General features: G+C 43.3%; 1 protein-coding gene across 1 annotated transcript; it reads left to right on the forward strand.

The window, feature by feature from the left end:
- The first annotated feature begins 32885 nt into the window (after positions 1 to 32885).
- Positions 32886 to 56208, forward strand: SYT13 (synaptotagmin 13). The gene is made up of 6 exons (XM_056850852.1): positions 32886 to 33377; positions 45253 to 45472; positions 47758 to 47892; positions 48608 to 48921; positions 53972 to 54101; positions 55828 to 56208. Exons 1-6 carry the CDS (start codon positions 33195 to 33197, stop codon positions 56130 to 56132), a joined length of 1287 nt encoding a protein of 428 aa, XP_056706830.1. The 5' UTR covers positions 32886 to 33194; the 3' UTR covers positions 56133 to 56208.
- The last annotated feature ends 15881 nt before the right edge of the window (positions 56209 to 72089 follow it).

Below are 72089 nucleotides of genomic sequence, written 5' to 3' on the forward strand. Positions count from 1 at the left end.
TCCAAAAGACACCTTGCGGTCGTGGGAAGACACCATGGCTGAGACTAGCAGAGCAGCCAGATCCCAGTGCTGTTGCGGAGTGAGGCTGTAGTCCTTAACCATTGTGTATGTATACTGAAGTGCTAAAGGTTAAATAGCCCCCTTCTAAGTGATGACAGGCTTTCTATCTAGCAGGAGCTAACTCGAGGTCATTAAAGCCTAGGGTTGCCAACCTCCAGGTATTAGCTGGAGATCTCCTGCTATTACAGCTGATCTCCAGCTGATAGATAAGAACATAAGAAAAGCCCTGCTAGATCAGACTGAGGCCCATCAAGTCCAGCAGTTTGTTCACACAGTGGTCAACCAGGTGCCTCCAGGAAGCCCCCAGCCAGGTGCCTCTAGGCAGCCCCCAAAAGGATTTGAACCTGGGTCTCTGTAGTTTAGCACTAACCACCACAACAGTTTGAATTTCATACAAAAAAAGCACCAAGGTCTCACCTAAACGTCTTAGACCCTTATCCCAAAGTAATGCAAGAGATCAGTTCACCTGGAGAAAATGGCAGCTTTGGCAACTGGACTCTAAGGCATTGAAGCCCCTCCCCTCCCCAAACCCCACCCTCCTCAGGTTCCACCCCAAAAACCTCCCACCAGTGGCGAAGAGGGACCTGGCAACCCTATTAAAGCTGGGAGAAGAGGAATGGGATTCCAATAGCCCCATCAGGGTCCCCAGCCCCCTCAATTAAGCTTACTCCCAGGAAAGTGCTTGTAGGGTTGCAGCCTAACATAACTACCTTTGTGAGTGATATCTTGTTTGGCAAAGGATTCAAATAGAAATGATTGCTCTGAGTATTTCTACATAAAAAGAGTGAGACACATTTCACCCTTAAACAGTTTTGCTTTGTATGGGTATTTTAGCTTTAATCATTGTGAGACAAACCCAGAAACAAATTGGTTTCAGATATGGACACAGAGGTTTTGTCAGTGACCTGAGAGTCTGGTATTATTTTATTCAAAGTCTTTCATTATCCAACACCAACCATTTCTGCTCCACAAAATACCCGCCTACCATATTAATTGGATAGTCTAGATCAAAAGATCTCCAGATTTCTATAAATGTTTTCCTGAAATTAAATATCTTGCAGTGAGACAGTCTTTGAATTGTAGGTGAAAGATGAGAAGCTGAGAACATGTTTTCAAGACTGCTCAGCTGAAGCCAAGGAGTGCATTTATCTGAAAATGTTATGCATCACGCTTCATTATGAACATCCTGTAAAATGCCAGTAGGTTTCAGCTTGCTAAATAAACCAGTCAGATACCATATTTTTGTGACTCAGGACATTCCCAAAGTGCCATTAAACTCCCCCATTTGTAATAGGACCACAGAGCTAGAAGGCACCAAATGTTATCTGTCTACATTAAGGCAGAATCAGCTAGCTTTCCAAACTTCTGCTTGGTGAAGCAGAACACATATGAAGTATGTCAGTAGTGTAGGGAGTAGGGTTGCCAGGTCCCTCTTCGCCACTGGCGGGAAAGTTTTGGGGTGGAGCCTGAGGAGGGCAGGGTTTGGGGAGGGGAGGGACTCCATGCCGTAGAGTCCAATTGCCAAAGCGGCCATTTTCTCCAGGTGAACTGATCTCTATCGGCAGGAGATCAGTTGTAATAGCAGGAGATCTCCAGCTAGTACCTGGAGGTTGTAAGGAAGCAAACAGAGGAGTGAAAATGTATCACAAAGAGCAAAATGTTATATTATACAAGCTACACAACATGGAAAACAAAATCAATGACAGAACAAGTATATATCTATCCTAATAGCTATAAATAGCCAGGTAAGTAACACGAGATTACTAACACTGTCCATGTGTTATAAAAGTCCAATCCTAGTACAAAAGCCTGTAAAAATTCATATTGATGTATGCCTTCTTATTTTCAGATGACCTTCAGACAGGTACAAGAGAAAATGCAGGTTCCAAATGTCAAGAAAAGGAGACGGCCGTGGCTGAAGGCAGATTGGTCTTAAAATATCCTGTGAAAATTTCATGGATCATCTTCAGTAGTCATTGGGAGGTCAATGGTTATTCCAGTAGACTCCCAGCTGCTCCCCTGAAAAGCCACTCCAGGGATTGTAGGGGAAAACTTTGAGGCCTCATATTATCCCTGAAAGTGAAAAGTTGTTTTAAAAACAAAATCTGAACCCGTCTCCACATTTTCTCTGAACAGACTGATTCAGGCTTTTAAACAGACAAATTAAGCTAAATGAGCTCACAAGAGGGTCTCACCGAAACTGCTTGTCCCACTTTTGTGCAGCTTTCTTGTTGTGATTATTGTTTTCCAAGACCCCACCATGAATTCCTCTATGGTTTTCTGCAGTTCAGACTCCCCTTCCCCCTGGCTGTGGAAAGTTTTCAACTCAGATAGTTGATCTAGTATTTTAAACATTCAGAATCCTTGGGATATTGTATGAAATGAAAGATGCACATTTTTTGTGCGTGTCTTTTATTCCCCATTATATGCTTCAATGTAGGGCCTTTGTGGCTCATATAACATGAGGCTATTGCTTGCAGAGCCTAGAAGTATTGACTAAAAACCCTGCATTCTAATATCTCATACAGCTCACACAACGTGCCACTAGAGTGCAACATCAGACCAGCTTTTTAGCGGCTGCATAGAACCAATGCAGGAAGCAGATCTGTGAGGAAGTGATAGCCATTTCTAGGCTGTTTGTGTCTTGCTGCAACTTCAGCAGTCACAAAACTGAGTCAGCAGAGACAGAATCGGGCCATTTGTACAATGCTGTGAAAGAACACTAGAGCAGGCTGGGCCCCAAATTAAGTTGGACATGGTTACTTTTTAACACAATACTACAATTATTGTAACACAATATTGCAATATTAAAGGTAAAGGTCCCCTGTGCAAGCACCGGGTCATTCCTAACCCATGGGGTGATGTCACATCCCGACATTTACTAGGCAGACTTTGTTTACTGGGTGGTTTGCCAGCGCCTTCCCCAGTCATCTTCCCTTTACCCCCAGCAAGCTGGGTACTCATTTTACCGACCTCGGAAGGATGGGAGGCTGAGTCAACCTTGAGCCGGCTACCAGAAACCAACTTCTGTTGGGATCGAACTCAGGTCATGAGCAGAGCTTGGACTGCAGTACTGCAGCTTACCACTTTGCGCTACAGGAATGCAATATTACATCCCCTCATTTAAGAGGGAAACACACACGAGGATTAGTTTTCCTTGTGGATGGAAGCCTAAAACAGAGGAAGAAATTTTGTTATACTTGCAGTATAATTGTTATCATGCAATAAGTGTTAAGTCTTAATTGTTTAAAAAAATAATATAATTGATACATGCGGTATAATTGCTTTATTTTATATTTCTATGTCTTTATTTTTTCAGAAAACAACGCACACATAGTCATAAAGATTTTTTATATATTCATGTATATCTTTCAGTCTGGAATGTTGATTGCTTAGACCACTGAAGAAGGCTGTATGGCCAAAACGTGTATGGTCAGAGTCTAATGGTGTGATTTTATGTCTTATTGTGTTATATGAGCATGTCAGTTTGGTAGGCTTTGGCAGGGCCCTACATGCGTTAAATGTGGTATTAGATTTTATCCTGAAATAAATATATACATATATTGTACCTACATAATTTTTAGATTGTATAACCTTTGGCCTTGGATATTTGTTTATTTTTTTCTTGACCTTTTGGGTACTTAATACTTTTTAACACATTCTGAGTTTTTGCCTCAAAGTACGGGATAGTTATCAATGGTCGTTTATGCATGGTGTCTCAGCTGTGACCAGTCTGCCTTGAGAGCCTTGAGTGACTCTGCTAGGTGTTTAGCCTCTGGACAGAGTCTAGACCCCTTATGGTATTGCTCTCAGCTTTGCTGATGCACACCAACCCCTTCACCACATTAAGATGTGCATCCAAGAGATGGACAAAGCTGTATATAGATTTTTTTTAAAATGGCATGCAAGTAATGGGTTGAATCTTGCAGATCTATTCTCCTAAGTTTGGTGCTTTCCCCCAGTTCAAGAGGTGCCATTACTGGCAGAATGGATCCATGGGCATTCAATCTAGATATTTAGTACAGAGGAAAATAACATTATGTAGTATTCAGAGTCAGATCTCAGGTTGCGCTGTTAATTTAGAGTACAGGCATGTATACTTTCTAAGGCTGTAGTCCTAAAGACAATTTTCTGGGAGTATGCACCATTGAAAAACATGGGATTTACTTTCAGGTAGACCTGCCTAGGGTTTCTGTGTACGTGTGGTAAAGAATACTTGTGTAGATTTCCAGATGGTGATTCACATCAGTACTCTACTTCTCTGACACGAGATATCTTTTGTTAGTCAAGGATAAATAGAATGTGTGGGATGGAGCTGAAAATACATGGAACACTGGTTTCAAGGCTTTCTGCTGTGAGGGAAAGGAGTGTCTGAGATGCAGAGTTAAAGAAATATGTCTGGTATTTCTGTGGCTTTAGATCAGATACAGATATGGGCAGAACCAAGGAGGCATGCCCGTGAGTCTGGCCTCTACTTTCACAAGTTGACTATTCTTTTTAATCTTTTATTTAAAACTCTACCTTGGATAAAAATTTGTCAGTAATGAAATCATCAGATAAGTAAACACAGAGAAAGAGAGGGGCTTGTCCTACATTTACCACAGTAGAAGATGGTAAGCACTGGATGAATTGTGAGGGAGCAAAAGTGCAAGGAGGACAGGCCACCGACCTCGTTGGAGGAAAATAGGCCACATGTTTTATTGAGTACAATCACAGGAGCGTTTGGTGCAGCATCGAGTCAGGATCCAGCACTGGGTGACTCGCCCGTTGGCCGGTGACACCAACCCTCACTCCAGCCTGCCTGCTGGGGGCAACCACACAGAATGGCAAATCCCAAGGTTCCACTCAGGCATGAGCCACTGGCCCTGCCACCTGAGGGCCAGAGACAGGTGACAGCCCCTGATATGGGCATGTCACTGGACATCCTAACCCTCAAGACCCCTTATGGGGGGTCCCCAGACCAAGGGAGGCAGGCATGCAGGCTCAGCCTCCCCCCAAGTTCGATCCAGTCTAATGCCCAATGGCCGCTACCCATTTCTCACCAAAGCTCCTATGACTTCACCCAAGAAAGCAGGCCATCATGGATGCCATGAAGCCAAATGTCATGACCCCACTCTGAGAGGCAAACCATCAGCCCTATAAAGAGCCGCCTGTCTGAATGAAATGTCTGGGTGCCAGATGATAGAGCCATCCAGTGTCTCCATAAGCTACCCAGTGGCCTTGCTCACTTTCCGCCATCTCATGTCCACCTTGCCAGGGGAGATAGCCCCATGCCATGTCCGCCACTGTAGTAGGTTGAACCAGAAGAGCTGTGTGTTCTGAATACAGGATCATATGAACCACAAGTCTGATGTCCACCCAAGTCCTGTTAGGGAGGTCTTTCTGCCCCAGTTGGATGATCAAAGAGTCCAGAGAGCCATGACAGACAACTCAACAAGTGACTGTTGATGCAAAGTGTTTCTAGCACATGACTCTGTGGCCAATCCAGGAAATCATAAGCCACTTCTCCAGACCTATTGCATGTCCCCAACCAGATTCAGCTGTGTAGATCCTCACACAATGCACGATGCTGTGTCCCAGGATCCAAACCGAAATGTGCTTCCCTGCAGGGACTAAAAAGAAAGAGAGTCACAGAAGGAGATAATTATGAGTGGGTAGACGTATGCCCTAGAGGCCGAAGCCCACCATTGGCCAATGGTTTGTATGAGTGATGGGGGAAGCCCTTATGCAGAAGGGGTAGGTCCCATAGTCTCCTAGGTGGAATCCCAGAGCCACTAGGCCCACCCACAGGATGCTTACAAACTGGAATCTAGTTAGGAAGATCCCATCTGTGTGGATCAGGAGGGGGCTGGGGGCTGGGGGTCATCTGGCTAGGTAGTCCAAGTTTACTTGGACTGGGCGTGGCTGGCCTTTGGGGGTGTCCCAGAGGCGCATGCGTGCCTCATGCCCCTTTGGATCTGTCTTGGACCGCCTCAGCACCATGCAGAGTTTAGACCCTCGATGGAGATGTCCTGATGCCTGAGGGCCTGGCTGGAGCGGTCCCAGCTCGAGGCAGATTTGTAGAGTTTCCTCTCTAAAGATTATCATATTTTGTCATATACCCAGAAAGATTCTTGCCCAATTTCCATTACTTTAAAAGCTGATAATGAAAACTGCATATTGTAGTACCAGACTTATTCACAAATGAATAAGTAATTCAATTAACCCTGGGAATTTCACCAAGTTCAATAAAACCTCGCTAAAAACAGACAAAAGGAAGCATTTGTAAATTTTACACATTTATCCAACATGGCTTCTGTTTCTTTCACTTGAGACTTCTGTATTCTTTAATGTCTCAGGTAAACAACAAACACATAATATTACCGGTATATTGAACCATGAATGCCAGCTGACAAACAATCTCTCATACCCTGGGATATGAAGAAAGCTTTGATCAAAGCAGAAGCAGTCTGTGATTGTCTTTTCTTCCTGCTGTGACATCTTAGGCCAGATCTTTGGCATTATTTTTATAGAGCGTGAGCAAGTATTAGAGGTTAGGCATTGTTCTATTTTGTAAGAGACACATAGCGCATCCTCCAAAGGGGAAGGACGCTGTTTAGTTATGGAACTTTTTAATGCATTAAAGTGTATAATTGTGAGAGCCAGCGTGATATAGTGGTTAAGAGTGGTGGACTCTAATCTGGAGAACCAGGTTTGATTCCCCACTCCTTCACATGAAGCATGCTGGGTGCCCTTGGGCTAGTCACACTTCTCTGAACTCTCTCAGCCCCACCAACTTCACAAGGTGTCTGAGTGGGGAGAGGAAGGGAAGGAGATTGTAAGCAACTTTGAAACTCCTTATGGTAAAGTGGGGTATAAAAACCAACTCTTCTTCTAATTATTCCCAGTCTTTCCATTCATGAAATTACAGCAGGTGTATAAAATTTGGCATGTATTGATGCTGGTATTGTCCTTTAAAGTCCTATATGGCTCCAGACCAGCATACCTGAAGGAGCACCTACTCCTATATCAATCTTCCTGCTTTGGGTGTCCCTGCCCCCTCACACTAGATGGGTTGCAACTCAAGAAAGGGCCTTCTTGGTCATGGCACTGAAATTTGGAACTCCGTCCCCAAGGAGATTTGTTGGTCTCCCTCTATCATTGTCTTCTGCCAGCTGGGGAAGACTTCTTTGTTTTGTTAGGTGCTCCCTCACTAACTCTTATTACTCCTTCTCCCTGTTCACGTATTATTATACGTTTATAGGTTTTATTTAATTGTTTTCATTGTGTTATATATATTTGTATTTTAAGTGCTTTTAAATGTTTGAAACGGTTTAATGTTCGCCACCTTGGGGGTCCCTGAGTTGAGTGGAAAGGGGGCATAGAAATGATGCTACTAATTTTTTTTTTTTAATTGCCATCGAGTCATGGCTGACTTATGGTGACTTTGTACGGTTTTCAAGGGAAGAGAATATTCAGAGGTGGTTTGCCATTGCCTGCCTCTGTGTAGAGACCCTGGTATTCCTTGGTGGGCTCCCACCCCAATACTAACCAGGGCTTGCTTATCTTCTGAGGCCTGATGAGAGGGCTAGCTGGGCTATCCAGGTCAGGGCAAATAGATGTAGCTTCTGCATATTCAGCCCCTTGAACTCAGCCACCTATGCCACTATGGCACCTTTTATATCCCTCCAAAGCAAACATCTTTGGAGGCCCTCCTTTAGGTGTCCTAGACTTCTGAGATTAGGCAGGTGGCAACCCGGGAGAGGGCCTTCCAAGTCATGGCATTAAACTCTGAAACTCTCTTCCCAGGGAGATTCATCTGTCCCCTTCTGCTGCAGTGTTCCACCAGCAGGTGAAAACTTTTTTGTTTCATGTGGCATTTCCTCAGTGATCCCTCCTTCCTAACCAATGTTTTAATTGCTGTTTTTACATTTTGTATTAATGTTAACTGTTTCCCCCCCAATTGTTTTAATGATGTGTGTTTGAGGGGTGTTGATTTTAATGGTTTTAAAATGTGATTTTATCATGCATATTTGAAATTGTTAGCTGCCTTGGTGGGCCCTGTAGGGGCAGAATGGCAGGATATACATTTTGTAAATAAATAATACATAAACAAATATAATTCCTGTTGGCATAACTGGATGCAGTTTGCTATTTCCAGTATTCATACTGTAGACTAGGGAAGGCTTGAGGCAAAGCTGAACAGAGAGGAGCCATTTGTTGTAGCCTGGAAGCAGAAACTGGACAAGTGTGGGCAAGCCAGCCTGGAAAGAGATATGTAATTTTGCTGCTTCGTGATGAAAACACATTGGCTGGGGCTCTAGGACATAGAGACCTGACAAGTCCAGGGTTTAACCTATTGCAGACAAACCACCAAGCTACAGTAAACTGAATGAGAAAGGTGAAGTTGCCACCAGGAAAAGGGAACGGAAGGTGGGAGCCCGCTGGACAATGAAACACGTATGTATGGAGTTTTTTGGATAGTTTTTTGATGGCCATATGACAATTTTTGCCAAAATATTCTTGGGGAAAAACTGTCAGCAAACTGGTAAAAATCTATGAGGGGTTGTAGCAACCTGACTGGTTTAGAAGAATCAGCAGTTAAGCTGAATCAAAATGAGGGGGTCTCCAGCAGGGAATCAGTGAGAGAGGATACAAACCTCTCTCCCTCATATCCATCTCTTTCAGGTATGCATCTGAAGGGGCACACCTTGATGGAGGAAAAAGGCCTTTCCAACAAATAACCTCTTGACCATTTTTGCATGTGTTTCACTGCTGTCTTCTGGTGGACTGGAGAGATTACTGTTTCTTTCCTGCCATTACTGTTGTATGCTAGGTTACTGTTTTAATCTAGTTTACTATGATCTAGGTGAGATTAAGCTGTATTCTCTGCAAATTTCTCTGTGCTGAGGTAGAGTTGCCAGCCTCCAGATACTAGCTGGAGATCTCCTGCTGTTACAATTGATCTCCAGACGACGACAGAAATCAGTTCACCTGGATAAAATTACCGCTTTGACAATTGGACTCTATGGCATTGAAGCTCCTCCCTCCCCAAACTTTGCCCTCCTCAGGCAATGCCACAAAAATCTCCTGCCAGTGGCAAAGAGGGACCTGGAAACCCCAGCAGGGGTGCATTCTGGAAAAGTTTGTAATTAAAGAAGGTAAAATTCTTGTTAAATCTTATGTGCCAATAAATCCCCATAACATTATATAACTTGTTGTCTAATGACCTTTTCCTGCAAGTACGATTCCCAGCATAAGATTTAAAAGGTCCGTTGAACAACACAGATTTATCCTGGAAATTACACAGGATAACACCATAAGTACAGAAATGCTACAGGAAAAAAATGCCATCGCAGAGCAGAAATGGCAATGCACAGTTAAAGATAATGGTCTAACTAGGGCTGTTGAAATTTTTTTGGGGGAAAATTCAAATTCAGGAAAAATTGTCCCGTTTTTAATTGGGAAATGCCAAACTCCGAATTCCCCCTATTCGGGAACGCAGAATTCAACTTGGAATTCCGCGTTCCTGAATAAATTCGGCTGAATAATCCGCCCCCTTCCCGGGGTTCCCAGGAAAGCGGGCGGGTGGCTCTTTGAACTGCTCCACGCTGACAGCCATGTCAGCACAGAGCACATTAAAGCCCCCCGCCCCCTTCCCAGGAGCCTCGGGAAGGGGGGGTTAAAGTGCTCCACGCTGCCTGTCCACTGCCCGCTTTCCTGGGACTCCCAGGAAAGCGGGCAGGGGGTGTTAAACTGCTCCACGCTGCCTGGGCAGGCAGCGCGAAGCAGTTTAAAGACCCACTGCCCACTTTCCCGGGAGTCCCTGGAAGGGGGGCGGGGTTTTTTAAAGTGCTCTGCGCTTCCTGCCCTGGCAGCACGGAGCAGTTTAAAGACACACTGCCTGGTTTCCCAGGACTCCCGGGAAAGTGGGCGGTGGGTCTTTAAAGGCGGGAGAAGGCAGGTTCGGGGAACACCAAACCTGCCAAATTTATTCGGCGATCGCCTGAACTCGCCGAATTCGGCTTGTCGTTTTCTCACCTTTTGTCAGGCTGTTATCTCGGTTTAGATGTTTCCTTTCGTTTCTCTGTTGAACCGTCCAGACTTCAAGGACGGCTACACATACCAAAGCCTGGGAACGCCACTCCTGGGAAATAATGCTCTGTTTATGCTTTGTAATCTCCCGCCATTTCTCTGCCTTATATTTCCAAATAACGGGCAAGACAAACCATAGCTGTCATCTTGCCTTCAATGCACTGTATTGCCTATTTGACCAGTAAAGCCATCTGCTTGGAATCTGATTGTCTCTGTGGTGATTTCTGGTTCGATGGGTCAAGAGCTCACACCTTTTTTGAATTCAGTTCATCTCGAACTGAAAACCGCCGAATCGGGGGAAATTCAGCTGTTTTTTTCAGTTAGACGAACAGAATCGACAGCCCTAGGTCTAACCTGTTACACCATTTTTGTTCAGCATCAATGCAGTGAAAAAGAGATTTATTGCAGCAAAATTTCATCAGTACCAAACTGCTTGTATTGGTATGTTTTGTGTATGAATTGTAAAATGGAAACAACCTGTAGGGATGGCTTAAACTTGCATTTGAAAAAGAAAAGCCTTTTTAGCATGAAAGAGGAGAAGAGAGGGAATTTCTGCACATTTCCACTCTCCATTGCAAATCCCAATTCAACATTCCACACCATTCCACAGGAATGCAGTAGGAATTGGGAAGCAGGAAAGATCTGTTCTGTGAGACCAAAGAACATATCCATTGGTGTGGTTTATAAATAAAGGACACAAGCATTTTGCTTACAGCTCAGCATCGCCTTCAGATTCTAGTAAAGCACACAGTAGAGTCACATTGATATACTTATATCCTCCAAATGCCTGTAGTATATATCTTGGGTCTGGTATAAAAATAATACTGCCAACCTGTTAATTCTTCTTTAGAAACTGGGAACATTTCATGTGCTTACATGTTCCATCCCCTTCCCATCTTCCCTTTCCAGCATATATTCTCTCCTGGGTTCCCTTGTCAATTTACACTGTGCTTTATATTACTCTTGTACCAATGCTGACCATGATTAATATAGATTTTCCTTTTAACCAAAGCTTGTGAGACCCCTGTCCTCCCTCCTGATGAGACCCCCCCAATCTGATCCTTAATATCCTCTTAGGCTTGCAAGGGGGTGCCCTTCAAAACAACTAAGCGCAGCGGGGATCCCTAGGATGAGTCTCAAAAAGCACACCTGATCTGCCATGAGCAAGTCACATTCTGTCATGGAGGCAGGATGTCACTTCCTAAACTTCCCACCAGAATTTGGGCTGCAGTTACCTTTGAAATGTCCAGTCAAATTCAAATGTTATTTCGTGGACCAATCCTGATCCTGGGAACATGTATAGCTGTGGGGTTCTTCCCCATAAAAGGACCAGCCCAGGTCGGTGAAAACTGTCAGGTTCTCTTACTACCCAAATGCTCCTGCAGCTGCTTTGCAGGCTCCTCTCCCTCTGTCCTCGATACTCTGCCACTTTGGACTTCTGTTGCATGGACTCCCTGCGATTCTCACCCTCTCACATACCTTGAATCAGGTAGTATTGCCCATCTGAACGTCCTTCCTTCTCCTTGTCTCATCCCTCATCCTTACCCATCTGCATAGTGTGTGTGTATGTGTGTGTGTGTGTTTGGGAAGGAGAGAGTATTTGGAAGGAGAGAGGTATTGCAGTTCATTGTGGTTTCTTGTTAATTGTATTCTTAATTGCTGCTTTTGCAACAAAAGCCATAAATAGCTATTACTGTGGTTTACTGTGGTCTAAGGTTTGTGCTCATAGTGATGTGACTGATTGCTAGTGAATAAAGATTTCATCTAGTTTGAATTACTTGATTTGTGTTAACTTTTTCTCTGGGAACATTGCCCCGAAATAAAAAAAAAAAACCATGTACACAGATAAAAGATATCTTGTTTATCCATCTGGAAACCCAGTAACAAGTGAATTCCCCTCCGAGTCCAGTTTGGGTAATAGGCTGGCAAACCTTCCAATCCTGGTTTTGAATCTGGTTTGAGATGGGAGTCCTGGTTAGCATTAGCCAAATTTAGCATTCGGGTGTAACAGAGTGGTGAAAGCCAATAATAGAATGGAAGAGTAATTTAAGTCTGAGAAAAGTGAAGTGGGGGGTACATACGCCTGCAGACTGCCCCTTTGTTAAGAGATTGCTGTGTTTCATTCATCCAGTGATGCCAACTGCAGTTCAGAAATGGGCAGCTTGATGTACAAACACCCCCCAGCTTGTAACTTCCACTTTAATTATGATCTGAGTCCAACCTTCTCTGAAGTTCAGACACATACGTGTAATTAGGTCAGCCCTGCATCTGCAGCAGTCCTCCCCAATGCCACTGCTGGCCCCTTTCCATTTTATCCAAAAATACTATGAGGACTGAAAAGTAAGGCCTTGCCTGTAATAGTGCTGGTTTGAGACCCAAGAACCCGCACAACTCCAACCTGTGCACTGAAAATTAGGTCTAAGGTGAAACTACTGATTTGGTTTCAAGAACATTTTCAGCAGTGGCACAAAGCACCCCCTCTTCTCACATCCACACACATCAGTGATGTTTCAGTAGTGCTTGTGAAATGCACCCCCCTGTGTGTGTGTTTCATTTTCCCCCATTATGTAGCAAAATCTGATTTGCCATGTGGCATAACACCATCATATTCACCACATGATCTCTGATTGGCTGAGCACATCCATGTGACTTATCCAGAAGAAAGAAGAGGTAAAACTACTTAGGAATTGGAATAAATGCCTCCGTGACTAACAGAGTATGTGTAGAAACTTGATTAATGAGATCCAAGAAATTACAAACATTACTTTTTCACACAATGCATGTTGGCTCAGATCAAACACTAAATCTCCCCAGCTTTCCTTCACCACAGACACCTTATGTTAATTTTTAGTACCATTTTAAAGATTGTTTCCAACCCATAATTTCCACAGTCAGTGAGCTGCTCAGATTGGCACATCAAATGAAACTTTAAATGCCTACATGCTGAGATGAATACACAAATTGTTGCTCTGTATCATTGAACTTTAATTAAACGCTTGCTTAGTGCAGGCAGCTTTGAATGAAAATATACAAGGTTTTTGTGGGGCATTTTTGTGAGACTTGGCTAAGTGATTTCAGCTCCTTTTGGTTTGAAAAACTGACCAATCTATCATTTGGGTAAGAGCCAGTGTAGTATAGTGGTTAAGGTGTTGGACTAGGACCTGGGAAACTCAAGTTTGAATCCCCACTGGACTGGCCCAGGAACACCCCCGGGAGCATGTAGCATGGAAGTGTATCATCAGGACCGGCGCGAGGCTGGGGCAGCATCCCTGGGCAGCGCTGCCACAACGGCACTGCCATGGCAGCACAGGGAGCATGGCATGTGCACCCCACTGCCGGTGTCCATACCACCCTGGGTGGCGTAGGTGGCCCAGACACTGGCGCAACCCAGCGCATGGGCACTGGTGCAGGAACACTGGCGCAACCCCTTCCTGGCCTCCTATGGACTTTCATCCTTTTGGCTCAGGAATGGGCTATGAGTGTCATTAAAATATTATTGAGAATGCACTAGAAGTATTTCAAATACTAAGAACAAACGGGAAATAATGTTTGTATTTTTATATGAAATCGCTAAGAGGTTTTTTCATAAGAACTGTGGCTCAGAAAATTGTCCAGGGTACAGATCAGGGAACTGGGGTTACAGATATAATCCTACATTTAAACATTCCCTATGTGAAGGTGTCCAAGTTGCTGCTGCAGTGTAGGGGAGCAACATATGAGTCATGGCATCTTCCTCTTCCCCCTTTAAGGAAGGAACATCACATGAGCAAGGTTTCTAGAGGATTTAGCATTCGGACAGCATACCCATCTCATATACTACTTCCCACATATGGCTGAAGTGATACAGTTGCTCTTTGTGGGAAACATTTAACAATATGAATTGGGGCCACTGAAATAAGTTTTATAACTTGGTTAGGACTCAATGTTGGTGATGCATCTAAGGACCACTCAGCTTGCCTCTATTAATCTATATTTCTGAAAGTAAAAAAAAAAAAAGAGTTCCTGAGACAGGTCTAGGATGGAGAATTTCTTCCTTCAAGAGTAATAGATCATTTATCTACATTTCAAATAATTTAGGGCCATAGTTTCAGGGCATTCATTTACTGGCGTTGTAAATTTTAGGAGATACATTTATGCTACTGGCACTTAAATTCCCAGTTCCCATTACTTGGAAGTAAATTATGTTGAAATCAGTGGAACTTGCTTCCAAGCAATGAGTTTAAGGTTAGCTTGCTAGAGTTGCTAGGTCCCCGCATCCTGGTCCCTGAGTCTCATGGAACAGACATGGTGTCATAAGATTGAATAGCAGTAGTATTATTAGTACTTCCACACACTACTTGAAATTGTGCAATTTGGTATCTGTGAAATTGTGTAATCACAGTCTTATGGTTTTAGGAAATGGACTCTTCACCACACATTCACACAAACATGGAAATGGACCATGCATTAAATATACAGTGTTAGTGCCAGGTTATTACTTTTGTTCTCCAGTATACACATGGGGGCCCTCACCTGGATGGCCCAGGCAAGCCTGATCTCGTCAGATCTCAGAAGCTAAGCAGGGTCAACCCTGGTTAGTATTTGGATGGGAGACCACCAAGGAATACCAGGGTTGCTATCCAGAGGAAGACACTGGCAAACTACCTCTGTTAGTCTCTTGCCGTGAAAACCCCAAAAGGGGTTGCCATGGGTCGGCTGTGACTTGACAGCAGTTTACACACACACACATACACATGGAGTAGTTACCACAAGCAGACATACATGAAAGTCCTAAAAGAACCATCAAGTGAGTTTATAGAACTGAAATTTTAACCTACCACTCCAAAACTTGAGTCTCATGCCACAATCTGAGATCTGGCAAATCTACTTGTTTGTGAAGAAGTTTTCACAAACTTATCAGTGAAGACATTACAGTCTTCTGTAGTTTGGTATCCAGTTCATCAACACTATCCATTCTTAATGTTTACTGTTTACCGGCCAAATGTCAACAATGGGTATAGAGAAATATGTCTACCTAATTATTTTTATTTATTATGTATTTAAAATTGTTATGCCACCTTTCCACCCAATCAGGGTCCCCAAAGCATAGATACATTAACACATTTGAACAATTAAAAACAACATCTAAATTATAAAATAAGTCAATACAAACACATATACAAATATTAACCAGGGAGGAGGGGGCAATCGTGGTTATTGAGAATATGTCAAAATGAACAAAAAGTCTTCACCTGCTGGTGGAAGACATTGATAGAGGGAAACTGTCAACTAAGGCTTTCTGTCGATCCCGGATAAAACAAGATGGTTCCTCACATGAACAAAATGGAGTTTTAGTTCGCTCCGTCCTTCCCCGTTTGCACTCTGTCCTCCGTCTGGCATCTGCACCACAATGGAGACCCGCCCGAGTAATCGCTAGTATACCAGGTCCCGCAGAACAATGCCTGGGAGCCCTGGAGATCGTCCAGCTATTGCACACGTTAAATTCTTGTATGCGTTTTCTTAAGTAGTTACCGGCAGTTTACTTCCGTATTGTTTCCTTGTATTTGAACTATTAAGACAACTCTGCCACTCCTCGTCCTTTTGTATTGTACCCTGAACATAATCAACCCCATTGTATGTACCCTATAAATGTACCAGTATTTTCCCATGCCTGTATTCTAGCCTTAAGTTTCTATGACTTGCTGAACTCGCTGGCTTTCTTAATAAAACTTTAAACTCGCAACTACGTCTGGAGTGAAGTTCCCTATGCAAGAAATGCGACAAGGTGCTGAGGTCTGACAGAAACAGACAGATCTCCCTGCCGAGGGAGTTCCAAAGTTTTGGTGCAATGACCAAGAACTTTCTCTGTTCTCCACCCATCTAGTCTCAGAGGGTAGGGAAAATCGAAGCAGGGCCTCCGAGGATGACTGGAGTAAACTGTTTGGCACATATGGGAACAGGCAGTCCTTGAGATATGAGGAGTGGTATAGTGGTTAAGAGTGGTGGTTTGGAGCGGTGGCGTCTGATCTGGAGAACCGGGTTTAATTTCCCACTCCTCCACATGAGCGGCAGAGGCTAATCTGGTGAACTGGATTTGTTTCCTCACTCCTACACATGAAGCCAGCTGGGTGATTTTGGGCTAGTCACACTCTCTCAGCCCCACCTACCTCACAGGGTGCCTTTTGTGGGGAGGGGAAGGGAAGGTGATTGTAAGCTAGTTTGATTCTTCCTTAAGTGGTACAGAAAGTCAGCATATAAAAACCAACTCTTCTTCTTCATCTTCTTCTGCCTAATATCAGTTAAAACTTTCCCATTATGACCACATGCATCAGCCTCTTTCTAGAATAGTCAAAGATAGTACGTGCTAGATGTAGAACCAACAAGAGATAGTAGCTTAGAAGAACTTGCACCAGCATCTAGCAATTCTTATCTAGCAAGGAGAATACAGCCAGTTGTCCTAGCTCACTGTCAACCTGTTCAGCTTGTGCCTCAGCAATCATAGCTACAGAGTAATTTCCTGTCTCCTTGACTAATAGATATGTGTTTTAAGTATCCATTTTTCATGCAAACGGCTGTTGCCATAAAGGAAGCAATACAGACATGTGCATGGAAGGGATGCATTTGTTTATCTTTTGATTGTGACAACAGATTGGACAACCTAAGAGTAATCATGAAAGATGGAAAAGTGGTAGATATGAAAGGTCTAAGGAGGTGAACTATTTCCTCAAAATACTTTGAAGTATCTGAGCTGTCCCATAAGATATCTTGACACAGGAGCCTAAAAGCTCCATTCTCCAGAATCTGCGCTATGCTAGAGTCTGGGTGCACAGATTTTTTAATTAAGGCATTTCTAATGCTAGTTTCCTCTCGAGGGTTCCAAAGCAGCTTACCAGAATAAACAATATAATTTAAACAATCAAAACAAAGAAAGAAGGGAAAAAACACAAAAACTGTTGTAGTTTCAAGCCAGATTGTCAGACAATGTTCTCAAGCATTCTGTCTTTCTGTGAATGTTTCAACAGAAGTGAAACTTCTTTTCCAGAGAGAAGGGCAAACTCAAACCTCATCATTTTGTCTCATCCTGAGAGCTTGGGTTATGGGTAGGTGTCATCCAGAGAATGGGTATGAAACTTTGCTTTGAAGTAAAGCAAATGGAGCTTCTTCTAGTAGCATATAAAGAAAAATCCATTAATGCACTGTGAAAACAAGTGGAGCCTCACTTTTTTTTCTGGCCATAGCTCTGAATATATTTTTTTAAATAAGATGATCTTTGTTCCCGTTCTGTCTTTAGGTTCAAAAATCTTCAAGATTGTGCATAATTTATGAATTTAATTAGCTGCCCTTTACTGCTTTGTCAGGATCATTAATGTCCTGACATTATCCGCATCATCAAAGTTTGCATCGAAAATAAAATGAAACCCAATAATATGTTATTTATCATTGTCTTTTGTTTACAATCCTACCCGGTTTTCCACACACATCAATGGTACTAAACTAATGCTGAATCCTGTCAAAGAGACATGAGGGTGTAATGAATTTCTAATTGCTTTGATCTTAACTTTTTAATGTTCTTTCTGACTCAGTAATCTGTGTTTACTACAGCCCTAGCAGGAGGGCAAAAGAGAGATAGAGAAAAGGATGAAGGGTTTTAAAAATGGTTCTTGCCTGGAGCTCAACCCTAATTTTCACTGATTGCAAAGGGGCATCTGGAAACCAGAGCATCTGGAAAACACGGGCAAAATGTGTGGGGAGAGCGAGGCAACCTCTGGTGGGCGAAAAAGGCATGCATAATCGAAAGGAAGCACCGAAGCAGTTGGCGGGGGTGTCTGCGGGGAAACGTCCCTGCATAAAAGGCCTGTGGTTAAAGTGACAGATTAAAGAGTGGTCTGCAGTGCGATGTCTGGGGCCACCTTGTCACTGTTACATACTTCTAAACTGGGGAGGGGAAATGATGTATGACATCTTGGGTAGGGCTGTTGAATTAAAAAAAATTCGGTATAGTTCGGATTCAGCCGAATTCAGCCCGTTTAGATTCGGGATATGCCGAAGTCCGAACTCCCCCACTTCGGATCCGTTCAATTCAGCGGGAATTCAAAGTTCGGGAAAAAAATTTGGCCGAATAAAGCCATTAAAAACACAATCGCGCCTTTCCGCGGCTCTGGGGGGGGCATTTTTGGGGTTAGAGGTCCCAAACTATCAGCAGAGCTTCAAAGGACATTTATTGAAAGACTCCCCAAGTTTTGTAAAGATTGGTTCAGGGGGGGCTGAGATATGGGCCCTGAAAGGGGTCCCCCCACCCTTAATGTGCATCTCTCAGCAGAGCTTGCCGCCCACGCACAAAGCTCCCAGCCCCGAAAACAGCTGAGACATTTGCAAAGCAACTGCAAGGCAACACAACCTTGTAAAACAACACCTTTGCAACAGGGAAAACCAGAAGACACACAACTGAAACCTCCCCCCTCAAACCAGGGAGCGAGAGACTCGAGGGGGAACACACACCCCAGGCAGAACCGACGAAAGCCCCCTTTGGCTTCCCCCCCACCCACAGAAACTGCTCCCTCCCCCCACACACACAGACTCTGCTTTCCCCCACACACACACACATACACAGGAGAAAAATTATAGATTAAAGCCCCCAAAGGGGGTCTTACTGTGGCTGTCTTCAATTCCATCAGGAGGGGCTGGGGAGGACTTGTAATCCAAGATGATTCCAATTAGGCACGGGACGTTTTGCTCTGGAGAAGATGCACACAGGATCGGCTAATCCATTCATCCCAATAGGGGAAAGGGGAAAGGGGAAAGCCCATATCTCGGGACCCCCTGACCCAATGTTCACAAAACTTGGGTGGTCTCTTAAGAACACTTGTCTGAAACTCCGCTCAAAGTTTGGGGTCGGCACACCCAAAAATGCGCCCCCTGCAGCCACAGAAAGAGAAAAGGGGGGAGCCAATGTTTCTGCCCCCACTGAACCCATCTTTACAAAACTTGGGTGGTCTCTTAAGAAGGATTGTCTGAAGCTATGATAAAAGTTTGGGGGCTGCACCCCCAAAAAAGCGCCCCCTGCAGCCACGGAAATGGAAAAGGGGGGAGAGGAAAAAGGGGTGGAGCCCATATCTCGGGACCCCCTCACCCAATGTTTACAAAACTTGGGGGGTCTCTTAAGAAGCCTTGTCTGATGCTCCGCTGAAAGTTTGGGGACGGCACACCCAAAAATGCGCCCCCTGCAGCCATGGAAAGAAAAAGGGGGGAGCCCATATCTCGGGACCCCCTGACCCAATGTTTACAAAACTTGGGTGGTCTCGCTGAATTCGGCTTCCCCCGGTTGCCCTCCATTTTTGAGTTTGGTTCGTCCCGAACTAAAAACCACCGAATCAAGGGAAATTCGGCTGATTTTCAGTTTGGGCCGAACCGAATCAACAGCCCTAATCTTGGGTTCCTTGGAGGGGAATGGTTGTGGTTTAGTGTTAGGATGTCTGCTTTCCATGCAGAAGGTCCCAGGTTCCATTCCTGGCATCTGCAGTTTTTAAAAAAGGAGCAGGTACTCAGTGATGTGAAAGACCTTCCCGAGACTATATAATACTGACCTTGATAGGCTAGAGATCTGACTGTGTATAAGACTGCTTCATGTATTCAGAATGTTCTAGCACATTTATAAAGTGCCAACATCTTCTCATATCGACCTTCATACAGTAACTGGATTATTCTAAAGCTTGATGTCAATGGACCTAGTCAGGTATAACTCTGTTTAGGATTGTACTGTTAGTCTCTTCCATGGAAAAAGTGGTCCACACACAAAACAGTATTTTTGGTTCTATATTTAGTTTAATTCCTTTACATAAAATGTCTTAGAAGTTGCATGTAGCGTATGTATCCTGTATCCTGATGGAGAGCAAAAGCTTGTGGCAGTTTCCTTAACATCTGAGCATTGAAGCTGTTCTTGGGGCTGACTAATGGCTGCATGAACTTTCTCTGAAGGAAGGATTGTGATATTGGTTGCAGATGTTTACACTCAAATAATATTTGACAAAGCCATTTGCAGCTTCTCATCTGCTACTAAAATTATATGTTTTTATCTGCCAGTTAATGTTTTCCGGATGCTGCCTTTTAGGAATGTTGTTGGGCTATTGCTATTATTTAATTACTTGGCTGTTTGCCCTGACTTGGATTGCCCAGGCTAGCCTGATCTTGTCAGATCACAGTAGCTAAGCAGGGTCAGCCCTGGTTAGTATTTGGATGGGAAACCAGCAAGGAAGTCCAGGGTTGCTATACAGAGGAAGGCACTGGCAAACCACCTCTGTTAGTCTCTTGCCTTGAAAATCCCCAAAAGGGGTCGCCATAAGTCGGCTGCGACTTGACGGCACTTTACACACAGTGATTTGTTTAGATGTTGAGAGCTTTATTGGAATTTTGATGCATTTATGATTATTTGGTTAGGTTCAAACTTTCCTAGACAGCAGACATGTCCTTTCCCCATGAAACTGGTGCTGAGTGTTGGACAACCCCTTTCCCCAAACAATATGCCATGTGGCAAGGGAGCTGCTGCAAGTACAAAGAATCACTCCACTCTAGGGTTGCCAAACTCCAGGTACTAGCTGGAGATATCCTGCTACTACAACTGATCTCCAGGCGACAGATCAGTTCACCTGGAGAAAATAGCCACTTTGGCAATTGAACTCTATGGCATTGAAGTCCCTCCCCTCTCCAAACCCTGCCCTCCTGAGTCAGCCAACAGATAAGTAAGGGAGGAGGGAGGAGGAGAGGGAGGGAGGAAATGGCAGCAGGGCCAAAGTGGCCTGAATAATTGCCAAATAAATTCAGCATTATTCAGGTCCGCTTTTTCAGCTCCCGTTTATTGCTGCCATTTTTTTTTGCCGGTAACTGCCCCCCCCCCCCGCAATGCCAAAAAGGTATTTTATTGTGGGGGAGGGTATTTGGCATATCACTATGCACATCCCTGGTGCTTGGAGCTCCTTGGAAGAAAAAAGTATAATGTAACAAATGAATACAAACTGTCTTAACACATAAAACTTTTGTGGCATTTATCAAATGAGAAGATTGAATTAATGCAAAAAGAGCAAATGATTTTACAGAGCAATAGCTTCAGATTACTCAGAATTGAGCCAAGCTGCTTGTCTCAGTGGAAAGCAGAAATCTGTCCTTGATGACCCAGAAGAAGGCAAGAAACCCACACAATTGGCGGTGGGGGGGGGGACACGGACTGAAGCATATTCATTCCAAGATATTCCTCAAAATAGTTTCTCAGGAAGAAGATGCCAGTGGGAAGGGGAGGGAAAGGGAAATCTGATGATGGGGAGGGGGAGACAGGGATCACAAACAGAAACATCGACATAGTAAGATGCAACTAATTTTCAGGTTTATTTCCCATTTAATTATGCACCATTTAACAATTGGAGATGGCAGATGGGGGCAGGGTGATAGCAACACAGAGAAAGCAGTCTTATCATACAAATGAACACAACCACACTCTTTTGGATGCATCTGAATAGCTCGGTGAATGATTGACTCCCTGCTTGTGAGCAGTGAGCAGGATGTAACCTGAAGTAACGGGTGTTCAAGCAGAATCAGACATGTGAGAAGAACAATGAAGGCTTATAATACAAGTCTAGCAATAGCGGCTATAAGGACTGAAATTGAGAATAAAGGGCTCCTGGTGGTGTTTGTGGAGGATGAGAGAATGGTATCGGTGCTCTGGACCCCACCCTGTGTGTTAAATATGCCCTTGATTTTTCCGTTTCTGTAGACAGACTCTTGTTTTCACATGACTTCTTGATAGCATGAACATGTACCTTATTTTTATAAACTCAAGGAAAGAAAAGTACTGTTTAGCACCTCTCGGTGGCAGTATTTTACAGATGATATACTGGTTTGAAAAAGTGTTTGTGTGTTCGGACACTCATCACTCTTGTGCTGACACTCAGGATGAAATCAAAAGACACTCCTTGCTTTATAGTCTGAGTCCAAAATGAAATTGTTTGTAACAACAACAACAAAAAGACAGCAGTTATTTGATGCATACTCATGTTTGGGACTAGGGAAGCAAACAGGCACTCTTGTGCAAACTGCAACCACTTGTTCAAACCCCAATTATTTATTTATTATCTTCATCATTATTTAAACCATTTATTAGCCACCTTTCTACCTTGCAACACTCAAGGGGGCTTTAAATATAAACAACAGTTATAGAACACATAAAATCTCAGCTAGGGCTGCCAATAACTAAAAACTAAAATAGTCAAATGCAGTCCTAAATCCCAAAAATTTGAATTGTTACAGATGATAGTGTATTGCTTTAATTGCCTGTGACTATATGTCTGAAATTTGTCATGGAGGCTCCCCTAGGTAAGCTGTACAGTCCTGGACTTTTTTATTCAAATGAGATCAAAAGCAAAGAAGTGGCACCCAGTAATGTACCAGAAATCAATATCTTATATCCTGTTAGCAAAGTCGGCAAATCTTTGGATACTTAAATCCAGTGACTGAAACTGTGAATGGGCAAGACAGATGTTTCTACTAACCTAAAAAGGGCCCCAGTTTTGCAGAAAAATCTGAAATCTTAAACAAAAAACTAAAAAATTGGGAAATTTCAAAAAGGTGAAAATGATAAAAAGGATGCCTGTAGCTTTAAGAAACAGAGTTCCCTTAATGGTTGTTGCTAGGCAACCACAGTATTGTAGGCTTGGTTTCTCTGAGTAAAAGGCAGGGGGAGGGGGAGGGTCCATTCCAGGGTTGTTTTGGTCTTCGAGGGAGGACTCATTGGAGCCAAGCCCACCTGGCATCAATCACTGGGTGACTTGATACCACCCAACTTGCATGACTTGCCTAGGCCTGGCAGTTTGCTACTGTTCAACAGCAGCCACCCTAGGAAAGCCAGTGTGGTGTAGCAGTTAGAGCTTCACAGTAGGGTCTGGGAGACCCAGGTTTGAACCCCCATCTGGATGTGGAATCTCACTGGATGATTTTTGGGCCAGTCACATACTTTCAGCCTAACCTACCTCACAGGGTTGTTGTGAGGATAAAAAGAGGGTAGTATTGTAGGCTGCTTTGGTCCCCACTGTGGAGAAAGATGTGGTATAAATGAAATAAATAAGAAATATAGGTGACGATGGAAGCCTGATAAAATGTAGGTTGGCTGGTGAATTGGCCAAGGAGGAGAGAATGAGGCAGGGAAAGAGGAGAGGAAATGGGGGTTGCCAAGAGGAGAGAAAGAGGAAATAGTGTGGGAAGGGGGATACAGGGGGAAGTGAGGTGCCCCCACAAGTATTTGAAGGTTCTCTACCTTACAAGTGGGCCTGGCCCAGTGACCAGCACATACAACTGGACCATAGTTTTCCAAGGTAGAGACTACTAAGGTGTGGGGGGGAGGGAAAGGCTGAAGATAGATGTAGGTTTGTTGTTGGGTGGGAAGTAGAGAAGGAAGCAGGAGAAGGGAAGAGGCTATAAAGGTTTTCAGTTAAGGGAAAGAGGAAATAGTTGGGTAGGGGGAAAGAGATGCCTCCCGCAAGTCCTTGTGGGTTCGACAATATAAAACTCACACAAAGAAAAAGAAACATGTACACTAACAAATATGCTAAGAACAAGCAAAGATTTTGAAAAACTAAATTTAAAAAAGGCATATTTCTAGGACACTGCCCAATAACAACAGCTGTTTAATAATGGGGGGGGGCACATGCAGCTGCCTTATACTGAATCAGACCATTGATCTATCATGGTCAGTATTGTCTACTCTGACTGACAGAAGCTCTCCAGGTTGTCATGTACAGCTGTTTTACAACACCCACTGTCTGATAATTTAAAAAACAAACAAACTAGCGATGCCAAGGATAGCGCCTAGGTGCTCTTACATACAAGCCCATTCTCTGCCACTAAGCTACTGGTGTTCCAACTGAGCTGCAGCCACCATACTAGAGTAGAGATTCTGTGAGGAGATCCTGAGCCACAAAAAGGATGTGAATGAAATCTGGTAGTAGATAAGAAGGGGCATAAATCAGTGCTAGAGCATGTACTTTGTACACAAGAGGTTCAATCTCCAAGCTTTCTTAACTTCAAGAATGGAAGGATCTCAGGCAGTAGGACTGAGGACCCTTGCTTGAGAATTTGGAGAATGTCAGCCATACAAAATAGACAGTGCTGGGCTAGATGCTGGGCTAGATCAATGGTCTGTCTCAGTGTATGGCAACATCATATGCTGAAGCTGGTGTTAGGGTTGCCAACCTCCAGGAACTAGCTGGAGATCTCCTGCTATTACAACTGGTCTCCAGCCAATAGAGATCAGTTCACCTGAAGAAAATGGCCACTTTGGCCATTGGACTCTATGGCATTAAAGGCCCTCCTCCCCAAACCCCACCCTCCTCAGGCTCCGCCCCAAAAAGCTTCTGCTTGTAGCAAAGAGGGACCTGGCAACCCTAGCTGGTGTGGATTTGGACCTGGTGGCTTGGTCAAGGACTACCATCAACATGTGGAGCTAGAGGATTATTCTACTTTAGGTTCATAGGGCAAAAATGGGGAAGTGCCATGGCTTAGTGGTAGAGCATCTGCTTTGTATGTAGAAGGTTCATGATGTTTTCTAATCCTCTAAGTTTGTAGTCATCACTGTACCTTCTGACAGGTTTTTAAAATATATGTGCCAGCAGATGGATTTTCTGATAGTTAGGCCATCTGATGATATTTCAGGAACCTCCGATTGGAACTGGGCTTGGGTTCAGTGGATTGCCAAGCTTGGAAGCTGGCTTTTCACTTTTATTTGAAGGTCTTGTTTTCTGAAGATATTAGTAGTTTTTTTTCTCTTTTAGGGGCAGAGCTCTGTGTTTCACATTGGCTGCCCATTCTTGAATCCAAACTTTCTCTTTTAGGGCCATCCCCTTTGTTCCCCCTATCTATTGGCCAATGGGCTGCAAGCCTATCCTTAGACAGAGAATCGGAGGCATCAAACTGTCAGTCAGTTCATGGCAGAGCTCATAGAGTAGGCTCTACACTGTTTTTTTTAATATTGTGCTGCCTCTTACTCTTCTATTTTATTTTAACCAAGTGACCACCCCCAAATATCATAGGGTTTTTCTTTTGGACAGGCTAAATGCTTTCCTCTCTGCTGTTTTGGTGGGTAGATTTTGAGTTGTACCCTAGTTGGGCAGATTATGTATATGTGGATCTGGAGTGACTGAAACTTTATCCCATTTTTCTTTGATTGTGTGTTGACTTCTCCTTTGAGAGATTTGTGGACACAGCTGGTGGTCGTTTCCAAGGTTTCTTTTGTTTCCATGCCTTTCCTGCTTGCTGATCCTGATATTGCCTGGCTGTTAATACATTTCAGGCAGCAGTGGCTTCTATGTGACAATGGAAATAGAGGGTGGTATTTGTAAGACTAGTTCTGTTGAAGACCACTGGATCATCAGACTGTTAAATAAAGTAAGACATTTCAGGAACCAGTTCCATTCATATTATTCCTGATAACCATTTTGATGCTGATGGATTGTGTTAGAAAACTTCATGTTTTTTCAGAGTTAGAGAAAATCTATTACATTATCTGTCAAGCCTATTTTTAATCTTGGAACAATCTGGAGTTGTGTATGGATGAATGCTGCTAAGCTGCGGACTTGTGACTGGAACTCAAGCGCTGTGTTTTCAGGGAAGTGACCTCTCATTGTTTTAGAGCCATTGAGCAATCAGCAGTTACTGTTTTAGAAACAGAAGGAGCCACTAAGTTATCAATCCTATAACAAGATAATGAGCTCTATAGCTCTTCCCCTCACTGTTAGCTGCATGGTATTTAGAGTTCTCATTCTGTGCAATCCTGGGGCTCATTTCTAGACATGCTCTCTGCAGAGATTCTTCAAAGTACTGATCCATATTTGTAGGTTGTATATATTTTGCTCATGCAAAAACAAAACACAAGAAATCATTGCTGAGGATAAACCTGAAGCCAGCATAGTTTAAAAAACATAAAGAATTCTTGGGACAAACTCCTCTTTCATGACACCTCATCCATATATTCTCTCCATGTGAACAAAGCCATGGTGTCAACAGCACCTTACCGGTATGCTGATGGCCAGCCAACATATACTGCAAATAACGTCTATCCTTGGAAGGCTGTAGCCCTGTTCACATGTTACGGTGAATACATGCCCATCCTGTAAGAAAGAGCCAATGTGCATTAACTCTGCATATGAAACCAGGGATAAGTACATAGATACATGGGGTTTGTATCACAGGTTCAGCTGTACATGTGTTGAATGTAAAGAAAAAACAGAAGGTTGGCACCAATTGTATAGATAAAAACAGGCAAAAGAGCCATTTGTGCAATGAAAAATATTCTGATAAAAAATATTCCTTACACATTTCACTGTGGCTGTGCAGGTTTTTCCGATATTTTTCAGGTTTGAGTTTAAGAAACCCAGAAATTTTCAAAAAATCCAAAAAGTCAAATATAATGGATTTGACTTTGCAAATGATTTGAAATTTTTTGGGTGTATTAGACCTGAACCAGAAAAATACATGGCTCAGAGCTGAGCACTGGGCTCCATGGAGGCCAGAATTCAGTTCTACACCACTGGGGGAGGGCGGTCAGATTCCTGTTGCTTGCTGGCTCCCGCCTCTATGAGGAGGCGGGAGCTGGCAGGCAGCATGGATCTGATCCCCTAGGATCTGATCCCCTAGGATCCAGATCCCCACTGCTTGCTGGCTCCCACCTTAAGGAAGCGGGAACTGGCAGGCAGTGCGGATCTGATCGCCCCCCTCCCCATGGATTCTGCAGAGGCCAGACCCCAGCGATCTGACTCAGCCTGCTGGTAAGTAAGAGGAGGAGGGAACAGTAAGGGAGGAGTAAAAAGGAGAGGGAGGGGGAAATGGTGGCAGGGAGGAAAGGGGGAGGGAGGGAGAGGGGAAAATGGTGGTGGGGCCAAAGTGGCCCCAAATAATGCAGAACAAATCAGCATTATTTGGGATCTGCTTTTTCGGCTCCATTTCATTGCCGCCATTTATTTATTTTTATCGGTTAATCCCCCATACCCCAATACCAAAAAGATACTTTTCGGGGGTTTTCTGGTTCGGCTTTAGCCGAATGCACACCCCTATATTTCATGGGGAGCTTCTTCAGGGGAATCTATATTGTAATACACAATTATAAGAGTTGAATTCCCATAGAAGTTATTACATTCTCAAATGTGAAATGTATTTAAAAATAAGTGTATACTAATTAACAAAGATTTTTACAGCAAGGGAGGGAACTACACATGGTTCTGTAGGGACCTGATGCCTGTTTTAAGGAACCTGGTTGCTTCCTGAAACCTGAACCATTCTATTCTATTTTTTACTCAAGAGCACATTTTGTTAGTTGGGGTGGGGATTTGGGGGGGCATTTTTCAGAACTTGATTTTTTCTTTATTTGCCTGAATGCCTAGGTGGCTTTTTAATTATTCCTATGATCACCTCATTGATGATCACGTCTCCAGACTCCTGTCATCTTCTGTGATATGTCTAGGAGGACACTTCTGCCCTTGACCAATTTCAATCTAGTTTCAGGCCTGGGTTCAGAACCAAGATGGCTTGGGTTTAGAGATGCCAGCTCTGGGTTGGGAAATACTTGAGATTTTGGGGGTGGAGCCTGGGGAGGGTGGGGTTTGGGGAAGGAAAGGACTTCAATGGGGTGTAATGCCATAGAATCCACCTTCCAAAGTAGCCATTTTATCCAGGAGAATTGATCTCTGTCGCCTGGAGATCACTTGTAATACCAGGAGACCTCCAGCCACCACTTGGAGGTTGGCAATCCTACTTGAGTTGCACTTTGAGGAATCTTTGCTTAAATCTGGACAAGGGATAGTAATCTTTGTTGATACTGTTAGATCTGTCTGTGGCCTTTGAAACAACCTTATTCATCAGCTGGAATATAGAGCTGATATTAGAGGAGTAGTTCTTCAGTGGTTTAGGTCTTTTCTGTCAAAACAGACACAAAGAATTTCCACTGGAGGAGCAAAAATCAATGTGCCAAAATTGTCCAGAGCTTTTGGGCTGGATGTAATTAATATGTTGATGACATCCAGATCTATATTTCATTATCTAAGCCTCCAGTTATGTCTGTTTAGATCCTGAACCTTCTGCTTTGTGGCCATGGTCAGACGGCTAAGGCAGAGCAAGATGAAGCTGAAATCTGGGCAAGACAGGTAATCCTGAGCAGGATGGCTGATGCTTTGGAAGGACTAGATCCATCTGTTTTGCATACAGTTGATGGCATTGGCAGAGCAGATTAAGAGCTTGAGGGATGATAGAACCAGCCTTGCTGTTTGAAAAGGTTGATAGCTGGCAAACCAAATGCAGTTGACTGAAGGCATTGGTTTTAATTAAAAATTGGAAGCCACCTTGAGCTGCAAAGGAGCGGTGTATACAGATTTTAATATATCAAGCAGACAAACAGTGCTTTATTTATCTTTGCAGCTCAAAAGAGAATTCCTGCATTATTCCATCTTGTAGTTAGTCATGGCTCCTCAGCAACCTCACATGTCTGGATTGGCAATTTTTATCTCTGTAGTTTCTGTGGCACCTTCACTTACTCCCCCATCCAACTTAGCTCTCTGCTTCCCTCCTCACAGATGTTGAGGCAGAATTCATAGGCAAAAAGTTCAGGGAGGCTGGGTGCCCTACAGAGCTTTCCCTACTCACACTGCTTGCTGCAAATCAGCTCCTTCAGGAAGGTAAAGTGGATGAAGGGGTTCAATGCATGTACCATTTCAGGTGTATCTGTAGCAGCTGGGTGTCAGAACTAGGAACTCTGGCTGAGGAAACTGGACTGTGAGGTATATGGACACATCATTGTCTTCTAGCAGCATATCTTAGACCTCTCCATTTTTAAGGTAGAAGATTGCTGTACTTTTTGCACTGTAAGCCAAGTTTTATGACTCACAGCCCTACAGACATCTAGAATAGACTTACTGTTCTTAAGTTAGGAAGAGAATGCTTCTCAAGGGGCACTGAGATGTTTGGTGGTGACTCATAGACACAAATGCATGTCTCACCATTCTATCTTCTTAATTTTGTCCCTGCTAGTTAGTTATTCATCGATTCATCCTTCCCTTGAGGGAATATTTTCCATTCTGCAAAGCCACATACAGCAATACCTCCTGGAATGCTGTAGATATATCCTGAGAAACAGAGTTCTGTGTGAAATTGTGCTGTAGAATGTTGTAATTGAGATGTGTTCACAACATTTCTGTTTCTTAGGTAATAGTGTCACATGAGGGCTAACCAGAGGAGGTGGGAATCATCAAGTGACTCTCGATCAGACCCCAGTACCGGAGTGACACCAAAGTAGTTTATGCTTGGGATTTTACCTGAGGTTCGTTGCTCACTGGACCCACACTTTCTTCTCATAAAGCTATGCACCAGCAGTCTCCAAGCTCAAAACAAGAAGCTTGCGAGTCCCTGCCCTTTGAAATCCCACTTTGTAATGGGTAGGGTTGCCAGGTCCCTCTCTGCAACTGGTGGGAGATTTTGGGGAGGAGCCTGAAGAGGGCAGGGTTTGGGTAGGGGAGGGACTTCAGTGCCATAGAGTTCAATTGCCAAAGCGGCCATTTTTCTCCAGGTGATCTGATCTCTATCGGCTGGAGATCAGTTGAATTAGCAGGAGATCTCCTGCTACTACCTGGCAGTTGGCAACCCTAGTAATGGGCTGTAGTGCTTAGAAGACCCCCCCCCCCCACAGGTGCCGGGTCAAAAAGCATTTTAAAAAACAAAAACAAAATGGAGCTCCCTAAAAGGAATGGGAGGGAGAGAAACCCAAGCCTCATTTCTAAATGCCTCTCTTCGGCTCAGAAAGAGCTCCTAGGAAGTACCCATGCATAACCAACCCAAGTCTCCAGGTTGTCTTCTGTGTTAAGGCTTCCTCTTGGGAGAGGCCATGGAGCAAGAAGTTTCCAGTGGGGGACCACAGTGTTTTTGTTTTTTTACCGTACTGCTCTATCAATAAAACATTAAAGTATTAATAAATTGTTTTATCAATAAAACAGCACCATAAAAGAAAAAAATGCTGCGGCTCCCCACTGGACAATCCTCGCCCCATGGCCTTCTCTGCGTGATTCCAAGCCTCATAGGCCGGGTTGCCAGGTCCCTCTTCGACATCGGCGGGAGGTTTTCGGGGTGGATCTTTCTAATTTCAGCCGGCAAGCCCAAACACATGCTGCCACAAGAATGCGCCCAGCAGTGCTCTTGCCGGCCTGGGCAACTGCAGCACCAAACAGCTGAGGGAAGGTAGGGCCCAGGAGCCAACAAGGGGCACTGGGAGAGCACCACCGTGGCTGGCAACCTGTCAAACGTCAGCGCCACTTGTCAGCTAATTAAACAGAGAAGCGTTTTCAGAGTGGAGGGGACTCTGATGGTCCACATTTTCATGATGACTTCTTCATTGGTTTTATTTATCCTGCTACTCCTGGCAGTTCTTCGGGGCAATAAGCCCCCATGCCTAGGCCATTTATGCTTCAGGTCAGAAGACCATGCGTCTGCAGAGTGGCAAATCCTCCAAAGCATAAATGGCCTCAGAGAAATTAAAGAAAAGACAGTGTGTGCAGGGGAGGTTGGTTGTTGTTGAGTTTTTTTGCTACTACAGGTTAATAGGGCTGCACCTTGTGCAAGATTTGGTTGCGCAGATCAAACTATGGAGCTGGGTAGAACTAAAGGAAGAGGGAAACTATAGACTGCTGGAGACCTTATTAGGAAGCTGCATCCTGGCAATGACAGTAGCTTATCCTGGCTGGTCTTGCCTTGTTCAAATGCTGGCTTGGCTGATGGATTTAAGCAAGATCTGAGAAGCAAGGGTTACGCTCCACCTTGTAATAAACTTTGCAAAAAGGCCTGGCCAGCAGAGTCAGAACAACTCCTATTTACTTCTCCAAACCCCTAGTGACTTCAGTGAAGAACTGCATTAGAATTTTTAAAAAGTAAATGCTTCCTGTGACTGCAGCATGACTAGGGTTGCCAACCTCCAGGTACTAGCTGGAGATCTCCTGCTATTACAATTGATCTCCAGCCAATAGAGATCAGTTCTCCTGGAGAAAATGGCCGCTTTGGCAATTGGACTTTATGGCATTGAAGTCCCTCCTCTCCCCAAACCCTGCCCTCCTCAGGCTCCACCCCAAAAACCTCCCGCCGCTGGCGAAGAGGGACCTGGCAACCCTAAGCACGACACTGGCTTCAGGGGCCCTCCAGCTGACTTAGGCCCTGTGAATTTGCCCCCCCCCAGTCCCCCACCCTCGGTGGCCCTGCACAGACATTAACCAGCCTCTTTCCTTATTGTAAAAATACCCTCCTGAACAATTCTGTTTTACACATTCCTCAGAATTATAAAAGAGTGGCAGCTTTCCTGATCTCATCAGATAGGCCATTTCATCAGGCGGAGGCCACCAAAGAGAATGCTTGGGGATGGGCTGTTCTCAATCTTACCCATTTGCAAGGTGCTCTGAGAGCAGAGAAACTCCCATCTGCTTTGAGTTTGACTTCTAAAGTAGTCATAGGTGATCTCTTTTCTTATTACGGATTTTATGCAAATACGTTATGCAAAAACATTGGCACCTGGTTGCCACTGAGTGAACAGACTGCTGGACTTGATGGGCCTTGGTCTGATCCAGCAGGGCTTTTCTTATGTTCATTCTGTGACTTAATTCAAGTTCTGTGGAACAGGATTCTTCACTCTGCTGATAAGGTTACAGGCTGAAGCAGCACAAGGAATGACCACTGAATGCAGGCTCGAGGTACTTCCCAGAGGTACAAGGGGAGTGCAAGAATGCTGATGATCTGAAGTAATAAATCAAAGAACTAAGCTGAGTTACCCCCATTCAAGCCCATTAACTAGGATAGCACTGTAAGTAACTCTTATTTTATAAAAACCCAATCATTCGAGACAGCAACAAGCTACTTTGTCCTTTATGGCATCATAATCCTCACAATAATTGAACTGATTAATTTTTCCCCACTTCTGATACTATCTTCCCACTGCTTCTGCCCCCTCTTCTTAGATGTGTTGATTTGTTGTTATTGTACAAAAATATGTCTTTCCTTTCTGCCCTCACAAGGGCTATTGAAGTTGCTATACTCCTCTCCTGGACCCACAGCTCTGCCTTTTAAGGAGAATCAAACCGGTTTACAATCTCCTTCCCTTCCTCTCCCCACACCTTGTGAGGTAGATGGGGCTGAGAGAGTTCTGAGAAAACTGTGACTAGCCCAAAGTCACCCAGCAGGCTTCATGTGCAGGAGGGGGAAATCAAACCCAGTTCTCCAGATTAGAGTCCACCGCAGGTAATACATGATCTGTGGATGTAATGCTTCTCCGTTAGCTCCAGTAACTGAGGTATAGAACTGGACACTGTGACCTCAGCCAGTTACATCCTTTGGAATATAAACAGATCCCACCTGCAGCAAAAGAAGAATAACATTCTTGTATGCCCTTTTCTGCACAGCAGAATTACAGTGACTAGTTCTGCTAGGAAGGCATGAGAAATCACCTGCTGTATCTTTCTCTCTAGCTAAAAAGGGGGCATCTGAACCGAGCTGTCAGCTAGGCAAATGGCTGTTATTTTTAGCATGAATTTTTGAATTTAAAAAAAGCAACCCCAGCTAAGGAGTATTAAAGATACCCTGCAGCAAGCCCCTCCAAAAGGGTCATGTACAGGTTTGGATGCACTTTGTGTGAGTTGGCCAGCATGACCCACCCCTTTCTTGCTGACGTCTGACTCCTTTATCGCACATCAGACTTTTCCCGGTGGAGTCGGGAATGAGCTTCAATGAAAGCTGCCTGCTTGCAGTCTTAAAGGGACTGCAGGCATTAGAACTGCTCCTTCCTCTGCTCCTGCTTGCATTCCCTGGAGTATTAAGCCAGGAATACCACCAGGAAGAATGGGGAGGTTATATGATTGCCTTTCAAAGCAAGAGCAAGCCATTAGTCTCTTGTGAATCACTTTTCTCTGGGAACTGCCAGAGAGAATCTATTACACTCTTCCAAAGAGGCTGACACCAGGCTGAATTCTGCACGGAGATGAATGAGAATTGGGCTGCTTGAATAAAGTTGTGGCTCCTAGTCGGAGACAATGGTTTTGTCTGTCCCAGTGATTGCTCTGGGTGCTACCTTGGGGACTGCCACCAGCATCCTTGCTTTATGTGGGTTGACCTGCTTGTGCAAATATAAGCGACATGGAAAAGGACCCTCAGACAAGGAACAGGACCTGGACCCCGAAAATGCCAAACCCAGTGTACTGCAGACAGTCCAGCAGGTAAAGCATGTTGTTGAATTCACTCTGCTATTCTTCCCTTGATTCAGAGGCATGGTGTGTGATAATGTGATTTAAATGTTTGTAACGTTTCGAGTACAGGAAGACTTCAGGGCAGGAAAGAGACAGAAGGAGAAGGGGGCTCAGGTGGCTTGTGGGATTCTCAAAGCAACAGCCAGCTTTTGTTTTATTAAAGGTGAAGCTGGTGATGGCAAAAATAGGGGGAAATCGCCATCTGTCTGGGTGGTCAGACCAGCTTCATTTGCATACAACCAAAGCTTGGACTTCAGACAGGGGGAAAAATCATGGTAATTGCATCTGAATATTTTATAATACCCATTTCCACCTGCGTGCACATAGGCTTTTGCTGCACAGGAAAAGCTTTTTAGATTTAATGAGCTGTTATATAATATATGGAATGGTAAATGATGGAAATATGGGAGGCATTTCGAGATGTGTTTGGGGAGATTTCAAGATAAGGCAGTAACAGCGATAGAAACCTAATGATGACAAATGTACTGACAGTGGTTGTGAGTCTACTATTGCCCCGTCATGTGAGCTGAACTCCAATGACCAGAATACAATTGAGCTATTGCCAGATCTTTTTGAATAATCTCAGTGTTTGATTAAATAATGAGTAAGAACAAAATAAACCTTGACAGAGAATGAGGACAGTCCATTAGTATTGGGAGCTGAACCTTAAAAATAAGGACTCAGATTCTATCCCAGTCATTGACTTGTTAAACAGGTATGGCCAAATCATTCTCTTAGCCTTGGTTGCTGATCAGACAAATTCATGTTCACAGCCTATTTCACACACCATTGAGGAATGCTTTAGAAGTAAATAGTACTTTGCATCCTTAAGTATTCTGAATATAGATCTCTAACAGTGCAATCTTATGCAGAGTTTCACCCTTTTAAGGCTATTGACTTCAAATGACTTAGAATGGTATAGTTCTGTTTAAGATTGCACTGTTAGTTACTTGTAAGATTCAAACATGATTTCTGCCTGAATAATAGAATTTCTGAACCTTCTCTCAGGTAGGCTATAAACTATAAACTCCTATTGTGAGATGTAATGCTTCGTGGTTTCAATGATAACATTGTTTTTGTTAGCAATTGTGTTGGTTATGTCCTTGCTCATAAGCATGTAATCCCGCTTTTACTACTTTCTAATGACTTATTTTTGCCAGATGTCCCTGAATAAAGAACAAGGCTATGATGTAGACTAGGCACAAAGCTCTGCAGTTCTTGCAACAACAACACAAGCATATAAGATTACCTTGATGAGATCTGTTCATACTAGGATCATTCTTCATGTTCCAAGTCTGGGCTAAGTATCCATACACCATGTCCCCAAAAACTTGTGGTTATCATTCTCCTTGTAACTCGCCCACCAAGGAATTCAGAAAGACATTTCAGGTCTACAACACCTTTGTGAAAAAGGTTAAGCTGAGCATGAATGACTTGCAATGATAGGGTTGCCAACCTCCAGGTACTCAGCACAGAGGCAACATTATATGCAAAAGTGAAAATAGTATTTATGTAGTGATAACTTATACAATTGAAATACAAATTGACTATACAAAGAAGATGGTATTCCAATAATTACAAAGTTCATAAAGTAGTTGAAAATCTCATGAGAGTAAAGCCAGTCTTCAATTGCGACAAGTCCAAGAAACGAAGAGAGATTAGCAGCGAGGAGACGATCGTTTCGAGCTCCAATAGAGACCCTTCCTCAGTCCTACAAGGACCTCTTCTATCTTGTCATATTCCAATATTTCCACAACGGTTACAGTTTCAAAAATATCGGATATATTGAATCTCCCACGAAGGGTAGACACACACAGCTTCCCACTTGGGGTAAGAGATAACCCCAAGTGGGAAGCTGTGTGTGTCTACCCTTCGTGGGAGATTCAATATATCCGATATTTTTGAAACTGTAACCGTTGTGGAAATATTGGAATATGACAAGATAGAAGAGGTCCTTGTAGGACTGAGGAAGGGTCTCTATTGGAGCTCGAAACGATCGTCTCCTCGCTGCTAATCCCTCTTCGTTTCTTGGACTTGTCGCAATTGAAGACTGGCTTTACTCTCATGAGATTTTCAACTACTTTATGAACTTTGTAATTATTGGAATACCATCTTCTTTGTATAGTCAATTTGTATTTCAATTGTATAAGTTATCACTACATAAATACTATTTTCACTTTTGCATATAATGTTGCCTCTGTACTGAATTCCTTATCTCCTTGATATTAGTACAGTGGTGCCTTTTTCTCCCACAAACATCCAGGTACTAGCTGGAGATCTCCTGCTATTACAACTGATCTCCAGCTAATAGGAATCAGTTCACCTGGAGAAAATAGCCACTTTGGCAATTGGACTCTATTGCATTGAAGTCCCTCCCCATCCCAAACCTCACCCTCCTCATGCTCTGCCCAAAAAACCTCCCCCCCCCCCGGTGGCAAAGAGGGACCTGGCAACCCTAGGCAAAGGTCACCCCACCTCGATTTTCATAGCTGAGTGGATTACCCATGTCTGAATGCCCTTGCTATAGCTATTCTGCCATTATGAAGTCCACTGTTAACAGCTGCAGTCTTGCAAGCCTTACCTTGACCTTCTTGTCTGCACACATCTTTAGTGACCTGGGGGAAGGGAGGAGCAAGATCTTTACCTTACAGGACTTTTAAAAAGGCAGGGTTATAGTTCAGTCATAAAGCACGTGCTTTGCATGCTGAAGATCCCAGGTTCAATCCTTGGTATCTTCAATTATCTGAAGAAGTGAGCTGTGACTCACGAAAGCTACCAGAAATTTATTTAGTCTTTAAGGTGCTATTGGACTCTTTTTCGTCCGTTAAAAGGGATTTATAACAGGCCTTGGGGAAAAAATCCTGATTTTACTCTTTTGCCTTACATTTGGCATGACATGGAGTGGCACAAGAGATCTGTCTGTGATTTTTATCTCTGCAGTAGCTTTCAGTCTGTCGCTGAAGGCGGAAAATGTCCTTAGATAACTTCCCTGCGTGGTTCTGATATTTTCTCTTCAAATAAATAACACTTCTGTTTTGCCCAGTACAAACCTTCCTCCCAAATGTTTGTTTTAGAATCTGAGTCTCCAATTGTGTGGGAGGTACATTTCATCCATTTCTGTTTTTATCAGTGCCTCCGCCCATCACTTACATTCTAGCTGTCCTCTATCAGTGGAAAAATAACGTTATTTGAAACACATATTCTCAGGTTTGTCAATATTTGGGACTGTGATAGTTGTCCTCTGTCAGACAAGCTATACCATAAAAAAAATGTTGGTTTTGCATTTTTATTTTGAAATGGGCCTGGCTTACAATTAGAAGGTTTTAGTCAGTCGGCTGATGTTTGTTCACCCTAGCATACAATCTCCTTCATTGTTACTAGTCCCAGAGAAGACAGCAGAAGCCCTATAGCTTGATAGGGTCTCTTATATGTTATACTTTAAATATAGATCTTTTATTTAAGAGACATTTCTATTCACAAAAGGAGGCTTTCTTTTTAAATCATCAGCTGTCACTATTTGGGAAGGAAAGCTTGCAGCAGGCACAAAAAGATAAGTAGATGCAGCTAAAGAAAGGGGTGGATTGGTCCCCATGGTACTTCCTTAGGGCTCTCATGGGGGTTGTCAGTTGTTATACATTAATGCAGTGCCTAGTGGAGTGTCTGTCATTTGGCACGAAATTATAGCAATAATAGTTCATATTTGTATAGTGATTTTCAGTTCAAAATTATCCCAGTTCTACTCGCATGATATAAGATATACAATACAAACATGCAGACTCAGTGACAACAAATCAAAGCTACCATGTCAAAATCTTAAGCCAAACTCAAAGAGCTGTAAGCATACAGCAAGGATGACTTGAAGGGAGGGTAACATCCAGAGAAAGAATTTGTATACCTAACATGGATATGTCCATGGATGCAAGCTGAGCACCCAGTTCAGATGCTGTGCTAGACATGGGACAATTAACCATTGTATCCTGCTTAACAATTTGATCCATCCCTGAAGGAGCTAGAGTTGCTTTAAATCTGTATTCTACGCACAGGGAAGTGGAAGACTGGTGGAACTGATTAGAAATCTTACCTGATTTCTCTCCAAAAAGTGATGAAAAGAAACTGTGTCTGATCATGGATGGACGAGAGAGAAACCAATGACACAGCACCATATAGACAAATAGCAGTGGTTTAGGAGAAGACTCTAATAAACAACAGTCACAAGGATTCAATCCCCTTTCCTCAAGCCACATGAACAGGGTACCACTTGGTAAGCTGATATCTACTATCATCATTCCCTGTTCCCTGGCAAATAGAGAGGATGGTTAACCTAAGATGTGGGCATTACATATGACACAGGCATTATGTGTGGGCATTACATATGACACAGTGGATTATGTGTGGCACCCATTCTAAAAACATATCTCTGTGTGTAAAGTGCCTTCAAGTCGCAGCCGACTTATGGCAACCCCTTTTGGGGTTTTCATGGCAAGAGACTAACAGAGGTGGTTTGCCAGTGCCTTCCTCTGCACAGCAACCCTGGTATTCCTTGGTGGTCTTCCATCCAAATACTCACCAGGGCTGACCCTGCTTAGCTTCTGAGATCTGACGAGATCAGGCTAGCCTGGGTCATCCAGGTCAGGGCAAAAACATATCTACTACTGCTCAAATGATGTCATTCCTATGTATAGTTATGTATAATGCCTCATGAAGGATGAATTGATTCCTCTGGATATCAGACCTGCAGTTTGGATGGTCATGCATTACAGGCCTTTGTATGCTCAAGATCAGTAATCCCAAACCCATAGGCACCATCATGCCACTCTTGTGTTTGCTGTAGCCCATTTGCTTCTTCCTTAAAATACCTCTTCTCCAAAGCAAATAGCGAATCCTGGCTTTCCTTTGCCTAATTTGGGCAGGAGGTGATTCAGAAGCCCCCAGAAGGAATAAGCAGAGGTGCCCATTCAGAAATCAATGCCACTCTTATAGAAGAATGCTTGATTTTGATCCCACCACCAGCAGCACCCAATGGCAGGCAATTTGTGCTGGCACTCATTAAAGGTAAAGGTCCCCTGTGCAAGCACCGGGTCATTCCTGACCCATGGGGTGACGTCACATCCCGACATTTCCAAGGCAGACTTTGTTTGCGGGGTGGTTTGCCAGTGCCTTCCCCAGTCATCTTCCCTTTACCCCCAGCAAGCTGGGTACTCATTTCACTGACCTCAAAGGATGGAAGGCCTTGAGCCAACCTTGAGCCGGCTACCTGAAACCAACTTCCGTCGGGATTGAACTCAGGTCGTGAGCAGAGCTTTTGACTGCAGTACTGCAGCTTAACACTCTGCGCCACGGGGCTCTTATACCCTTTCTCAAAATTCCAGAAGTGACCACAGCCTCAACAGGGTTGGAACCTCTGCTCTAGACCTATTTCTCTTCTGAATCCTGGGTTCTATTACAACACAAGAATTGTTTTCCATTGCTGTGATTCCTGTTAAGTTTTCCTTGTCAAGTATAACCGAGAGGTCAGGTCAGTCCCATGTGTTATAACCCAACCCTGTCATTGGGACAATATGTATCCCTGTTCCTGAGTCATGACCTAATTAATTATTCTTAATGATGCTCAGGAGATTCTTGCTCCGCTTACAAAACTTAAACATAACTGTGTAACTACATTTCTGGTAAAGGTAGTTCTTGCATCATGAATGCACCGGCATGATAGAACATACTCTGCACTGGGATTAGAATTTACTAGGGCTGTTGATTCGGTTCAGCCCGAACTGAAAATCAGCCGAATTTCCCCTGATTCGGTGGTTTTTAGTTCGGGAGGAACCGAACTCAAAACTGGCGGGCAACCGGGGAGCCAAATTCAGCGAGTTCGGGAGTTCACGAATAAATCCGGCAAATTCGGGGCAGTCAGTAAGCAGCATAACCGTCAGTAAGCAGCATTCTCCTCCCCTGGCCAATCGGTGGCCAAGCTGGGTCTTCTTCTGGCCAATCAGTCAGGATTGAGTACTGGAGGAATCAGCTGATGTGCGGCCCGGCCAGGGGGAGAGAGAGAGAGCGCGAAATCCTCGTGTGTAGGGGAGGTGCTTGTGCACATTTGCTCCTTTCTGTGGCTGCAGGGGGCGTATTTTTTGGGGTACAGACACAAAACTTTCAGTGGAGCTTCAGATGAAGCTTCTTAAGATACCCCCCAAGTTTTGTAAACATTGGGTCAGGGGGTCTCGGGATATGGGCTCTCCCCCTTTTCCCTCCCCCCTTTTTCCATTTATGTGGCTGCAGGGGGCACTTTTTTGGGGATATAGCCCCCAAACTTTCAGAATAGCTTCAGACAATCAATCTTAAGATACCACCCAAGTTTTGTAAAGATGGGTTCAGTGGGGGCAGAAATATCGCCTCCCCCCTTTTCTCTTTCCGTGGCTGCAGGGGGCGCATTTTTGGGGGTGCAGATCCCAAACTTTGAGCGGAGTTTCAGACAAGTGTTCTTAAGAGACCACCCAAGTTTTGTGAACATTGGGTCAGGGGGTCCCGAGATATGGGCTTTCCCCTTTCCCCTATTGGGATGAATGGATCAGCCGATCCTGTGTGCATCTCCAGAGCAAAACGTCCTGTGCCTAATTGGAATCATCTTGGATTACAAGTCCTCCCCAGCCCCTCCTGATGGAACAGAAGACAGCCACAGTAAGACCCCTTTGGGGGCTTTAATCTATAATTTTTCTCCTGTGTATGTGTGTGTGTGGGGGGAAAGCAGAGTCTGTGTGTGTGTGTGGGGAGGGAGCAGTTTCTGTGGGTGGGGGGGAAGCCAAAGGGGGCTTTCGTCGGTTCTGCCTGGGGTGTGTGTTCCCCCTTGAGTCTCTCGCTCCCTGGTTTGAGGGGGGAGGTTTCAGTTGTGTGTCTTCTGGTTTTCCCTGTTGCAAAGGTGTTGTTTTACAAGGTTGTGTTGCTTTGCAGTTGCTTTGCAAACCTCTCAGCTGTTGTTGGGGCTGGGAGCTTTGTGCGTGGGCGGCAAGCTCTGCTGAGAGATGCACATTAAGGGTGGGGGGGACCCCTTTCAGGGCCCATATCTCAGCCCCCCCGAACCAATATTTACAAAACTTGGGGAGTCTTTCAATAAACATCCTTTGAAGCTCTGCTGAAAGTTTGGGACCTCTAACCCCAAAAATGCCCCCCCAGAGCCGCGGAAAGGCGCGATTGTGTTTTTAATGGCTTTATTCGGCCAATTTTTTTTCCCCGAACTTTGAATTCCCGACGAATTGAACAGACCAGAAGTGGGGGAGTTCGGACTTCGGCATATCCCGAATCTAAACGGGCCGAATCCGAACTATACCGAATTTTTTTAAATTCAACAGCCCTAGAATTTACGAGTCTGCAATCTTTTGCCTCAAGTCAATTGGATTTAGGGCTGGGTCACAAGATAATAGATAAAAAAGCAGAATATGCCAGTATATGGCCATTGTACAACCATATGTTGGGTCTTTTGGTAAAGTGAAGACAAGGGTGTAGGCAACAGCCTAATATATTTGCTTATATCTTTTATAGAAAATCTTGTGCATCTTGTTTTTCAGCCTGAGAGGACACCCAAGGCTGCTTAGTTTGCTCCCATTCTTAGGATTATCTCAGGCTGAGGCTTGAAAGAGTTGTTCTTTTGGCATGCCTTTATGCCGTATCTTGGGGATCAAAAGCAGGGCCAGATTTAGGTTTGATGAGGCCCTAAGCTATTGAAGGTAATGGGGCCCTTTATATGTCTAGCTGTCCTTTGTCAACAACAAATTGTTGCTGTTTTTTGTGTTGAATATATGCTATATGGTAATTTATGGACCTAATAGGTATCTAAAGCCATTTGCACATAACAAAATATGTATTTTATCAAAGTAATTGTTGATTTTGGAAATGTACATCCAGGTTTTTTTTCTTTAAATTTTTTTGGGGGCCCCAAGAGAGTGGGGCCCTAAGCTCTAGCTTTTTTAGCTTATACGTAAATCCGGCACTGATCAAAAGTGTCCTCCATAGATATGCAGACTGGCATCCAAATCACCGGGCTCCAAAGCATGCTTCCTCCATGGCACTGCTTACATGTATTATTAACAAGACAGCAAAGCCGAATGAAACCCCCATTCACAGTTAGGAAGATGTTCTCATTCTCTCTGTTTAAGCTTGAAATAGAATTGCCTAGCAGATACTGTGACTGAATGTGAATGAAAGAGCAGCGTCCACATCTCCAGAACTTGTCACGTTAAATGGTTTGAAAGAATGGGAGAAAATTGATTAGAGGCAGTTGGAGCTCTTTGTTAAGGATTCTCATCTTTTAAGATGATCTGTTTAATGGAAGCATGACCTTCTATATCCAGAGGCAGTAAATCTCTGAATACCAGTGCTGGGAGGCACCACTGGACCTATATGCTCTATTAGGTGGCCACAGTGTGAAACAGGATGGTGGACTAGATGTGTGACTGCTTTGATCCAGCAGTGTTCTTATTTTCTTGTCCCTTCTTTTCAACCCTTCTCTATGTGGAGAGAGTGCCAAATGATTCCTCCTCCCACAGCACACAAATATCCATGCATACAACTTTCTCAGTGCAAATGAGAAGCCACTTTCCTCATTCACTAAATACAACATCAAGGATGTTAGGTATGCCTCTGCTTCATTAAGCTCTTAAGTGTGATTTATACTGCCTTTTAATACAATAATTTGCTCGGGCTATTTTATCTGTGGTATTTGTTTGCTTCAATAATGTTTTTTGTAATAATGCTTTTTTTAATGGACTCAGCAAGATTGAGGTATCTCTGGATGTTGCTCATTGTAGTGATGGTCAGTGTTTGTGACTAATGATACGTCAATTAATTTTCAGAAGTTATGCAAGTTTTTTGTTTCTGTAGAGAACTCCCCATCCCTGTCCAGGAACATTAAAACAACTGTGGGCTTTGCCTATTTATTTTACAGTGCATTCCATTCATTTCAGTGGGCTTAGACTGGAGTAACTCTCCTTAGGAATGCACTGCTAGAGTGAATCTAAATATACATGGTTTGAGTATACCTATAGTTGATCTACCTTCACCCCATTTTAGTCCAACTGTCTCTGAAGAATTGAGCTTGAGAGATCCATTCTTTTGGTTTGCAAGCAAGAACCTCTGTGTATGGTGTTCATTGGCAGAAGGACCAGCCAATCACGAGGCTGATTTTTTAAAAATTAGGCGCTAAACAAATGTGACAAATGTCTAACTTTACAAGCTGTCTGAATTTTTAAAATAGACAGAGAATATGAAGGGCTGAAGAAGAAGGGAGAAATCAGCTTTGTCATATTCGGTTGAAATAAAACAAAACATCACCATGCAATATTTTACATTGTCAAAATGGAGATTATAGACAACAGATGGCAGGAGAAGTACCCCAGAGTAGACAAGGGAGTTTTAGCCATTTTTTTTATTTATGTTATTAATAGTCCTCCTTTCTCACTTAGTCTCAAGGCAGATTACACAGAGTGAGTCAATGCAATTGACGGATGGGTCGTTAAATAAACAATCCAATAGGATTAAGAGTTGTAGAACCAGCCAGAAGTCTAAAAACAGAATTGAAGCAAAGCATAAGTAGTAACATGATACATTAAATAATGCAAAATTCCATAGTAGGATCCTAGTTTCAACAAGCTATACACAATTGTCTAGGCCACAGTCCCTAATAATTTTTCCAAATCACCTTATGAATCATTTAATGCATTTAACTCTATTGCCTGTGTTGAAAAGCCCTCTTGAATAATTCCGTTTTGCATAATTTGCAGAAAGCCAGGAGAATGATTGCCTTCATGAATTCCTCAGGCAGGCCATTGCATAACGTGGGGGCCACGACAGAGAAGGCACATGTCTAGGCAGTTGTTGAGTTTGCACAATTGCAGGTTGGCACCTGCAGAAGACCCTACTCCAATGAGTGAAGCTGTTGTGCTGGAACATAGGGGGGAGGTGATCCTGCAGATATGCAGGGCTTTGTATGTGAGAGCTATTACCTTAAACTGAGCCCAGTAACTGATGGACAAGAGGGATGGCAACATGGTATAGCCCAATCTCGTCAGATCGCAGAAGTTAAGCAGGAGACCTCCCAGGAAGATTCTGCAGAGGAACGCAATGGTAAGCTACCTCTGTGTCTCACTCACCTTGAAAGCCTCTTGCTGGGGTGCTCCATCTAGCTCCTGTTAATAGCAGAGCTGTGGCATTCTGCACCAGTTGGAGTTTTTGAATTGATTTTGAGGGGAGACCAATGTACAGTGCATTACACTAGCTTAGTCTCGATGTGACTGTGGCATGGATTCAGATGGCCAGATTATTCATATCAAGGTAAGGGGCTATCTTTCAAGCTAGGCTGAGCTGAAAAAAAAGCCTTTTTTGCAACAGCATTAACTTGCTGGTCCAGTATAACTGCAGGGCTCTTAAACTGAGTCAGCAAGGGTCAGCTGAACTAGGCAGCACAATGTCCTTCAACACTTGTGCATTCCCAACCTACATAACCTTTGTCTTTTCAGGGCTTAGTTTCAATTTGTTCACCCTTAGCCTGTTAACCACAGCAGCCAGGCAGTTATTCAGGACCTCTACCACATCACCAGGGGATTTGGATTATATATAGAGCTGAGTATCACCTGCATATTGATGATATCCAACCCCTAAGCTACGAATGATTTATCCTAAGATTACATAGAGATTGGAAAGCATGGGGGATAAAATAGCACCCTGTGGAACTCCACAGGATAGGTTCTATACTGATGACAACTGGTCTCCCATAGCAACCCTCTGAGTCCGATCTGTGAGGAATGATTTGAACCAGTTTATAATACATCCCCTGATACCTTCTTCTGCCTCCAACCACCTCAACAAAATGGCATGATCTACTGTATCAAAGGCTGCAGGTAAGTCCAACAAGTGTTACAAGGAGGTATGGCCTTTGACTACACTCAGACAAAGGTCATCAACTAAAGCTAGCACAACAGTCTCTGTCCAACAGCCCAGCCTGGAGCCAGCCTGAAAAGGGTCTACAGCAGATGAGTTATCCAAGAAGATCTGGAGTTTGTCTGCTACTGCTCTCTCAATAACTTTGCCAAGAAAGGGCAAAGTAGAGACCAGGCAATAATGGCCACATCATTTTTCTGTCGGGATTTTTTTTAATGTAAAGGACAGATAACCACCTCTCTGGTAGAGGGAAGGTACCTTGCGCTAGTGATTGGTTTAGAATCGATACTAAGAGTTTGCTGATGTGGTCCTTACATGATTTTAGCAGCCAGGATAGTCAAGGGTCCAGACTGCAAGTTGTGGCCTTCACCAATCCCAAGATCTTGTCAACATCTGTCATGGAAACTGGGACAAACTATTGCATGAATAGACCAGATGGTGCATTATTCCTGTCTTCTGGTGTGCCTACATTACAACTGACATCTAGATCAGAGAGTATTCTCGATATTTTATCAGCAAAAAAACTTGGCAAAAGTATCACAGCTAATTGTCTCTTCCTGAGACAACAAAGGCTCAGATGTTGGCATCATGCTGAGCTACTTTGAACAGTTGGGATGGTTGTGAGCTATCTGACCCTACAGTAGCAGTATAGTAACATTTCTTTGCCACCTTCATAGGTCTTCCAGTGGGAAGAGATCTTTCTGTGCTGGAGATCCTGGGGAGACACTGCTTTACAGAGTTTACTGTACTGAGCTAGATGAAAGTCTTTGATTGCTGAACTATTTGGTCAGTGATTGCTGAACTATTTGGTCAGTGATGTGTTAGTCTTATTGAGCATATTGTATACTGAAGCAGCCAATCTTTATTCTTGTGGGAAATTCTAATTTAACACAATAAAAATAATGTGGTGGGTTCTTTGTTTCAGTTCAGTGTTGAGAAGACAGCAGAACCTGTACAACCAAGGACAATCCTAAAGTTTCCCCACATCTATGGTCCAAAACCAGTCGTGACTTCTTCAGAAATTGTTAACTACGCAGACTACACCTTGAAGACAACAGAAGAGATAACCAAGGGGAAACCTTCAGCTCTAGATGAGAAAAGAATAAACATACGAGTCAATGAAGAGTTAGTTCTCCCTCAAAATGGTATGCAGCTAACCAAGCCAAATATTGTTGCTTCCTATTGAAATTAGTGACCACATTGAATAACTTCTTTGACTAATCTCAGCATATAATAATTTAAATTCAGGTGTGGGCACAGTATCACCATAGTGCTGAGCTACAAATATGTGACCTATCAAGCCTTTTAAAAGTATCTGCTGTAGATACTTGCAGCCTCAAGCAAATTATCTGTGTAATTGGTTACATCAGGACACATTTCCTCCTGATGGTTCATCACCCTTATTGATTTCTACCCTCTACCCCAGCCATCCTTTTAACAGCGCAATCTATTCTAGTGACAATACCAATCGTTATGTCGTCTTGGGGATTTTCCAGCAGGTATAGTTTGCTTCTGCATGGTTCATAACTAAATTTATTTTTAACCTGGAAAATAGTTTTCCAGCTTCTTCAGGGCACAGTGCCACTACTCCAGCTACTTGATGCTGAATCAATGAAGAAAGTAGTAACGTGTTTTAGGAAGTACTGGAAGAAGATTGTGCTTCTATAATGACCTAAGGAAAGTAGTAAGATAAAAGTCTTAAATGCATGGAGCCATAGACCGCTAGGCATAGCACTGTGGATATTCTTTCCACCAGTCAACATTTGCTTTTGCATATCTGCATTTATTTGCATTCCCCAAACAATTTATTCTATTACCAAGAAATTCTGTTATTATGAAAGAGGTTTTTATGAAGACTGTGATGGCAGAGTACAGAGGGTACTTAAAAGCATCAATACAGACATGCCTCGGTTTATTGCACTTTGCTTTATTGCGCTTCACAGATATTGTGTGTTTGAGCAAGTCTATTAGTGCCATTTTTCCAACAGCCTGTGCTCACTTCCTGTCTCTGTGTTACATTTTGGTAATTCTCACAATATTTCAAACTTTTTCATTATTATTACAGTACATTTTTTTTAGACATAATGCTACTGCACCCTTAATAGACTACAGTTTAGTGTAAACATAAGTTTTATATGCACTGGGAGACCAAAAGATTCGTGTGACTTCACATGTGGTACTTTGAATCCAAGTCAACGTCCACAGGTTTCTAAGGTGTTGCCTGCATAAATAAGTCTTCAGCAGTACGTGCAACTATATACTAGGTGCCATATTCTGCCCTTGATCAGTGAGCTCATGGATGGTGAAATATATACAAGCCTGATTATATAGCGCAGTAGACTGTTAATGATCCAGATTTTGTGGGTGATATAAAGTATACCTATTAAGAACAGTATAATATGAAATGTGGCCATGAAACTACTTCTACGAACGCAAGAAGGCTTTAGACTTGCGTTTCTCAAAGAGCAGTTCATAAAAAGGGATATATGCTAGATGTTTGATGATAAAGTAGGATAAAATCCACTGGGATACTTGAATTTTTTGTAAAAAAAATTCTGTGGCTAGGACCCAAAAAGCATTAGATGCACCATAGAATTTATTTTAAAGACAGAAGTGAATGGCATACAAGACTTCTAGAAGAAAGGAGGATTAAAATTTAGATAACTCACGACAATAATAATGAATTCTTAGGAACCATTCTTTTTTTAAAAAAACCTGAAAAACAAACAAGCATTTACTGCTGATCAGCTTTACTTTTTATCTATTCTGTGTCAAACCTGCATTTTCAGTTTCTGTTGAAATTTGGCACTTTATGCAATAGTCATTAATTTGGAAGATTGGGCACTTCAGTTGTTATGCCAAATAATTTGCTATGCTGTCAGTATATAATGACATGTTGCAACAGTGTTGTACCATTACATTATGCAGAGTTCTCCGAATGTGATTAGGTGATACTACTCAACTGACAGAGTAGAGAAACAGAGAGAAATTTCACCGTAGCAATTTAAATAGCCCAGGTTCTCAAACTGCTATTTCAAGATATAAGATCAGTGGAGGGAGAATATGAGAATTGCAGTTTCCCTTTATCACAAGAATGGGTGGATGGTTGTGCCAAACCAGTTTTGATGGGTTGTCAAACTTTAGAAAATATGCTAAGTATTTTATCAGAAATTTCCTTTTGTTTGGAAACAGCATGTTGGACCTGAATTACAAACTTAATAATTCTATTTATCCCAGAGTCTTGGACAAAGCCGAGGCAGAGATCTCAGTATCATTAGTAGCAAGGCTGCTCCAAAACACCAGGTCTCACTATTGAAGATGGAGCTGTATCTAACCATAGCAAAGAGGGAGAATAAAACAATGCAGCCAAATAATGCACTTGGCTGACGTATGACCTACTTTCTTATTAACCCAATGTTGTGAATTGCAGGTGGGATGAAGGATGTGTGTGTCACTGAACGTCTGAGTCCAGAAACAGCTGCTGGCGGCAACCAGGTCCCACAGATTCGCTATTCTCTTGGTTATGACCCACAGAAAGATGTGCTCTGTGTGGCTTTCCTTGAAGGTAAGGAGGCCCTATGTCCAAGCATGTTATTCGTCTTACCGTTATCGGTATTACTGACCCAGGTTTGCTATTAGAAAAGGCTGACTGAGGCTAGGAAAGAGTGACATGAGTAACAGTGCCATCCTAAGTCAAGTTACACCCTTCTAAGCCCGCTGGTTTCAATGGACTGTTTAGAATGGCACTGTAAAATGCTCAGTGAATCTACAGTTCATCTGGGATTTCAATCCAAGCCTTCAGGGATTGAGTTTACCCCAGTTCCTATGATTTCCTACAGGCAATGAAGTCCCCAAGCCACTGAAAGACCCTAGAAATGTGAAGGCCATCAAGCTTGCTCGATTAAAGTGAGCAGTTTCTAAAATGATCACTATACAGTCTACATCTTTTGTAAAGATCTACATTTTTTTATTTAAATCAGAAAGTTCAGAATGGAATGCAATTTTGGCATTTTTTGGCACTGCAATAGGGTTGCCAGGTCCCTCTTCCCCACTGGCAGGAGGTTTTTGGGGCGGAGCCTGAGGAGGGATGGGTTTGGGGAGGGACTTCAATGCCATAGATTTCAATTGCCAAAGTGTCCATTTTCTCCAGGTGAACTGATCTCTATCAGCTGGAGATCAGTTGTAATAGCAGGAGATCTCCAGCTAGTACCTGGAGGTTAGCAACCCTACCCTGCAACTTTTTCTGGTCTTACAGTTTCATCCTTTTCCTGGTCTTACAGTTATGTATGAAACCACAGCAGGAGATCAGAACAATGGCTGTGACTACTACATCCTGGGCACTTTGGTGAGTGGGTCTGGCATGAGGGAGGCCCAGACTGTGCTGAAAAAGAAGCAGTCCCACATCATCTGGAAGGAAGCTCTGCTGTTCCCATTAAGGAAGGAGGAGTTATCGGAGGGTGTGCTGACCCTCACCTTGAGAAACTGTGACAAGTTCTCCAGGCACAGCATTGTTGGAGAAACTAAACCAAGTCTGGCTAATGTGGGGGAGCCATATGGAACAGTTCAGTGGGAGAAGCTGAAAACACCTGACAAGGTATTTGATCGGTGAAATTCTTTATTGAAAAACTTTATTGACATAAATTATATTCTTAGGGCAGGGGAAGAGACTATGATGGGTGTAGAAGCACTGAACCAGACTCGATCAGTGGGAGACCATTTGGAGTCCGAAGTTTGGTTTCTGTTAATAAAAGACACTTCCTTCAATAAGACAGAACTTTCCTGCTTCCTCCATCTTGCTGCAGCCCACTGAATCCCCCCAACTGGTCCTTGGCCCCAGGTGCAGCATTTGGGGGAGACTGGGCTGCAGTGGGAAGAGGAAGGCAGGGGAAAAAAACCATCCTAGTGATGGAAAAATTAGTCTATGAATGAAAAAAAATAGTCTGGATCCAGTTCTTTGAATCCTTAGCCTAATTGCAATGTTGACTTTGCATTCCTTAGTTAGAGATACTCCTTTGAAAGGACTTAATTACTAAGGGTATTTATATTAGGCACTTTGTGAAAAACAGGGCTGAGCGTTAACAGAGGGAAGGGACTTCAGTGGGTGCTCACACATTGGCTTGTTATATAATCATGGAAGGGGCCATATAGGCCATCTAGTCCAGCCCTCTGCCCCATGCAGGATCAGCCTAAAGCATCCCTGACAAATGTTCATCCAGCCACTGCTTGAAGACTGCCAGTGTGTGTAAATAAATAAATTTACTTATTTATTAGCAAAATATGTATCCTGCCTTTCTGCCCTTACAAGGGCTACCGAGGCAGCTAACACTTTAAAACATATATGAAAAAATCATGTTTAAAAACCATTAAAATCACCCCCCAAACACATCATTAAAACAATTAAAAACAGGTTTAAAATACATACAAAACATAAAAACAACAATTAAAACATTAGTTAGGAAGGACATTGGTTAAAACATTGGCTATATAATTCATCATGACAACAAGTTTTCAGCTCATCTTTATTTCCATTCCCTTCATCCTTTTAGTGCTTTTTTTTAGAAGTGTGGAAAAATCTGTTCTTATCCAACCCACTCTTTTATTGTTGTGCCCTGAGTTTTGATCAGCTGTGCAACCTCTGCTTTTAAGTCTGCTTACCTGCTGAAATGCTTTGTTTCCCTTCGGCTCTCATGACACTGCTTGCTTGCCCAGGTGTCTTTCTTCCCTTTCCTGCCATGGGGCTTTTTCCTAGAAGAGAATGAAAGTGTATGCAGGCAGCCAGGATAGTGTTACTGTTCTTTATTCCCACCCTTGGGCAGTGTGGGATTTAGGTAACTGATTGGGCCACTGGGTTTGGACAGGGCTTGGGGTGTCTGTCAACCATCCTCAACTGAAACAAAAACCAACAAACTAAAGGGCCAGAAGTAAAGGCAAAATGAAAAAGGAAGCTAGTGGCACCTTAAAGACTAACAAAATGTATTCCAGCATGCACCTTCATGAGTCAGGAGTTCAGTTCTTCAGATGCTTTGACCTGTTCATCTACATGGGAAAGGGCTGTGGCTCAGTAGCAAAGCATCTGCTTGTCATTAGGGTTGCCAACCTCCAGGTACTAGCTGGAGATCTCCTGCTATTACAACTGATCTCCAGCCAATAGAGATCAGATCACCTGGAGAAAATGGCCACTTTAGCAATTGGACTCTATGGCATTGAAGTCCCTCCCCTCCCCAAATCCCACCCTCCTGGGGCTCCATCCCAAAAACCTCCTGCTGGTGGCGAGAGGGACCTGGCAACCCTAACTTGTCATGCAGAAAGTCCCAGGTCCAATCCCTGGCATCTCCAGCTGAATGGATCATGTAATAGGTCATGTGAAAGAGCTCCACCTGGAAGACTGACGAGACCACCAGTCTGAGTGGATGATACTAATCGTGATGGACCGATGGTCTGATTCACTATAAGGCAGATTCATGTGTTTGGAAACACTAGTCCATACTGGTCCACCTGGTATTGGTACCCAAATTTTTAGTGTTCGTATTTCCCCATTATTCTTATAGTTGAAAAGCTTCTGTAGGCTTAGTGGGTGAAATGTTGTTTTCATTTGCTTCCATGACATGAATAAAATCCAGCTTTATAATTCACAGCATGCAAATTTATCACCTTATACAACAGAGGTGAATTATACATGCAAGTACTGCATCAAAGTCATGAAATGGGCTACAAATAGAATTAAAGAATCGGACATTCAAAAGTTCAACAAATGGACTGTGTAGAGGTGCCTAAGTTGCTTCTCCCTTGGGTGCCATTGTTTTTTTCCCAGGGCAAGCCTTGGCCCTGGGAAACAGCCCATCATATTGTCATGGGCTCTACATGCTGCCTCTCCCAGCAATATGGGGCCCGTAGCAGCCGAATATAGTTATACAACTTCCAGGATGCTGTTTCCAGCTCTGAAAAAGATGCTTGTGATGGTGAGGAAAAGGTGGCCCACCCATCCTGGGGCAAATTACTATTCATCCCAGGACTAAGAGTTAGCAGGTGGCCTGTTTCACCACTGGAAACAGATGGCATCTGTCAGTTCAGCAGATGGTCTCTGGGAACATAACATGCCAAGAATGCCAAGAAACTGCCTGTGCGTAGTAACTACTGCAGTTAATATCCAGTCCTATCGAGAGGCAACAACATTGTTCTGCAGTACACTTGGCCTTCCTCACAGTCACCCACACAATGAGGCTGAAATTCTTTGTTCCACTCTGAAAGGAGCAGGTTAACAGGCTCAGAGTGGTGCCCCAGTTACTGCTGTGGAATATATGCAGCTGGGTCTGCGTCACTGGGAGAGGCAGCCATTAGTCAGAGAGCTTCGACACAAGTCCTAAATCATTCATCAAGAACTAGAGGAGGAGAGAACGAGTCGGCGTATTTCCAAAAATGAGGTCCTTTGGATTAGTTTAAAGCTGACCGTGTCCCTTGTAACACTGTGGAGTAAGGGGGGGAGGCACAGAGGTGAGCTTAGGCTAGCCTAAGAAGGCCATTCATTTCTGGTGGTGACACAGGACGATGCTTGCCATAGCATGTAAATTACAAGCACCACAGAGCACAAAGGCTCCCACATTCTTTCCTGCTGGCTTATTAATAATAAAAGGATAGCGATGTGCCGCTACATCCAGATGCCTCCAACTCTGTGATCTCCATGCAGACTCATTAGTTGAAATTTGAGTTGCACAGGGGTGGCTCAGCCATAAGACACGCAGCTGTCACAGCCAGTATGTTTTTGGTGCCATGGAAGAGTGCAGAATGGAGATGGGGGAGAGGGAAGGAGGGAGGGAGATCTGGCTCATCTGACATAATCCATTGTACAATTTGCCTGCACGAGCTCCATTGCAAGGAACAGGAGCTTCCCAAGCATTATTTCAATGATGCTTGTGCCGGAATACATTCTGGTGGGTGGTGCTCCAGAAGTGATGGAGAAGATGCCATTTGGACTTCCCACATCAGGACCAAAAGGGATTGATTTGGCCTCGGCATCAAGCCATTATGATTTGTAACATCCTTTTCAGATTTTAAGCTGGATTTCGTAGCATTGATGGAAAGGTGAAGCACAGAACAGACCTGGTGGCGAATCTATCTCTCCTCATTTGACTCAGGCACATCACTACCCCACCCTTGCTAGATCCTAAAGCACCTGATCTTGGACTCAACCAATCATCTGTGATTTGTTTGATGGGATATTTAGGGCATTTATTTCTGTTTTTGTGCCAGCTGGCTGCTTTTCAATAGGGTCAGACGCAGTGAACTTCAAGTGATCATGCATGTGTCTCTTGCTTTATGTCATCCTTCCCTAGCCTTTTTGACAGTTTCTTGAAGCTTGGCTCTCTTTCCCCCCAATTAATATAAAACCATCCTTTTTACTGATACGAAACAGATCTCTCCAGAGCAATCAGTCAGTTCTGAACAATGCCTTCCATCTCCTGCTTCAACAAAAGCATTGCTCCCTACAGAGATATTCTAGACAGCTGCTTAGAGGTGAGATGTGGTAGGCAGTTATGACAGGTTTGGGGAATATGGGTATGTGAACAGCATTCAGTCCTTCCTTGAGCTGAAGTAATGGGGGGGGGGGGATAATCAGTGATTCTTTTTCTCAGAGCTTTTTATTTGTTCATTTAGAGTTTCCCTGGAGATATTTCTGTGGCTAGGATTTTTATTTTAATGTGAAGCATTTGAGTTTCAGGCAGATATGGTTATTATTGACAGATAATAATATATAGAAAATGCACTTCTGTCTCTCAGGTGAAAAAAACCCCAAAAAACAAACCTTGACTTTGTATACACCATCCAGCTCAGTGACACTTAAGGTAAAATGTCGGGAATCCATCTTATCCCTATGTGAGAAGGAGACAGTTTATCTATTGAGACTATTTCTAGCCCATCTTTCCCAAAACCTCACCCAAGGCAGCTACAGGGGCAGCTTTCCTTTTCCAATCAATTGGTCAGTCCAAGTAGTCCCCTTTTTTGAACATCAGCTCACAGTGCCCTTTCTGGTACAGCCAGTTCAATTCATAGTAAAACTGGAATTCTGCAATAAGGCTAAGCTACTGGAGCATATAATTGTATTTTCTTCTGTAACCTTTTCTGTCCCAGTTCCTTTCTGTTCCTTTTACACACACACATGCTTTTTCTTCCTTTTTCTACCCACCCACCCTCTACTTCCATCAGTTGGCTCCTGTTCCTTTCAGGACATGATATTGATTTCCAAGTAGGGAAAAAAGATCTATCAACAGATTATTCTGGGATACATGCAGAGGGTCAGGTAAAATGAATAAGAGAAGCACAGTGCCAGAGAGGTCAGGTTTGTAAGGTCAATTATTAAGTGGTGACAGGGAATATTAGAAAAATCAATAGCACTATGAGGGGGGAAATGTGTTCATTCAAAAGGTCTGCCTTAAAGAAGTGGCTGCTCAGAGGAGTTAAAGAAATTGGTCACAGATATGGCCAGGAACTTAAAGCAAAGAATGGAAATAAAATGGAGAGGGGAGTAACAAACTATATAGATTCCTCTAGATCTCCTTCCCCCACAGCCTGCCACAGTTTTTCAGTTGTCTCCTTTGCATAGATAAAATTAGAAAATGAACTTTCCATTCCTTTCTTATTCATCTCAGGAGCCTGATGCAGGCTATGGGGAAGTTCTCCTTTCTATCAGCTACTTGCCTGCAGCAAACCGGCTGCTTGTGGTACTCATAAAAGCCAAGAATCTTCACTCCAAACAGCTGAAAGAGCTTCTTGGGAAGGGTGAGTGAAAAATAAAAACATGGGCATCACAAGTAACACCTTTTAAAAATAAAATCCTTACATTAACTGTCTGAAGCACCCCAGTGTGCTCACATGCTGTAAGACTTACTGACTTAATGAATATGAAGTGGTTTGAACATTGAATGCTGTTATTCATCTATTATCTTTCATTAAATTATCCAGTTGATAATTTATGTGGTGGGAAGTGCTGTCAAGTTCCAGCCGACTTATGGCAACTCCATAGGGTTTTATAGGCAAGAGATGTCCAGAAGTGGTTTGCCATTGTCTGCCTCTGTGTAGCAACCCTGGAATTTCTTGGTGGTCCCCCATCCAAGTATTTACCAGGGCGGATCCTGCTTAGCTTTCAAGATTGGGCTAGCCTGGGCCACCTAGGTCAGGGTTAGGGGTGTGCACCAATTTTGGGGGTATTTTTCGGGTTTGGGTTTATCAAATCCGGAAATTTTTGAAAAATACAGAAAACCTGGATGTTTTGAAAATTTTGGGTTAATAAACCTGAATCTGAAAAAAGCCCAATGAGTAGCTGTAGAAATGGTCATTTTTTAGTTGGAGGGTATATCCCTCTGGATGGGATTGGTGAACTTCGTCTTTTAAACAACCCCCATGCTTTATCTAAATTAATCCACTGAATGGTGATGGACAGATGGTTGCAGGGTTGGTCAGACCAAGTTGGCTCCGATTACATGATCCCTACCTCAAAAGGGCCCTAACTGTGGGGCCCTAACAAAACCAGTAAAAAAAAAAAGATAGAAAAATGGGAGAAAGCACAGAGCCATGCACCTGAGCAAAGGCGAATAGCCGAATAATTATTTTTCAGGAATTGCCAGGGCAGATCCCTAGGTTTTAGCGTTCAGTAAACCCCAAACCCGAAAATTACAGAAACGGCTAATTTGGGGATTATCTTTGGTTTGGGTATATCAATATGCACAACCATAGTCCCAGGTTCAATCCCATGCATAGTTTCATATCAAGTGCAATGTGGAGTAGGAAGTGTATGTGTAAATATATGCAATATATAAATGTTCATGCTATAATAATATATGTTATATGTATGCTAAAGCAGTAGTTCTAACCTTTCATCTCTTATAAATCCCACCAATCACTCTGTCAAAGAACCTGGGTCCTGCCACGATAAAAACAACAACAAAACTCTTCTCCCAAGGAGGACATTTATATGTTTACAGATATTTTTGTTATTATATTTAGCAGTTATAGTAAGTTTTAAGGACATAAAAAATTGCAGTACTATTGTTGTTGTTATTGCTCTGGTTTTAATGGATAATCCCTTGCAGGTAGGGTCTGCAGGAAGTGGCACATCAAAGACACTTGCTGGTAGGCAGGAGGAACAAGTGATTAGGAGAAACACCAAATGTCTGAGGCTGCTACTAGCATGACAAAATGTCACAAATGCATAATCTGTGGCAGGCAAGGCTGGCAGAAGATGACACGTCACACTTGCAGGTGGACATGGAGATTGAAGGAGAGTGAATACTTAGTCATTGTTATGAAAACTCTGTATCCTACCTAGACTACTTTGGCATCAGACTGGTGGTACTTGCATCACTGGCTGAGAGCTACTGTGCTGGAATATGTTAGTATTTACCAATAACTATGAAGTTTTTAGGCAGCCAGGCAGAAATGGCAGACAACGCTGACTCATGCAGGCCAACCTCCAGTAAATGACCAATTGTCATTCCTGTTCCTGCAGATATATCTGTGAAAGTGATTCTAAAGCACCAGTCCCTGAAGCTGAAAAAGAAGCAAACAAAGCGTGCCAAACACAAGATCAACCCAGTCTGGAATGAGATGATTATGTTTGAGGTGCCCCATGATCTGCTGTGTGCCTCCAGTGTGGAGCTGGAGATGCTAAGCCAGGATGGTGATGGGCAGAACCACTTACTGGGCAAGTGCAGTCTTGGCTTGCATGCCACTGGCACGGAGAAGAACCACTGGGAAGAGATGCTGAGGAACCCCAGGAGGCAGATAGCTATGTGGCACCAACTTCATATGTAGCAGTGGAGGTCGAGGTGGAGCTCAATCCATGTTGAGTGGACTGGCCTCATGGAATCCTGGAGGAATGGGCCCATCCACAACACAATCAAGCACAATGTTTGTCTTATTGATGTTTTCCTTTATTGTTTCCTGCTTTAAAAACATTCTAGGAATGTGTTGCACCAAGGGGCCGGTCCTTCATTGATTGATCCATGGTAAGGAGAAGCTTGCAGACAGTTTGTTTACCCTGTGTCTTAGGCCTTTGCGTGCCAGGGATTTGTGATTAATTAACATATTGTTGTTTGTGACAGGGGAGATAAAAGGAAAGGCAGAAGCTTGTGGTCTGATCCAAGACTTTGCAACACAAGAATTGCCTTGCTGGATTACACCAAAAGTCCATCCAGTTCTTCTATGGCTGACTGAAGTTGTAAATAAGTTGATGGAAAATTTTGATGAGGGCTTAAGTCATTGTTTAAGACTTCTTGGTGTTTATGAACACATTTGAGATTGGAACACCTGGAGAAATGGTTGGGAAGGCAAGTTTTTCTTTCTTCTGAAGCTTGAATGACACCAACATTTCAGGTCAGACGAAGTTCTCTACATGGATTTCTTTCTTCACAGCAGGCCTCAGCAAGACAAAAAGCAGACTAGACACTGCAGCGTTGGTTAAAATGAGAAAACAAGAAACACCTTCTGACTTAGAGTGTATCATTCATCTTGTCAGCTTTCAGATGCACAGACATACTGTATTAATGACAAAGGTTTTCATAAAATGATTCCTTTATGTCATTTGCTAGGGGCTAAGAGAAATGGCAGAAGACAGGGGTAGCATACAGGCTGTCAAGGGTTGGCAGGGAGCCAAGGAGGCTTACGGTTAGCTTCTTTAGCATCGATTGCTTTAACATGAGGCTGTGATATGAATGTTGTTGTGTATAGATAGCTGAAAGATCCTGCCTAGTTTAAGAGGTCATATCAGGCGAGGCTGGAAGAGAGACCAAGATAGGTGTTCCTGCAGCATCCATAGCACAGCCTTCTTTTAAACAAGGCCACATTTGTTTATTTAAATCAGGGGTCCCTGATCTTTTATAACCTGTGGATGCTTTTGGAGTTTTGAGGAAGAGAAGTGTGCACCACCACACAATAGCTGCTATGGGGCCCAATCACAAAATGCTGCCATGTGTGCTGGGGTGCTAAAAAATGTCGGGAGGTTGCAGCCTAAGCCTCTTCCAATGATAAAGGGCAGGTGTTTCTGAATGGGTGCTCTCTGCAGACACAAAGATGATGCCCCCTGCGTTCTCTGCTACAGTGAGGTGGAGAAAAGTCAGGACTGGGTCTGGGGATGAAGCAAATGAGTACCAGGGAAATCCAGTGGTAGGCACTGCGGCACCCATGGGTGCAACATTGGGGAATAGCTATTTAAAACATTTTCAAAGCAAAAATTGCAGCCCTTGCAAAAGATGGTTAAAGAACACTTCCTCACATTAGCAGGCAGAGGATCTTATGCCTGGAGCTTACAGGAGTAAAAGTTCTATTCCTCTTTGTTATTTTCATCTGATGCTATGGAAACCAAATGTCCTTGACTGCACTTGACAGAAGGGCTGGTCTCTTCTGCTCTTCCTTCAGAGAGCTTAGAGTGGCAAACATGAGGCTTCTAGTGGACTCCCGCCTACTTCTAATCCCAACCTGATCCACCTTTGTTTAGCCTTGACAATCAGAATCAGGTGTTCTGAAATGGTACACTAAACTCACTGTTCTTACCTGACCTACACAGGTACTTGGGATACCCCTGCCACAGATGGATGGGCAGTGATGGCAGCGGCACAGGGGATGTGGAGGATCTATTCAGCTGTTTCCTGCTAGCCATGGTGATTACTTATATAGTCATTCTTTAGCCCAGAATGGCTTACTCTAAAGCCAGATAACAATGAAAAATGGCTTGTAGACAGGCCCTGCCTATTGGTGCACTATTTTTTCCTTGCTTCTATGATGTCATTACCTAAAAACACCAGTGACAGATTTGGTAGTGAAAGCATACTCAGACTGCATTCACAACGAATCTATTATAAGTAGGTGCCATCACTTCTGCTCAGACAGGCGCCTTGTAGAAACTGGTTGTCTACACGGTAGGAGTCTTGTTATGGGAGCTGCTCCACTGCCAAAGTTGTGCTCTTTTGCAAGGCGTCCGTTTTATTCGTACGGTTTCCTCCATTTCCTTTTTGATTCAACAGCGCAGAAATAAGAAAAAATTAGAAGTTACCAGCGGAATGTCACTTTAGTTTGCAATCCTAACCTATTTCCTTAGAAACAAAGCATTATTGAAATCAAAGAGAACAACTTTTGACTAAATGAGTTTAGGGCTGAACTGTAAGTACTATTACTTCAGAGTAACACACTTCGGTTGGCAGTGTTGAACTCTAGAGACTTGCTTGCTGCCCATGGGTGTGATGCATGGGGAAGCTCTCCTGTGTAAGCGTAGCAAACATAATGGGGTAGGTACAAGTCTGCAACAGCTTCCATTTATCTCAGTAGTGGAACATACCCTATGGGTATATATGGGGAAATTGGGAGTAAATATCTTAATGAATAAATGTCCAATTGAGTTTTTAAACAGATTGATGACCATGGTGGAAAGTGGTGTTATAATGGCATTTTAACCTTCCTGCATTTTTTAAAAATGTCACCTGTGGCAAACATGATTTTTCTAAACCACAATGGCCCTCTATCCACCCTTATTTCTATAGTGGCTGTTTTCACATGTTAACCTCTCTTCTCTGTATGGATAGTCTCTTTGGGTACTATCATCCAGTACACCTTCTTTACCAGGTTCCTCATCTGTTTCTCAGACTGTAGGCATCTAAGACATGATCTTTTCCTTCACCCCCACCCTGGTCTCCAGTGAGATTGACAAGCTTTTTTCTATTAGATAGCCTCTGGGAGGGGAGGTGTGGCTTATGATGTTTTGTGCACAACTAAATCTCTCCTGCAGCATTCCAGACAGTTTTCTAAACGAAAACCTGTTGCACCCCCCGCAAAAAAAACCAATTATAGGTGAAATATTTTTAGAGAATTGCTTCAATCATCATTTTCCCCATTCCCTGAAATTAGTAGTAAAGGAAGCATGTCCGTGTTGTGCTTTTCTTCTCCTATTTCCCAATTTTTAACAAAATATTACCTTTCAGTATGGAAGACAGCACACACAATTAAAGCAGCAAGTGTCAGAGTGGAACTATTTCAGGGGGATAGGGGGGAGAGAGAAAGAACATTTGTTATGTGAGACTGAAAGAGGGACAAATGTCCACTGAAGATGGATGAAAACAGTTAACAGCTTTTATTAAGGCCTGCATCATAGCCGTGAGAGAACTTATCTGGGCAATGATCCTTAGACAACAGAGCTATTGCAAATCTTCAGCTGACAGAAGCTGCAGTTTAGCAAACCGGCTTGCTCATGAGCTGCTCCTCTGAGACCTGCATTCATTTCTCTCCATATAAACATTTGCATGGTAATACCAACTGTCTCTTTTATGTTGGTTTAGCTGGGAGCCCTAAAAAACAAGACTAATTGCAGATATTCTTCTAGCTTTTTTTAAAAAAAAAAAACCACCACGCAATTACTGTAGAAATAAAATTGTCAGTGTCATTCTTTGGAAAAGACGGGTCAAAAATTGAGTCACACCTTTTCTCTGTGTGTGCTTTTTTAAAAAAAATTACATTGAAGAACAATTTTACAGCCACGTCTGTTATGAGTCAGCATGGCATCCAAGATGGAGTTCTAGACTTGGACTGAGAAAATAGAGTTATTTGCTTAACTAGGAGGGTCATAGAAATGTGTGGCTATGCCAATGCATTCTCAGTTGCACCAGTCTACCTCACAGGGTTGTTTAGAGAATAAGGGACAACCTCACATATGCTGGATTGAACGCTGAGAATACAGGGCTGGATACTAATCCAATATAATAACTGAATCTGGGAGTGTATCCCAGTGTTAAATTGTTCTAAATGCTTCATTTCCAAAGGTACAAAATAATAACCTGCCACTACCCCAATCTTCACATCAAGTAATCTAATGGTATACTTTAAACAATCTAGATTCAACAACCTTGGTACTACTCACTAAACACTATATATTATTGAGGTGGATGTACCAAGAATCCTAGTTAAAGAAGGCTTTTTTTTGGGGGGGGGGGAGAACGACGACAGAATCTTTTGCAATTGATTGATACCATGAACGTCTCACTGACTTCTTGCCCTGTTAAGAGATGTTAGCCCTAATCTACAGGTCTTTATTCACAACAAGGGGATATGCACAAACTGGGGAATGGGAATATATAAGCACCTGCTGAACACATATTAATGTGGCTTGCTTTGATGGTCACTTATTGAGAGTCCAGGGGTAAGAATGGAGAGACCTCAGCTCAGCCTAGCCATCTCCTTCCAACAGGTAATTATTATAATCGAAAGCCCCCCATAAAGACTATGGGTTGGATCCTATGATGCCATTCTGCCAAATTTTCCTATGTGAGAGAAAAACTTCCTTCAACAAAGGAAGCTTTTCTCAATTAGAAAAAGTCATTCTCCGCTGGAGGAAGTCTTTCTCCCTTGAAGGAAAACTTAGAAAAGAATAATATAATCCAAATTAGCAGACGGGAACCACAGGATCTAGTCCTAGCTAGTAATATGTGCACAAAAACACCTGGTCCAGCAAAGAACATTATTGCACATGCTTCTGACCTATTTTGGTCTTCACTACGAGGGCAATAAATGGAACTTTGCCAAATGTAGATAACTGAAAGGTATCCCCTTTTGGTACTTGCATTTCAAGGACAAACAAAGCAATCTAGTACACTTTTGTCTTTGTAGCTTTAGTGAACTGTTGCACATTTTTCCAGAATTCAGCAGCATTAACACCAAGGCATAGGGAACCAACCTCCACGTGGGGCCTGGAGTTCTCCTGGAATTAGAACTGATCTCCAGACTACAGAGATAAGTTCTCATGGAGGCAATTGTAGCTTTGCAGGGTGGGCTCTATGACATCACATCCCCCCGAGCTTCCACCTCTCCACAAATTCCTCCCTCCTCATGCATTACCCCCAAATCTCCAGGAATTGTCTAAGCAGGAGTTGGCAACTCTACCAAGCCATGATTTCACTAGCAAAGGGCAACTGGTCCAATATGTGAAGAGTTTAGGAAGAACTCAATGTCCAGGCCTGCAGATCAATTTAAATTATGGGGCCCTGTCGCTCAACCAGAAACTTTCTTCTTGGGAAGCCCACAAGATGCATCCTGCACCCTCTGCACTCTGTAATGGCACAAAAACCTTCCCCAACACAGTTGTCCCAAGTAGAGAGGATGAGGGAAGAGATACAGGAGTGCTAAGGCTGTTTTCTTAATCTATGGCTCTTATGGCAGACGCTTTGAGCACACTGGCTCAAGCTCTTCAACTAAATGCTTGTTTTTGGTCAGCTGTACACATTCTTGAAATAAGTGTGAAGTCTTCATTTGTCCTATTAGACAAGCCCCTCACTTAGTGTCTTAGTAGGCAGAACACTTCTTTCTGCATTAGCCGAATGTTTCAGAGAATGATAGCTGTTAGAATTATAACCAGTATTGTGGCATCTTTCCCATTAGATTTAGCTAAAAAGGTCACCTACACATACATGTGAGCCCACTTGCTTTGTAATGTAATGACTTGTTGGTTCCGTGTCCTGTGCAACACATGCTCTTGTCATCTGTAAAGGTAAGCATATGCTACAGAAAGGGAGAGATGGGGAACAGCTGACAGCAGTAGAAAAGGGGAAAAGGTCGTCTTGGTGATATTTACCATCCCAGCTCAGCTTTACAAGAGCCACGAAGTGATGTCGCTTTTGCCTTTCTATACATGTGTTTCTGAAGAACAGTTGGAACAGTCTGGGAGATGTCTGAATACATCCAAATTCAGAATTCTGGAGGTATGCACCATCTGCTTCAAGGGCGTGTGCTTCACACTGTGAAGAACTGTAAATAATGCATAATCTGTACTTTGTTCTCTTAAACAAGGGAAACAAACTAAAGTGTAATGGGTGGGCCATGGAGGAAAATTCAGCTGGATTACTAAATGATGTATTTATTGTAGAAAATCAAATATTGGTTGTCCTCATTGTAGAAGCATGAGACTTCTAATTTCACAGCACGAATGGGAAAAAAATCAGCCGTGAATAAATTATACCCTGTTGGATCAAAAAATTGCCCTACTTATTTGTATATCTTCCAGCTCACCACAATATCTCTTACCTCTAGATCAGATAGACTGTGTTTTAATGAGCGGTTGAACATCATTCATTATCCGTTTATTCTATACTCAGACGATCATAATAAAATATCCAAATAATCAGTTTGTAAAAGATTTCATGTGATATTAAAATTAACAAACACCCTCACAATTAATCACATGTGGTAGGTGACTAGAAACTGCTCTGGAAAAAGGCAGGTGACCAGATGCCCAACAGGTTACATTGCAGCAGAGAAGAATGATACCAAACTTGACAGGCAGAAAAATATCCCTGACTAGCTTATCTGGCCCCAATATATATGAAGAAGCTTGACTTGGAAATTTGTTTCCTTTTGTATTTTGCCACAGAAGGATATAAGTAGTTTTCTTATGCTGAAGTGTCTGTCGGGACATGGGTGACAGGGATTTGGTGTATAACATTTATAGGCACATACTTAGGGTTGCCAACTCCAGGTTGGGAAATACCTGGAGATTTTGGGGGTGGAGCCTGAGGAGGGCAGGGTTTGGAGAGGGAAGGAACTTCAATGCCATGGAGTCCAATTGCCAAAGCGGCCATTTTCGCCAGGGAAACTGATCTATGTTGCCTGGAGATCAGTTGTAGTAGCGGGAGATCTCCAGCCACCACCTGGATGCTGGCAACCCTACACATATTATTGATACCTTATGGTGCCTCCCAAGAGAAGCATGGCATATTCATGAGATATTGGCCGGTCTCACATGGTGTGAATTTGCCCAAAGTAAGACCCCCAAATCCATTGATCGTGGTATTGTGTATCCTGGCAGGCAGCACTCTCCATTGTCTCAGGGAAAAGCTTTTAGCAATGTAGCTAGTAAGATCATTTGATCTTAAGGGGCTTTTCACAAAATAAGTAATTCGTCTTCACAATTTTCGTTATTAAATAAGAAATGGGTAAATGGGTCACTGCCCTGACCTGGATGGCCCAGGCTAGCCTGATCTCGTCGGATCTCAGAAGCTAAGCAGGGTCAGACCTGGTTAGTATTTGGATGGTAGACCACCAAGGAAGTCCAGGGTTGCTATACAGAGGAAGGCACTGGCAACAGAGTTAGTCTCTTGCTGTTAGTCTCTTGCCTTGAAAACCCCATAAGGGGTCACCATAAGTCGGCTGCGACTTGACGGCAGTTTACACACGCACACAAATGGGTCATTCAAGCCCAATGAACAGTAAAGTACCTGATAGTTCTAGACAACAATTTCAGTTTTTAGAGGGGCTTGGCATGCTAAGCAATTCTGAACATTATGAGAGTTGGCACAGTGCAGCAACTAAGAGTATGCCATCAGGAGAGCTCCCAGCTCAAATCCTGGTGAGCTCACTGGTGACCACAGGCAAGCCACAGTTCCCTAGCAGTACCTCCAGGGCTGTGGTCAGAATTTCACAGATAAAGTATATGGAAATACTTGGCATGTTCGAAAACCACTAGATTATGACGATGATAAAAATATTAGCCTTTCTAGGTTTTTTTAAAGGTGTCTGCTGTTGTTTTTGCTGCCTCTAGAAGCCCCCTTTTCACTAAAAACATATTTTTGAAACTAAACAGAAATTGTTTATCTCTGTGTTTAAAAAGATGCAATTTAAAATATTTTACGAATGATTGCATCAATCAGATAAGCCAAGTGTCCAGGCTATTAGGAAATTTGTGGAGGGAATAGATATTCCTAAAGTAGATCAGCAGGATTGAGCTTCTTTGGAATCCTCTCTGTCTCTCACAGAAGAAGTAGATTCCATTAAACAATTAAAAACTAATAAGGCCCCAAGAATGGATGGTTTGACTTCAGAAAACGGCAGCTTCACAGGGCAATCTCTATGATACATTCTAGGTGAAATCCCTCCTCTATTTCGCTCCTCCACAGGCACCACCCCAAATCTCCAGGAATTTCTCAGCTGGAGTTGGCAACCATATCTGCTGCCCATGAAAAGGAAAGAATGTAACACTTGCCCTACTCATGGCCTTTATTTCAGTAATGGTTAGCTTGTGTTTGTTTTTTATTTCCCACCTCAGTTCTGCTCCAACCTTAAACCTTCTTAGATCTTTGCTGTTTTTAGAGGCTTTTGTAAATAGAATGGCAATCCACTTTGTCCAAGAGCCCCTCTGCTTACATAAACTAGAAATGTTTGTTCATACCCACTACTTGCTTAGAAGGAGGGGGGAGGCAGGGAGGGAGAACTCAGCAAAGCCTGTGAAGGCCAGTTGATATTCCCAGATTGGCACCGCCCTGAGAGAAGAATCAGTGTGTTTACTAGTAAACCTGTAGCTCAGTGGGGGGGGGGGGGGGAGAGGGGAGGGATGTGTACTTATTCAGTTCATTTTAAGCTGTTGCCTCACTCATCCATCTGAGACTTAAGGAAAGGGGGAGGAGAAGGAGGAGAAGAAATCGAGATGGATAGGACAGCCAATATTGCCATAGAAACCAGTCAGCTTCATTAAGAGAAAATTCACACCATGGAATCATTTCTCCCCCACTCTCCCTAGAAACATGAATTGAAAACTCATCATTGTATCCCTGCTAAGTGATTGTTGTGAAATTCCTTTGAACTATTTTGTCAAAAGGCACCAAGGTTAGGTAACCAAGGATCTCAAAAAAGCATTGATAAGAAAAAATCCATTTGCTAAAGGAAGCACAATAAAAACCTCATTTGTACATGCGTCTGCTTCTCTTCACAGCTGGAGCCTGTTAGCATTGAAACAGACAGATGGGGGGAAGAGGCAGGTCTAAACAGATTCACTCAAGCTCCCCCCACCCCCGCTGTGCCTAGACACTCCAGCCAGATACAATGAAGGGGCCTTGAATAAGGAGGTCTATTTTTTTCCACCAGTAGATCATGGCCTTTCAATGCAATTTCAAAACCAAACAGTTTGCTCATAATTAGAGGATGCTAGAAGACAGCGCACCTGGTAATCAAAAAGCACTTTCTAACAGTAGGCTGCGTCACACTTCCAAGGCAATGACATAAATGCATTTGTAGAGCAAACGATTGAGATGGGAAAGAGAGATGGTAAATGAGGTTCTACTTCCTTTGTATCTAGCAGGATGAACAGCATTCAGTCGGAAGGGTCATGGGCGAAACCGATAGGCAAGGAGAGGACAAGCCCTCTGCTGGTGAGCAACTGCAAAGAGAACTGAGAGTGCTCAGCGGAAACTCCCCACACGGAAAAGTTGTATTTCTTAGGACAAAGAATATGCAGGGGGCACATGCATACATAGGGTGGTATGTATCATTCTGATAAATAAAACAAATATGAGCATAAGAACCTAAGAAGAGCCTTTCTGGATGAGACCAGTGGTCCATATAGTCCAGTATCCTGTTTCACACAGTAGCCAATCAATTGTCCTACACGCTTAATAACAGGGCGTAGAGCAGGGGTGGGGAACATCAGGCCCGGGGGCCGTATAAGGCCCATGAAATCATTTGTTCTGGCCCTTCGTGGGTCCTGGCAGATCTCTAGCTCAGAAGGATCTAAGACTGGCGATCAGCCCCCTCCCGTGGACAGGAATAGCCTCTATTCAAGGTGGATGTGAGTTTGTTTTGCCGAGAAAAGGAACCTTCTTTCCCCCTTGCAGAAGAGTTGTTAGCTATGGAGCTGCTAGGACCACCCAAGAAACTGTGTTAACCATTTCCCACCTGGGCCATGGAGAAACGTATTCCCTCTGTACTACAAGGGGGCTGGGGGCAGAAGTGGTGACAATGGAGAGGTTAAAGGGGGCAAGGCCAGAATGCGTGGTGGTGGTGAGTTCTTAGCCAGTGTGTCCTCATTTCATCCCTGCAGGCGGAGGTAGCAGGAGCCGGCTGTAGAATCCGGCCCCGACCATGCAGAGCAGGAGCAACTCCAGCGTGCGGCTGGACGGCTATGCCCTGCTGGTGCAACAGACCATCCTGTGCCGCCAGGTGGGTGAGTGCGCCACCAGTTGGATGCCTGCCTGCTTGCTCGCGCCAGGGGGAGTCATTTGGAAAGCTGTCTGGTTGAGGCTTGGTCGGTACCCCCTCTCCCTCCAGGTTCTTTCTTTTCTAAGTCCTGCAAAAGATGTGTAGGGCAGGAAGGTGCCAGATTGGGGCGTTACTGGAGCAGGCTTCTTTGCCTACAAGCCCCGAGTGGCTTGTTGCTCAGTCTGTCTTGTGTTTGCTGCCCTGCCTGAATCTCTTGGGCCCAGCTGGAGATGGCAGAGCTCAAAAGTGAGTTGCTCTACATGGCAGACACTTGGAGCCGTCTCCGGTCGTGCATCTTGGCTAAATGTTTGACCTAATATAGCAGGCTAATTTTTAAGTTGATAATTTTGTATGGCCTGCAAATTATGTTATAAATATCCAAATGGCCCTTGGCAGTAAATAGGTTCCCCACCCCTGGCATAGAGGCCAAGCCTCCCCCTGATGTTGCCTCTTAGAACCGGTATTCAGAAGTTCACTGCCTCAGAATGTGCAGGTACCCTTTAGTCACTACGGCTAGCAGCCAATAAGTGACCCATCCTCCATGAATCTGTCTAACCCCTTTTAAAACCATCTGTCCTAGTGGCCATTACTATGTTCACTGACCGTGAATCCCACAATTTAATTATTCATTGAATAAAGTAGTATTTCTTTCCATTCGGCCTGAATCTGTTGTCCATTAATTTAATTTGGTATTGTTAGGTTCTAGTATTTTAAGTGAGAAAAGGTTTTTTCTCTCCACTTTCTCCATACAATGTCTAATTTTATAAATCTCTAGCAGGTCTCCCCTTACTGACTTTTTGTTAAACTGAGCTGTCCCAAAGATTTTTTGCCATTCTTTATAGGAAAAGTGTTCCGACCCTGTAAGCACCTTGGTTACCCTCTTCTGCATTTTTTCCAGCTCTGCAACTTTTTTGGGGGGACATATGATGACATGAACTGTATGCACCATTGCAAATAATGCTGTACCCTAGATCAATGCAAGCACATTACAATATTGTCTGTCTTATTTTCAATCCCTTTCCTAATAATCCCCACCATGGGGTTTGTCTTTTTCACTACTGCTGCACATGGAGCTGACATTTTTATTCAGCTGTCAGCTACAGCCTCAAGTTTTCTCTTCCTCTCAGTCTCTGCCAATTCAGACACCATTAGCATATATCTAAATTGTTTTTTTTTTGCTGTTCTAGTGTGCATCACCTTACACTGAACTTCATTTGTCATGTTTCACCCAATCACCTCAATTTGGAGAGATCCTCCTGGAGCTCTTCACAGTGTGCTTTTCATCATCCTGAATGATCTCCAAACGACCACTACGCTACTCATCTCCAGTTTCAGATCATTTATTGAATAGCATTGGTCTGAGTTCTGATCTTTGTGGGATCCCACGGCTTACTTCCCCCTAATGTGAGGACTGTCCATTTATTCCTACTGCTTACTGTCTGTTTAATCAGTTTTTAAAGCCAAAAGAGGACAAATTGTTTTGTCCCATGACTGCTAAGCTTAAATCAGGAGTGTTTGGTGTGGCACCTTGTCAAAAGCCTTTTGGAAGTCCAAACATATAATATCTACCAGATCACCCGCATCTATATACTTGTTAACCTTCTCAAAGAACTATTGGTTAGGCAGGAGTTCACTTTGCATCCCCCACCCCACACACTCCTGTAGCACACAGCAGTAAAAGGAAAAGCATCTCCTACCCTCAGATAAAAACCAATAAAACTTCAAGGAATTTCCAGCATGGTGAAGTGGTTTGGACTGGAGCGGCGGACTCTTAATCTGGAGAACCGGGTTTGATTCCCCACTCCTCCACATGAACGGCAGACTCTAATCTGGTGAACTGGGTTGGTTTCCCCACTCTTACACATGAAGCCTGCTGGGTGATTTTGGGCTAGACACATTTCTCTCTGAACTCTCTCAGCCCCGCCTAACTCACAAGGTGTCTGTTGTGGGGAGAGGAAGGGAAGGTGATTGTAATCTGGCTTGAATCTCCTTATGTTATGGGGTCCCCTTTGCAACCAGCAATGAGGTCTGGGTAACTGCTGTTATCTTCTTCAATGGAATTTTCTATGGTAGATGTATTGGTTCATTCTCTAATAGAGAGGTATAAAGTCAACAGAGGGGGCTCGTTAGGATAAAGAGGTGAAAATCTGATTTTAACATGAACAAGCGAGACGAGTGCAGCCTGAATTGAGAATTCAAATGTCTTTTTATGCTTCCAGTTGGCTCTAGCCTAAGGGCTGAGCTATAGAACTATTAAGCCATGCACCAACAAAGGATTCGAGGATCCAGCTGCCAAAATGTAGGCTATGGATATATTCTGGTGAGCTCAGTGAGCCCATGCACCTGGGGGTTCGGGCACTGCAAGCCCCCGAGAAAATTTTTAAATTTGACCAATTACAGGGACATTTTGAGGCCATGTGAAAAGGGTATTACAGCATATTCTAAAGTCAATATTAAGTACTTCAACTCATTGGCTTATGATTCTATCACTAACATAACCTTATTTTAATAACAAACACTTTAAAAAACTCCCTCAATTTTGTTGAAAAATTCACTCATTAAAAAAAAAAATTTGCTTTAGGGCCCCTCCAGGATTAGGGGCCCTGAAGCCTAAGCTTCATTAGTTTCATAGTAGATACGCCACTGGCTATAAGATACCTTGAGCTCTGTGATTAAGAAAGGTAGCTATGTGTTTTAAATAAATGAATAAATAAATACATAAATGCATTGGTCCATTCCATGACTGCCTGGAGTAGCAATCCTGAGATCAGCAGTTAGTGGCTGATGAATATATCTTATGGGAAATAATACTCAGCTTCTTAGTCTGTCTATCCACTGGGAAAGCAAGAGGAAATTTTTGCCCAAGGAAATGTTCCATTATTAACAAATTTGAAGTAGGCTGTGGAAAAACAAACCCTCCTGTTGAGATCAGCACATGGTTTCCAGGCCTCTAGATGAGGCAGGTGATAAATAAAGGCTTCATCCACATTTACTTTATGATGTCTTGCACCAATGCAAAAGCAGCACAGCACTTCCATATGGCCAGTTCCTTGACTCCCAAGATTGTCAGTGTTTTTAGTAGGACATCTGAGCAAGGATGTAGTCATCCTCAAATGTGCCTACTGTACCCAAGATGCTCACTGAGAAAATCAGATTGCTAAAGCCTACATATTTATCAGGAAAGGATTCAAACACACTTCTGATTCAGGGTGTTGTGAATAGGATTTAATCCTGTGCTCCTGTCCGGGGGCCCAGAGCTTTGGATGCCGGTTGATTACATCATCTCCCAGTACCAGGTCAACAAAGAAATCACTGGGTAAGAGCAAGTCGCAGAGGCCATTGGGCCAGCCGGCAAGCATGGAGGAAGCCAGCAGAAGCCCAACCACGATGGCCTGGACGGAGCACGGGAGGGGCCCAGCCATGCAAGAGGCCCTGGGAGGCCCTCAACCAGGCCTTTCCTGCCTGGCTCCTCCAGTGAGAGAAAAGGGGGAGGGCCAACACAGATGGAGCAGGAGACTGGGAAAGATATTGCTCCAACCCCATGCCCAGATAATGGCTCAGGCCATAGGGGAGGGGGCTGATTTTCAGGGGCGGGGTAGAAGCATAAATGGTGGCTCCAAAACCAGGCCAGGAAGGAGTAGAAAGGAGAAGAGTGCTATACTTTGGAGGAAGAGGAAAGAGAGAGAAGACTTGGATGGTGTGACCCTGTGCCTCTCTTCCTATTCTGAGGCCTGGGGAGACCTCAGGGAAGTAAGGTGACCCAATAGCTAAAGGCCGGGTGAATACACTGGTCAGTTTTGGTTAGAGCCACTGAAGTCAAGAGAAGGTTGGTCTTTGTGCTTATGAGATGAAAAGATTTTAGTTCAGGAACCCTATTTGGTGCTAACATCTATACAGATCATGGTGCCAATGGTTGGGGATTCTGCACCATTAGCATCCAATGGTTTGATGTTTCTGGTTCTGTACTATCTTCCTTATTTCATGAGTACCACAAGCTTGAAGATGTGTGTGTCACAAACCAGTTAGCTGGTTTCACTATCACTATTTGTCCTGCCAAAGAAACCCCTGCTTGTCTAGATCCATGCCATGGAATGTGATGAGGAACTGAGTTCTTTTTGCCTGTTGTTCTGGGCCCAGGAAGAATGGCTGGCTGGATCAAACTGATCATCACAGCTGAAGGGAATCCTATCATTGCTCTCTTCCAAGACCAAAGCCATAAGTGGGATGGGCTATCTGCATAGTCTCTGCCAGTACTGAAACAAGATTGTTCTTTGATTTTACGTTTTTCAGATGGCCTTTTTATTGGGCTGGTCCAGTCTTTGTTGAGTTCAAACTCAAAATAAGATTTTTATACCCCCTGCTTAAGTCCTGGCGCTAAATGCAACAGTACTCTGATGGGCACACTCAGTGGTGACTGCTGAAGAAGCTGCCTCCATAGCAGTCAGAGTTCTTCCAGAGGGTGGCTTTGAGTTTTGGTGTAGCATGGTGTAGAGGTTAAGAGCTGCGGACTCTAATCAGGAGAACTGTGTTTGACTACCTGCTTCTCCACATGCTGGGTGACCCTGGGCTAGTTACAGTTCTCTCAGAACTCTCTCAGCCCCACCTACCTCACAAGGTGCCTGTTGTGGGGCGGGGATTGTAAACTGGTTGAGACTCTTTATGGTAGAGAAAAGTGAGGTATAAAAACCAACTCTTCTTATTATTTCTTTGTAATTCTTAGTAAAGTTTTGATACACATCGGGCAAGCCCTAACATTGTGGCAATCCTCCGGGCAAATCCGGTAAACCTATGTGTGCCTTGAACTCCATAACTGGTGAAAGGCAATATGATAAATATAATAAATAATAATAAATGAAAGGCTCTCTTACTCTGGAGGAGCAATAAAGGAACTGAGAAGACGAGATGTATAGTCTGTTCCTTGACTAAGGTGCTTGCAATCAAAAACGTTTAATCAAAGAAAGAGGGTGAAGGAATACCTTATGTTCCATAAGCTCTAGAAGGATTTGCTAGTCAACTTGAGCATGCCCTTATCCCATTATGTGGAACTGGAGAAAAATCACAAAGGAGAATCCATGTACTACACTGAAGGAAAATTATGGTTGAACTCTGTATCAAAGATGTCCATGCACACTTTGTAGCTCCCATCTGAATGAAAATGAATATGAAATTAATATATGTTATAAAGAGATACTTTACCAACTTTGATAAATCGAAGTGTTTTTATTAATAATCATCTTACATTACAAGTATAATGTATGACAAAAGGAAAGTTCTTGTGTACATACTATGATATATCAACTTAGCTCTATTCGTATCCAGTGTCCTAGGCCCTTTCACACAGGTACTATAAAGCATAGTCTGCAATAACATTTTAACATTGTCAGAAAGATTGTGATATTAACATATTAATACATATGCAATAATAAACTTCTAGATTGTTTCTCCCCTTCCCTCTTGTGTGTGTGCACAGTTGAACTAACAGTTTGGGGACCAAGACTCGTGAGGGGAAGGGGAAAAGGCAAACATGAGGAGATATTTCCCCTCTTTGATTCTTGTCGAGTTTGTGGGGTTGCCTGAATAAGAGAAACCCAACAGCCCTCCTTTTGTATTCAGATAATTACAGCATAATGTGATGTTTCTCCCCTGCATCGGCTGGGGATTTCTATACATGAGGTGCAGTGCTTGAGGGATTTCTGTACAGAGCAAGGGTGCTTTGTTGGCAGCATGCGGGCTGGAAAATAGTCCAGTAGCCATGATAGGTTCATGAAG

This window comes from Euleptes europaea, chromosome 6, assembly GCF_029931775.1.
Source record: "Euleptes europaea isolate rEulEur1 chromosome 6, rEulEur1.hap1, whole genome shotgun sequence".
Lineage (NCBI taxonomy): Eukaryota > Metazoa > Chordata > Lepidosauria > Squamata > Sphaerodactylidae > Euleptes > Euleptes europaea.

Coding starts and splice junctions, on each gene's coding strand:
- SYT13 (XM_056850852.1), top strand. CDS start 33,195: ATGGTTTTGTCTGTCCCAGTGATTGCTCTGGGTGCTACCTTGGGGACT. Junction 45,473..47,757: donor GTTAGTTCTCCCTCAAAATG/GTATGCAGCTAA, acceptor TGTGAATTGCAG/GTGGGATGAAGGATGTGTGT. Junction 54,102..55,827: donor GAAAGAGCTTCTTGGGAAGG/GTGAGTGAAAAA, acceptor CTGTTCCTGCAG/ATATATCTGTGAAAGTGATT.